This window comes from Acomys russatus, chromosome 4, assembly GCF_903995435.1.
Source record: "Acomys russatus chromosome 4, mAcoRus1.1, whole genome shotgun sequence".
Lineage (NCBI taxonomy): Eukaryota > Metazoa > Chordata > Mammalia > Rodentia > Muridae > Acomys > Acomys russatus.
In genome coordinates this window covers 22,446,372-22,516,702 of record NC_067140.1, presented here as the reverse complement: position 1 = coordinate 22,516,702, position 70,331 = coordinate 22,446,372, and the positions used below count along the sequence as shown (strand labels likewise).

Below are 70,331 nucleotides of genomic sequence, written 5' to 3'. Positions count from 1 at the left end.
GGGTTGTAGAGCGAGTCACTCCCTGAACTGTGCTCCCCCCAAAATAGCCAAGAGTCTCACTGGCTCTTCCTGACACCCAGTGCAACCGACTGTGACATCATCCTCTTTGCAGAGAGTATAGTGAGACCTAGAAGGGTGGGACAGGTGACAGCTGGATGGCACAGGTGACTTAAGCGAGGAAGGGTTAGTTCTGGCCCACAGCTCCAGGGTCCAGTCTGCTATAGTGGGAAGGTGCCGCAGCAGGAGCATGAGGCAGCTGCTCCCATGGCAACCACAGTCAGGAAGCAGAGGGGGATGAACACGGCTGCTCTGCTTACCTTCCCTTTTCTTCATCTGGGAAACCCAGCCCACAAAACGGTGCTGCCCACACTCAGGGCGGGTCTTCCCACCTCAACTAAATGGACTAGAAACTCTGCCCCAGCTGTACTCAGAGCCTGTGTCCTCCCAAGTGGCCATCAGCAACGGCCATCACAGACCATGCAGGAGACAGAGATCCACAGAAAGAAGCTATTATAAGCCTGGGACTCCATCTCTGATGTCTCTAAGCGTTTATTACATTTTGTTTTGTGTGTGATGCATGGGTGGGTACTCAATGCCATGGAACCGTGGAGGTCAGAGGATAACTTGTGGGAGTCAGTTCTCTCTTTCCACCATGTAGGTCCCGGGGACCAAACTCAGGTTGCTAAGCTGTGGGTAAGTGTCCTTATCCACTGAGCAATCTTGCTGGTCCTGGAACTCCACATCTAGTCATGAGCTCATGGTGATTTCTTGGCTGGGACACAAATGTACCTGGTTATAGAGGATGATAACAGAAGATGACCACCAAACCCAGGGAGGGGCTCTCCCCAGTTTTCCTCTGCTGGTGATGAAACTTTCAAAGTTCAAGGACACAAGAACAATACACACACACACACACACACACACACACCACACCACACACACATCAAACACAGACATACCACACACCACACACACACACCATATACATACACATACCACACACCAAACACACACACAGCACACCACATTCATACACCACACACACACACATGCACACCCACACACCACCCCCCACACCATACATACCACACACACACCATACATACCACACCACACACACACACACCAGACACCCACACCCATACACGCCCCCACACACACCATACATACCACACCACACACACACACACACACACACACACACACACACACACACCCCACACACGAGCATATCCCAAAAATTGGAAGCCCTTGTAGTCCATCTTGTGGGATGTGTTTCCCACATCTTGTGAAATGTGTTTCCTCCTCTGGGAGTCTTTTGAAAGAATCCCTGATGCTAGACCATCTCTGAGGAAGAGTCCTGAATGGGAATTCTCTGGAAAGCTGAATGGCATCACTGGCCTGAGCATCCTGGGTCCCAGATCCCATCTTCTCATGACACCACAGCAAGTGGAGACTTACATTGAAGAGGAAACCAAAGCAGGCACGATGGTTTATGCCTGGGATCCCAACAAAGCAGGCACGATGATTTATGCCTGGGATCCCAACATTGGAGAAGCTGAGGCAAGAGAATTGTCATGAGCTTGAGGCCAGCCTGGGCTGTATATAGAACAATCTTGATTCTGTACCTAGACCCTGTCTCAGAGAATGGGGGTGGGGGTGGAGGTTAAGCCTGTGGAGATTTCGAGACCCTCGACATATCCACCAGTATCTGAAACTGAGCTTAAAAATCTTCTTCCTTGACTCAGCAGTCCCACCCCAGTGCTCCCAAGCTCTGCCAGTACGACACCAGAGGAGAGATCAAAGTCAACAGCACTCCTGGGCAAGCACACAATCCCCAGAGGCTTGCTGGGGAGGTTGGTAGACCCTCTTCTATCAGGTGCAGCCTGGCAATCTGCCCAAACAAGCTCTGAGTGGCCCAGGCAGCTGTCCTCTGAGCCCCGTCTATAGGACAGGTCTGGTTGGACAGCCTTGTCTCTCAAAGTGTCAAAGCAGCAGGTAACTGCAGGTGCCACTGCACAGGTGGGAGCTGCCGGGGCAAGCATGCCTCAGAGTCAAGTGCATTAAAAACAGTTCCTGGGTGTGGATGGTCGCACAGTCCTGTGACCCCTGAGAGCTCCTAGACCACTGACACCAGAGGACAGGGATGGGCCAGGCAGAACCAGCCACGAACCCTGGGCCTCTGGCCTCATCCATGTACCTCATAGGCCTCTTCCTCTTGTGGCCTGGAAGGGGCCTTAGAAAGCCACTGTACAGAGGCCTAGCCAGTCCAAGTTTTAACCACAAGAAGTCCCACGAGAGCCCCGATTTCCACACGACCTCGGGAGTTATGGCTTCTTGAACAGAAAGCAAGCGAGGGAACCTGTGGGTAAACCCAGAACATGCAGGAGTCTTCACCACGGTGGGACCAGTGAGGATCCAGCTTTGCAGCCAGAGTCTGGGCATCTGTGCCTCTCGCAAGCCCGGCATTGGCACATCGCTGTGTGTACTTCCCGCCTGGACTCTATCTGGGTGACAGATCATTGTCATCACCCCAGCTGCTGTGAAAGACAGCCCAGAGCGTGAAACCCAACACGAGGCCGCATCAGCTACCTTTCTCATCACTGTGACAAAACTGTGTGACAAAACAAAGAAGCTTCTGGTTTCGGGGGGGTTTAGTTCATGGAGGCTAGACAGCATGGAGGCAGAGGCTTGTGGCTGAGGTGGCTTTTCACCTCAAGGCCAAGTGCAGAAGGGAGGGTCGGTCCAGGGACTCATGGCAGACAGGAAGTGGGGAGGTCCACACCTCTAAGAACCCACTTCGTCTAGCCAGGTCCCACATATGTTTCCAGGACCTCCCAAGGCAATGTCACATCTGAGTGTTTTGAGGGGGATTATGAGATCATGTCCACAAGTGACATCTCAGATGTGAACCACAGTGGTGGTGTGATACAGTAATGAGAATTCCTGGGGCTGGAGAGATGGCTCAGCGGTTAAGAGCACTGACTGCTCTTCCAGAGGTCATGAGTTCAATTCCCAGCAGCCACATGGTGGCTCACAACCATCTATAATGTGATCTGATGTGCATTGTATACATAATAAATAAATAAATCTAAAAAAGAGAGAGAGAGAGAGAGAGAGAGAGAGAGAGAGAGAGAGAGAGAATTCCGAGATGACTCCCAGAGGGACCAAAATCAATGAGCCATCCCAGGAATGCTGTTCCTCCACAGGGACACTTATTGGGAGAGGAGGGGACTCTTGAATTCCTTCAGGATACCCTGGGTGCTACCCCGCCAGGGTTTGGGAGCAACCCCTGCGTATTCCTCAGGGCCTGGTGGGAAACAAAGCTTGAGGACTTTGTTGAAAAGAACTGACAATATCAGCAGGGCAGCCCCCCCCCCCCCCACAGAGTGTCTTCAGAGGACACAAACTCCCCATCACAGGCCTGTCCCTTCGGAACAGAATCTAATCCCAGCAACCACATGGTGGGTCACAACCATCTATAATGTAACCTGATGCCTTCTTCTGGCCTATAAGCAGACAACACTGTATACATAATAAATAAATCTTTAAAAAATAAAATAAAATAAATAAAAGCTCCTGCAGACGTCTTCAGCAGCAGCAGCAACAGCTTGGCCCTCAGCCTTCCCAGGGGTTCCCTGGGTCAAAGTGCAAAACAATTTAAAGGTCATCAGAGTGGCCCACAGCAGTGTGGAAAGCGACAGGCAGAGAGTGGGAGAGAGCTCTGGGAACAGACAAGTTGCCATCAGATGGCTACCGGAGATAAAACCATTATTAGGCAGCAAGTTGCCATGTGCTCATCATGAGCTGCCACAGCACCTCTCTGATTCCAGTGGCCTGGGAAAAGAGTGGCCTGTAGTCAGGCACACCCACTCAGACCACTGGTGAATTGTCCGTGTTCTTCACTGACCCTGCTGTGCTTCAGGGTGAAGCCGGGAACTGGGTGAGCATTGGAGGTTTAGGAGGTCCCAGGACTGAGTGCCTCAGGACAAAGCAAAGTGAGCCTGTCACGGTCACTGGAGAGAGCAGGGGGTGGGGTGGCAGTGTGACAAGGGAACAGGAAGCCAGAGCCTAACTTCTCACCTCAAGCCTGAACTTCCTGAGGTGGCTTATTTGCATAATGCCCAGACAGACAGACTGCTGGTCACCTGCATTCCATATCATGCAAAACTCTAACAGTCACTGTGGCTAGCCAGGGGCCTATATATCTATAGAGGAGGAGCCTGGGGTCAGACAGAACCTTCTCCCTGGATGCAAACAGCTGCTAAATGACAATAGCCACAATGGATCCAGGCTCTGCCTGCCCAGGCCCCTCTGTCCTGACACAGTTCTCTGCCTGCGTGTATATCTGCAGGCCAGAAGAGGGCATAAGATCACATTATAGATGGTTGTGAGCCACCACTTGGTTGCTGGGAATTGAACTCAGGACCTTTGGAAGAGCGGTCAGTGCTCTTAACCTCTGAGTCATCTCTCCAGCCCCTGGATTACTTTTGGAGACAGGCTTTCAAGTGGCCCAAGCTGGATTCGAAGTCAATTCTTAGCTGAGGATAACCTTGAACTCCTAACCCTCCCACCACCAAGGTGCTGGGATTACAGCCATGTGACAGCACACCCTGTTTGTGTGGTGCTGGCCATCAAATCAAGGGCTTGCTATATCCTGGGCAAGCACTCTACCCCCTGAAGTTCCTGCTGTCTGGGAAGCCCTTGAAATTCTTAATTGTCTTGAATTTGAAGCTCTACATTTTCTAGTTTTGGGGTTTTTTTGATTGTTTGTTTGTTTGTTTGTTTTGTTTTGTTTTTCAAGAAAGGGTTTCTCTGCATAGCCCTGGATGTCCTGGACTCACTTTGTAGACCAGACTGGCCTCGAACTCACAGAGGTTCTCCTGCCTCTGCCTCCCGAGTACTGGGATTCCAGGTGTGCGCCACCACCCAGCTGAGGCTCTATATTTTTATTTAACACTAGGACCATAGGTCACACATAACATAATACTGTCCCTTTGCTCCCAGAGAGTGTAAAAGCCCAGAAGTCCACCCTGAGTGAGAGATCCCAGACACACTGTCTTCCATCTAAGCAGGTGTCTGAGCCTTACCACAATTCCCGGCATGTCTGTACTGGGTCAAACAACACCTCCCAAATTCATGATCACCCAGGCCAGAAAAAGACGTTGAATGGAAACAGGACCTTTGTGGTGCAATCAAGGTAACTAAATCCAGTGCTGGTGTTATGAGAGGAAGGTGGAAAGTCTAAGACACAGAGATATGCCAGGGGAGAAACCTGGTGACTACTGAGCCAGAAAAGATGCTGGCCACAATCCACAGATGCCCAGGACACCAGCAAGCACACAACTAGAAAGAGGCCTGGCGCAGACTTCCTCTGCTGCCTAGGAAAGAGCCAGCCCTGTTTACACCTTCATTGTCAATCCTGATTTTTGTTGTTTTAAGCTACATGTTGGTGCTTCATCCGGAATGCCATCTCTACTCCTTTCCCTCATTCCCAGGCCACTGCCTGGCTCCACAGCCAGCTTTCCACACCCAGACAGAGAGACAATGGACAAGAGCAACCAAAGCTGGATGCTGGCTCATCACAGATGAACCCAGAACCCATGAGAGCATCGCTCGGCACCAGTGACTTACCCAGCAGCAGTGAAGGGATGGGGCAGTGAGTGAGGACAGCAGTGAGGTCAGGCTTCATCCAGCCCCCTCCCTGACCCTGGCTCTGAGTCACACAAGAAGGCACCTGCCCAAGAAGGACTTGCAGTGGCCAGTTGATCTACCCACATCACACAAAATGCTAAGGACTGTCCACTGTGCTGGTCTCTAGGCCCCACAGCCATCACTGCCCCACCCCACCCCCCCAGAGGGCATGACACAGCAGTGCCACAGGCTCTAGCTATCTTGTCAGGGTTGTAGACATTCTAAAGAGACATGGTGTCCATCCCTGAACTTTCAGACTTTTGAAACAATACATCCGAAGAAACTGGAGCTGCCCCAGGAATCTCATGGCAGAACAAAGAAAGACTGAAGGCTGTGGCCAGCCAGAAGGGAAACTCATCTCCCAGGAAAAGATTCCACACAGTCTGACAGATTGTCAAAGCACCTCGCAGGAGAGATTAGAGGCAGCCAGTGATGGGTCAGTGATGGGCAGGACATGCCTGGACCTGGGCGGCTAAGCTCTGCAGACCTCTTGTCCTGCATTTAAAACTAAACCTCATGTCAGGACCTTGAAGATGAACTTGATGGGAGCCTTGGGACCTCTTTATTTGTTCCTCTTCCCAATGTAACCATGCTGAATAACTTTTCTCTCTCTGTCTCTTTCTGTGTCTCTGTCTCTCTGCTGTCTCTCTCTATGTCTCTGTCTCTGTCTGTCTTTCTCTCTGCCTTTTGCTGGTTGTTTCTTGTTAACTGGTGTGTTGAGGGTTAGTGGGCTAGCCTGGCTTGTTTAGGCTGCCATGGTCCAGAGTTCAACTATAATAAATCCTAATAAATCCGGTAGTAAATCCAGCCTCTCTCCTGGCTTCAAGCCTGCATCTTCTGTGACCGTATCCAACCCCTCCTGTCTATCCTAAGTTCCCTGCTTAAGGCTGGTTCCCTGTCACCTTTCCTCTTAGAGTCCCAGTGGAAATACACCCCTGCCTTCATGCCCCTCAGTTCACCCCTGCTCATGCGCTGTCAGTCCAGAATGTCAGCAGAAGCCAGGGCTTCCCCACACACACACGTCAACCGCTGCTACCAAAACCAGCTGTGAGGTTTAAAAATAGTCCCCACAGGCTTCCAGAGATACCAGGTCCCTGGCTCAGAGGTGAGAACCCCACAACAAGGTGGGGCCAGCATCGCCCCTGGGAACAGCTGGTGTCATGTGCTCAAAATCCTGGGGGCGAGGGCAAAGGACTCCAGACCTGTCTGGGGCTGAGAGGCAGCTGCTGAAAAATTAGACAGAGCCAGAAGCCCAGGCAGACAAGGAGGTGCAGGCCCGTCCTCTCTTCCCCTCTTTCCTATCTCCTCCCCCTCCCCTCACAACTGTCTCTCTTCTGTCACTTGTCACTAAAAGGCTGCATGAGTACCACTGGGACCTTAGGCTGATGATCCTACCTCTGCGGCCTCAGTTTCCCCCATCTGCCCACTCCTCTCTCCTGTGATCCTGAGGGTCTACAGGCTGTAAAGGGCAAGTGAGTGGGGCCCACTGCACCTGTCCTTTCCTCTGTTGGAGTCTAAGCTAAGGGTTAAGCAGGCCACACCCACCCGTGGCAATGTATTTCTCTCTCTCCACACAGCCACTGGAAAGCTTGTCTGTGAACCGCTGACTTTCCAATAGACTCCCCCAGGTGCCTGGCTTACCAAGGGAATGACAAGCCTTATTCTCACTCCCCTGAGGACCCTCAGAACCCCAGAGGGCTATACTGGGAGACACATCCCCCCACCCGTGTATAACGGGTACAGCTTAACTAGCTATGTTCCTCCATCCTCACGGCCCTTTTGCATCTTGCTTGTGACTTTTCAGAAATCTTTAGAAGGCCTTGTGTAGCCCAGGCTGGCCCTGTTGTTGTGTAGCAGAGGCCTCCATCTCCTGGGGTTAGGATTACAGACGTGTGCCACCAAAGCTAGTCTTTTGTGGCCCCAGTTGTCTGACAGAGTCTCATGCATGCTAGGCAAGCACTCTTCCAACCGAGCCATAGCCTCAGCCACTTCCTTTCTTCTTTAAAAATGAGTGGAACGGAAGGAACTCTGGCCTTCCCTCCTCCAATCCCACCCCTGTACTGCTCTGCCCCCTGCCCCAGTCCCTCTCTCTGCTCCCTCAGCGATGCCCCTGCCCCCAATGGTGCCCTGTGGAGATGGTGGAGACACAGCCAGGCACTATGTTGCAGAGTGTCTCTGTTCAAAGCCTAGCTGACTGAAGAGCCCTGATCTGATATATCACCTGCCCCAAACCCCAACTCACCCCGTGATGAGTGTTTGATGCAAAGTCGCATTGATCCTGACACGTATGTGTTAGCAGGTCACACAGTAGGTGCTTGGCGAATACTCGTTAAGCAACTGAAAGAGCCAGTGGGAATTGTTCCCATTCGACAGATACTAAACTGAGGCTAGCCGCAGAGGATCACAGTTCAACTCTTGGGATCTAGAGGGAACCCAAGTTTGGGTGAATGTCCCCTCCAAGGTTAGAGGCAATGCTCCAACTCACTTCCACAGGGAAATGGCGCCCATGCTCCCATCTCCTTGCTAGCTTCTGCAGTTAGTAGCCTTGCAGGCCAAAGGCTATCATATGCTCTGTGGTCTAAAGTAGCTCACACAGCCCCTCTGAGCTTTGGCTTCCACATCTATAAAACAGAAAACAGACCTGTTTACACTGGGCACAGGTGCCCCCGCTCATCCAGGCCCCCCACTTACCCACCCCCGATTCCTAGCTCCCAGTGGCAGCTCTGGCTCCAAGCCTTCACTTAGATTTATCTTGTCTGACTCATAAATGAAAGGACAAGATTATTTGAAAGCCTGGGAGTCCGTTCGGAGGCCCTGGGGGTCTTGGGAATCACATCACTTCTCTCCACTCTACAGAAGAATGCTGGAGAGGTGGCAGACACGCCAGCCAGGCACTTCTGCAGGTCACAGGGCCAGCACCAACACCCACAGACCCCCAAGTCCACTCACATATCTTTCTCCTATTTAAAAACCCAAGTGAACCCCTGCATCAGAGTGTCCCCTCCCAGGAAGCCCAGAGGGCGGGTCCCAGCCTGAGCAAGGACATGGCAGAAGCCACACCCCAGAGTCTGTCCCACCAGTAGGAACGAGTCCTACTGTCCGTCCTCCCGCTTCTCAGTGCTTGTGGTCCACAAGCACTAGGGCCCTGTGACCCAGCCACAGCCTGCCCTGTTGCCGTGCTCCCACCACCACACAGACACTTCTACCTCCCACTGTCAGCCTTCCCTAACCCTGCAGGGTGACCACGAGGAGGCTTCCAGGGCACCCACCTCAGTGCTGGGAAGGGAGTTTCTGTCTTTTTTTATTTTGTTTGGTTTTTCGAGACAAGGTTTCTTTGTGTAGCCTTGGCTGTCCTAGACTAACTTTGTAGACCAGGCTGGCCTCAAACTCACAGGGATCTGCCTGTCTCTCTGCCTCCTGAATGCTGGGATTAAAGGTGTGCACCACCACCGGCCAGCTGAGTTTCTGTCAATCACAGAGATGTTTAGAAAAAAAGGCAGGATCTCCTCTAGTGGAAGGAGCTCACTGAGGAGCCAGTAAGGAAAGTGTGTAATAGGTGAGGTATAGCAGGCCTGGCATGGTCTTCTAAAAAGACATGACAAGCCCCTCCTCTGGGCTACAAGACTAGTGAGACAATGCACCCCCAAGAAGTTGGAATTGTCCCCAGAATCCATGCTGAGGAGGTAAAGGGTGACAGTCTGGTACAGCCAGAAAAGGAGCTTGTCTCCGAGGAAGAGAGTCCACAGTCTGTCTTGTCAGACCACCTTGCAGGAGAAACTGGAGCTGGTCAACAATGGGTGAGTGACAGGAAGGTCACCCCATGACCAGACTGCTTAGCTACCCACCCTCTGCCCAGTGTTTAAACCTAAACCCCATGCCAGGGAACTGAAGACAGATTTGAGGGTCACTGGACCTCTTTGCTTGCTTTTCTCAATGTGGCCACTGAATAAATCTCCTTTCTCTGTGTTTTGTTATTATCTGTCTCTTTAATAGTTCTGTTCAGGGCAGGTGACTGAGCCTGGTGACTTGGGCCCAGGTTCTGCCCTAACAAGTCCACAATGGCACCACAACCCCATCCCTCCTGGTCTCCAGAACCCAGCTCTGCCCAAGCCGATGCATCAGGCCATGCCTATATTCTCAGTCCCAGACACCCCACCCACAATACAGCCTCAGCTGGAATCAGAGGCCTTCAAAAGCCGCTGGCCTTCCCACACTTGGGTAGAGTGGCCAGGGACATTCTTGACCGAGGCTGGGTGGCCCGGCTGCTTCTGAGCTAGGTAGGTGCAGGGTCATTTCACAGACACTTGCAGACCCCACTTGCCATGTCAGAGGCCAGTGGAGTCTATGTGACCGGCAAGCAGGCTGATCATTCTGAAGTCCAAGACCAGGACTAGAGAGTCTGAAGAGCTCAGCCAGGTGATCCCCAAACCGCCCCCCCCACACACACACATAGTTTCTTTCTCTCTCTTTCACACACACACACACGCATAAAGAGACACACGCAGTTTTTCACAAAGGTTCACACACATGTGCACAGAGACACACAGAGACTCACACAGGTTCACAATACAGAAACACACACACTAATGAACATGCACACAGGTTCATGCATACAGAAACACATACATATACACACGTGCACATAGGTTCACACATACACACACGTGCACACACACAGGCTCACACAGGAAATAAGATAGCGGGACCATCTCCACCCACACACTTCCTGTTCTAGGAGTTTCAGGGAGATGTGACACATATCTCCAGCACCCTGTGACCATGAGAAAGTTGGCAGCCAGTGAAGAGGTGGGGAGAGCAGTCTGGAACAGGAGAGTCCCTGCACTCCCAGCTCCCAGAAAAAGGGGATCTCTCCCTCTGCCAGCTCCTTAGTTTTAGATCTACCCATTGTAAGGAAGGTAAAAACCGAGGCTCCAGGAAGCAGAGATGCTTGCAGAAACTGAGATAGGCACTGGGGAATCCCATGCCCAAAGCAACTCTTTTTTTTTTTTTTAAGTTGTTCGACACAGGGTTTCTCTGTGTAGACTTGGCTGTCCTGGACTTTGTAGATTAGGCTGGCCTTGAACTCACTGAGATCCAGATGCCTGCCTCTGCCTCCCCATCCTGAGTGCTGGGGATTGCACCCTCCCCCTCCCCAGCCCAAAAGAACTCTTGATACACACCTAGCCCAATGGGCCCACCTGGCCTCACCTAGGTCCTGTGGGTGGGTCTTCCTCCACTGGCCCCAACTGCAGGGTCTCCTCCCTCCAAGCTGGCTGATGGAAGCTTCTTGTTCTCCAGCCATGTCACACTCTCTCCCCACTGCAGGTGGGACCAGAGACCTCAGGTGGCCTGTGAGCCCCAGCCACCCATCCAAGTCCTTTGGCAAACCTTACCCATAGTCCCTACAGACAAAACACCAGAAAGGGGATGTCGAATGGGAGTGTTGACTCCTACTCCAGGATGTGTGGGAGCAGGGGCCCCTCTGTTCTGGGGGTGGGGGTGGGGAGTAAATGCCTCAGCCATTTTCAAGGTCCCTGCTGTAGCCCCGACCCCAGGGCCTTTGAACCTCCCTTCTCTCGGGGCTCTAGTGGAACATTCCAAAACTTCCAACTGGAAGTTCTTTCACAGAGCAATACAGAACAGCACTGCACAGAGGGGGTGGGGTGGGTGGGTGGCTCTTGGACCCAGCAGTGAGCACATCCCTGCTGGGTGAGTGCTGGAGGCAGGGTGAACAGCTGCAGGGCCTGGCCAAGCCCCGCTGCTAGGGCCTTATTTGGTAAGAGCCTGCACTGGCCTGGTACGCTGGGACTCCAGAAGGCCCTGGACCTGCCCCAGTGCTTCTAGATGGGCACCCACCCCCACCCAGGGCTGGCAGATTAAGAGGTGGGAGCTCCAGGCTCAGTGGGTGCCTGGAGACTCCATCCCAGACCTGAAGAGGGATTCCCGGGCCTTTGCCTATATAAGGCTGAGGAGAGGCACGGGCGCCTTGCAGACCCACAGCCCCGGAGGTATTGTCTTAAGTGGGTGCTTGGCACTGGGTACTGAGGCCTTGGATTCTTGTAAGGACCTGGCAGGGAAATTGTTTGACAGTTTTGACAGTGTGCTGGAGTCTCCTCTCCTGAGGAACAGCCTCAGCAAGTGTAGCACCAGGCAGAGGGCATGGACACAGCTTTGGCTACTTGGACATTGCTGTGAAGGAAAGGCAGTGTGTGTGTGTGTGTGTGTGTGTGTGTGTGTCTGTCTGTCTGTCTGTCTGTCTGTCTGTCTGTCTTCATGGAATGCAGGAGAACAGCTGTGGGGCTGTGGCTGAGCTCCTGAACCCAGGCCCAAGGACAAGCTGGTTACACTAGTGGACTTATCCTTGTCTCAGAAAGATCTAGAGCTCTGGTCCCTGCCCTCCCCCACAGAGCCCTGATAAAGGGGCACTGGGAAATAAGAGACAAGGGTTTGGTTTTGGGAACTGAACCCTGGGCCTTGCACATGGTAGCCAAGGCTTCTGCCCTTGTTTTATTTACCTTCTGATCCATTATGCAGAGTGTCCTGGCCTAGGGTTGGCCCCATCCTAACTCTGGAACAGCCACAGCGAACCAGCCAGAATAGATACTGCACCAAGAACTATGGCAGCTTCTTGGAATAACTGTGCATCTTGGTGAGAAGGGTCTGCTACTATTTGCAGACAGAACAAAGCCCAGAGAGGCTGACACAGATGCCCTGGGTCACACAGATTGACCTGGGCCTTCAGCTTTAGACGCTGCCCAGCAGGGAGCATCACAGGCATAATAGTCCCCCCAAGGGCTCCATCCACCATGGGTCCCCAGAACAGACCTCTCTGGGTGCAATCCCTGCCACCCCCAGCCTCCTGCTGGACACTGTGCTGTGTCACAGCAGCAGCGCAGAACAAAACTGACAAGCGCAGACTGGGGTTGTATTCTGAACAGCATCATGTTGGGAGGGGAGAAAAGCCAGGGTAAGTGCTCTCTGCGAGGTAGCCTCTGGCCTCCAGCCACCCTGGTGGTTTCTGAGAGGGAATCTGTAAACATCTGTAGGATCACAACTGCACCCATCCTACCTCACGTGTGCTATGGCAGCTTTGGCAGTGGAATCTGGCCCACAGGTCACAGGACTGCCATGGTGGAGAGGTTAAAATTGTCACCCCCAAGACTCTCCCACCTGCAGATCTGCCTAGGGTCAAAACACAGTGAGTGGGTGAGCCCCACCTACCAATGTCAGAACCACCAAAGTGGAGGGGGTCTGTGGAGGAGGGTGTTTGCAGGGCATGTTGAGAGGACAATGGTCTTGGTTGCCTCTCCCTGGTACTTCTCAGGGGCCCTCCCCTCCACATGTCCCTCCAGCCTGGGCACTGACAAGGGGAAACCCTAGGTTGGAGCATCACCCAGCTGTCTGTTCCCAGGGTGAGGATGCTGACTTGGTTCCATGGTGAGCTCAGAAAGCTGCCTGGGTCGGTGACGGGGCCCAGCCCCTCTGAACCACGAACCACAAAGGCATGTCTCCAGGGACAGCGCCATCCACATTCCAGAGCCGCAGGCCAGGGCATGCCTGTAGAGGCTTGCTTGCCAAGCAGAGGAAAGAAACAGTCCCCTTTGTTTGCAGGTATCTCCTGGTGGCAGCACCCTCCTGGAGACTGTGTGGCCCTAAGTACAGGACTCTGCCTGGTTCGAACACTGGCTCCACTATGTCATCTGGTCATCAGCAGAATAGGACTTTCAGAAAGGACACAAACCACAGAGTGGCTAAAAGGACTTTAACTCAGAGCTGAAGATGTGGTGCACAGCTTGCTGGAAGCCCTGGGTTCAATCCTCAGTACCACAGAGGCCTCTCTAATCCCCGCACTGCGGAAGCGGAGGTGGGGACATCAGAAGTTCAAGGTCATCTTCAGTTACTTATAAAGTTCAAGGCCAGCCTGGGCTACAGGAGACCCTGTCTCAAAAACTAAAAAGATGATAGTAAGTAGATAATTACAGACCACTTGTAATGGACAGTGCAGCACTTTAAACAGTGTGAGTGCCATAGAGGCACGTGTGAGGGCTGAGTGTGAGTGAGTGTGAGGGCCACAGAGGCACGTGTGAGGGCTGAGTGTGAGGACCACAGAGGCACATGTGAGGGCTGAGTGTGAGGGCCACAGAGGCATGTGTGAGGGCTGAGTGTGAAGGCCACAGAAGCAAGTGTGAGGGCTGAGTGTGAGTGCCACAGAGGGTTGAGTTTTCTTCTCCTAATTTGCTTGTCTTGTCCTGTGTGTGTGTGCACATGTGTTTACACACATGCATTTGTGGGTGTGGGTACACATGTGCACGACACAGAGAGTGCTGTTGGGCATCTCCCACTATGTGTTCCCATTTATTTTTCAGATAGGGTCTCTCTGAACCTGGAGCTAGACTGTCTGGCCACTGAGCCCCAGGAATCCATGTGATACCACATCTAGCTTTTCACATGGGCCCTGGGGGCTCGAACTCAGTTCCTCGTGCTTGTGTAGCAAGCGCTTTACCAACTGAGCCATCTTCTCACCCCTGCTCCTCCTATTTTTATATAGTACCATTCAGAACTGAAGCCACCAAGGCTGAGACAAAGAAAGTGTGTCCTGCTGTTGGATCAGCAGATCCAGAGGCCCCAAGAGTATCAACTGCTTTTCCTGAGTCCAGGGGCTGCCACCTCACCCACCACCTGGAAGTCCCCAGGCTGGAGATCAGAGCACCCATTCAACCAGCTTATTCCAGGGACAACAGCCTTTTCCGTGGTCACGTGTATACCAGATGCTCACCACAAATGCCCCTACCCCCTACCCCAGTCTATCTCATGCTGGAGCCAAACGCCACCATTGCCGTGGCTTCCTGCCACCTCATGGGTGTGAATTAAAGATGGCTCAAGGTCCTGTAAGACACGCATGCACCTTGTGGGGTACCCATGCTGGTGGGATCACTGTCTCGGTCAGGCGTGGAGCTCACCACTTGTGTGGGTTCGCACCATTTACATCTATCCTGTGTACTTGGGTCCCACACACCCATGCACACACTCACCCACACCCCCACATCCCCTGAAACCAGCCTTCTCCACCCCAGCTTTTCCACTGTTGGGACTGCCCTGGCCACTGCAGAGGGTTTGTGTCCCTGGCCTCCAGCAGTTGAAGGCCTGTGCTTGTGACAGCATCTCCAGACTTTACTGGCATGGGGTGGGGGTGGGGGACTGACTCTCTGGGAGAAGCCCCAGGTAGACCCCTCCAGTCTCTGATCCTCCCTCTCACACCTCCCCCCTGCTGTCACCCTTACCTAACCCTGCAGAGTGACCATGCATGGCTGGTCTGCCACCCAGACCAGAGAGGCTCTTTCTCCATATTCGGGGTCACTCCTGCCCTGGTGACCCACAGAGGCTTCTCCAGGCTGTATCCACCTGTCTCTAGCTTGTTGCCCAGTTACCAGGCAGTTCCCCCAACACACAGGCACCTGTCCCCCTCTGCCTCGAGCTCCTCCCACACTCATGGCTCCCAGAGGCACTGTGCCTAGATGTCTCTGCCCGACCCTCCCAACCTCAGTCCATCTCCTTGTCTTTATTAAGCATTTATTTATTTAATTATTAGGCAGGTCAAGCCATGGTATGAATATGAGAGTGAGAGGACAACTCATGGGAATCAGTTCACTCCTTCGACCATGTGGGTCCTGGGATCAAAGCCAGGAAGTTAGGCTTGACAGCAAGTGCCTTTACCGGCACAGCCATTTTTGCCCCATGCCCTTAAAGAAAAAGATCCAAGCTTTCCTATAGGGCAGACCAGTCTGGCCTCAAACTTGCTATGTCACTAAAGATGACTTTTGAGCTTCTGATCCTACTGCTCCCACCTCCCTAATGCTGTGATTACAGCTAAGCACCATGCCTGGTAGATGCATCACAGGGAATCGAACCCAGGCCTCAAGCATGCCAGGCAATCACTCTACCTACTGAGCCACATGCCCAGCCCCAGGCTTTAAAAAAAAAAAAAAATTACTATTTGTGGTTTTAATTTGCACTTCCCCCACAACAGTGTTCAGGCCCCACAAGGACAGGAGCCCGATATCCGTTACTCTTCTATCCTGGGTCCAGCAGACCCTCAGGAAACCTGGGGCACTGGAGCACTCCCTCCATTAGGCGTGGCCATGGCCCTTCACGGGGCTGTGGAGATGGAGGAGTGCCCGCTCAGTGCTTGGTGCAGCCTGTGGCACAGCTTGCAGGTGCCCCTCCCTGGCCTAGGCGTGAGAGGAAGCAGGTGGAAACTTCCTTCAGCTCCGGAAGCAGCCGCAGGCCCAGCCACACCCGGACTCTGAGCCCGAGGAGGCTCTAAATATAGCCACAGGTTGTGCAAGGAAGTGGTGCCTTTGATTACCCCAGGGTGGTTCAGCTCTCACTCTCAGCCCCAGGAAAGAAAATGGGGAAATGAATTCCTCCAGTTGGGGGTCATCTCACAAAGAGGGAGGAGACTCACGCAGGGCAGGGGTCTCTGGGTGCTACTAGGGACAGCTGGGACCAGGTTCTGAAACAAACGGCTGGGTTCCCTGAGCAAACCCTGAGCCCTCCGCTCTGGACCAGCTTTGAGTGTCAGATCAGGTGCTGTCTACTGTGGCTCTCAGGTGGCCTCTGGGGCAGGATAAAGACTTGGGTGTGGGAAGGGACAGGAGCTCCTCACTCTGGCGTCAGATTGAATCCTTTTTTTATTTTTATTTTTATTTTATTTTATTTTGAGACAGGGTTTATCTGTGTAGCCTTGGCTGTCCTGGACTTATTTTGTAGACCAGGCTGGCCTTGAACTCAGAAATCCACCTGCCTCTGCCTCCCGAGTGCTGGGATTACAGGCATGTGACACCACACCCCGGTGAGGTTAGAATCCTCTTGAGGACAGAATCCCAGCAGTTACCAGGCATGATGGGTGATTAATCCATCTTAATCCCAGCATCAGAGGCAGGTGGATCTCTGAGTTTGAGGCTAGCCTGGTCTGCAGAGTTCCAGGACAGCCACGGCTACACAGAGAAATCCTGTCTCAAAGACCTCCACGCTGCTGACTATCATAAAATCTTATTTTTCCATCATTTTGCTTCCTCACCCAGAGACAGCCTTGGCACTCTGGGGCCCAGTACATTTTCTTGTACCATGGAGGGGTCTAGTTTAGTGGCTTCACTGTGCCTTGCCTACAGAAGCAAGATCCCTTTTATATTCATTTATTTTTGACGACACTATTGCTGTTGAGTCAAGCAGTCCAGGTTTGGTATGGAACTCCCTCTATAGACCAGGCTAGCCTCTGCTTCCCAAGTGTGTCACCACAACTGTCCTTTTTTTTTTTTTTTTTTCATTGTGTGTATATGTCTATGGGTGGGTGTGTATGTGCATGTGTGTGCAGGTGCCCTAGGAGTCCAGAAGAGGGCATCAGATCCTGTAGAGATAGAGTGACAGGTGGTTGATTGAGAGTTGCCCAATGTGAGTGCTAGGAGCTGAGCCTGGGTTGAGCATAGCTGAACTCCTATATGAGGAGTAAACACACAGCCTTCTGGAGCTCTCTCAGGCAGACTATAAACTGTTCAGGATACACATCCTCCCCTTTCTCAGAAGTCCCTGTGACCAGGCTTTCACTTCAGCAGCGGCAAGCCCATCAGTGGGCTCCCAGACACCACCTTGATCTCACTTAAGTCCTTCAAACACCCTTTGAGAGGGAGCTTTAAGGGCCCCCACATCCTATACGTGGCTACTGTAAAGACGCTTCATCAGGGGCTGGAGAGATGCTCAGTGGTTAAGAGCGCTGGCTGCTCTTCTAGAGGGCCTGGGTTCTGTCCCCAGCACCTACGCAGTGGCTCACAAGCGTTTCTAACTCCAGTTCCAGAAGATTCAACATCTTTTCTGCCCTGCGTGGGCACTATACACTCACTCAGGCTCACACATATAGACATATAAAGAAAAATGAATACACCTAAAATATTAAACATATCTCATTGCATCTGTCTCTCAAGAAGCACACACCCACGTTTTGGACATGTATTCTGCTTTCCCTAAGTGCCCCTTGGCTCCTCCTCCTCTCCTCCTCCTCCTCCTCCACTTCCTCCTCCTTCTCTCTTTTTATTGTTTTTTTGTTCAACACAGGGTTTCTCTGCGCAGCCCTAGCTGTCCTGGATTTCACTAGTGGCAAGGTGCCCCCAAAAGTCTGTGTAGCCATTTATTCAGTTGTTTATAGTAGAAACAAGGAGCCCTGACTGCATGAAGGGTGCATGCCAGAATCCCCACCACACTGGATGGGATCGCACCCTCTGTGCCTCACATGGACATGAAGCATGCAGCTGTGTCCCACAGAGCCAGCCAATACACTGGCCTCAAGAAGACTGTCTACAACAGAAAATCGCAAACCCTACCCATGGAGTCACCTGGTGCATGTCACACTCCCTCTCTGACTTGACTCTTCGGCCTCTTCTCAAAGTGGAAAGAGGCTGCCTTGAGAGGCAGAAAGGAAGAAAGAAAAGATGTGGACTCCAGCCCAGCCACACAGAGTCCTGGGCTGGCACCGAGTTCCTTTGCCTGGAAAGAAGTGTACTCTCCCAGCTGGTAGAAGGGCCGCTGGGTCAGGAAGACCCCAGGCAGGCTGGGGACCAGGCATCCTTCCTGAGGGACTTGTGGGGGTTGGAGAAGTGGTATGTTCAGTGGCTGGTTCCTGGCCTGTGTCCTCAGGTCACCTGGGGCGGTACCAAGCAGGCTGGCCTATGCCCAAGAGCTTGTCCCAGTCCGGCCTGTGACGCAGATGGTGGGCAGTGGCCTCTTGTGGAGGAGAAGGTCCACTAGCTAGGTCTTTGGTGCTTTTAATCTGAGTAAAGGTGGAGAAGGAAGGGGTGAGCAGGGACCCCAAACTTAGGCAATACATTTCCAACAGCTGGAAGGAAGCCATGGACACTTTGGGAAGTTCTGGCTGTCAAGGGCAGAGTCCTTTGGAAACCGCCATCTCTCTGGGCTTTCTCCCTGAGTCTCTGGGAAACCAGAGCCACGTTGTGTCACCCACATCAGTTCTAGCCGGGCCCCACTGAGTCTCCAGTCTTCTCTCTCCCTCTCCCCTGCCCCCCACCCCCCTCAGCTTCTCATTGCTAAGCCTCTGCCTGGAATGCTGTTCCTTTTAGAAGCCAGACTTTGCTCACCATGTTGTGCTTGAGGCTACTTAGGTCAAGCCTGGCCCCGGGGGTTTGTGTATGTGACTCAGGGTTCTTTTGACCAAAAGAGTCTAAATGCCAGGCTCCAGTAGAGCTGGGCAGGAACACCATCCCTGACACCATGGCAACCCATCCCCCTCAGTGGGCACTTGCTGAGCAGTTAGCTAGTGAGTAGGATGCGAGGTGGGAGTGTGGGTGTGGCCAGAGGCAAGGAGGAAGTAAAAAATGGGAGGGAGGGGGGAGTCTGGTCAACAGAAGGCGGGAGGCAGGGAAACACATGTTACAGATGAGAAGAGTGGGCGCAAAGATCCTGAGGCAGAGGCAAGGCTGCTGGTGGGGGAGGACTCAGCACCTCACCATGGCATCTATGAGACTAAAATTAAGTTGTGGTTCCAGGAGTAACACACTCTGCCTCCCCCACTAGGACAATTCATTTTCCACTCAGTTGCAGGCAGATTTGCACATAATGGATCATCAATGCACAACAGCCTGAGACTGGCAACGCCTGGGACTGACAGACAGCCCGAAACCCCGGAGGCATTCCCATACACAGTGGCTACAGCCTGGGGGCCCTCAGGGTACAGGAAAGGAGCTCCATGGAGGGAGTAGTGAGTTGGGTATGGGAGGGTCAGGAAGGGTTGGTCACAAAGTAGGTTGGAGCCCTTTGGGCACCTGCAGGCCAGACCTTGCTGTGAGCACAGGTGTCCTGGGCTAGGAGCCCCAGGCACAAGAGAGCGAGTGAGGGGAAGGGTACCCCAAGAGCCCCTCCAGGGATGTTTGCAGCCTGTAAAATAACAGCACAAGGTTGGCAAGGGTATTGTTCAATTTGAATGAGGAGAAATGGAGCCAGAATGGCTTAGTCCCCACATCTCACACTTCCATGTTCCCTGCTCCTGTGTGCCCATACTCTCTGTGGCAGACACCACACAGTAAGTGCTGCCGAAATCCATGACAGGAGGATGGACTGCACAGACCTGTCCAGTGGCCCTATCCACGGTACAAACTTTGCCTTCATTCAAGGATGGTGACAGAGCCCACAGGGCCTAGAAGTCCCATTTCAGACCATGAAGGAGGAGCTGATGTGGTCTGCACTGAGCAAATGGGTCAAGAGGCCTCAAATGGTCAGGGGCTGACACCTCCCCCAGAAATCGGCTGACTTTGATCTGCACCATAGAAAATGCTCTGTGCTCCAGTTTGATATCTGTTGCTGTGATAAAACATCAACCAAAAGCAACTTGGGGAGAATAAGGTTCATTCATTCTTTTTTTGTTTTTGTTTTTCGAGACGAGATTTTTCTGTGTAGCCTTGGCTATCTTGGACTCGCTTTGTAGACCAGGCTGGCCTTGAACTCACAGCGATCTGCCTGCCTCTGCCTCCCAAGTGCTGGGAAAAGGTGTGCTCCATCACCGGCCTGGCTGTTTTTGTCTTTTTGAGATAGAATTTCTCTGTGTAGCCCTGGCTGTCCTAGAACTCACTTTGTAGACCAGGTTGGCCTTGAACTTAGAGATCCACCTGCCTCTGCCTCCCAAGTGCTGAGATTAAAGGCATGGACAAAAATTAAAGTATTCGGGCCTACAGAGATAGCTTAGAGGTCAAAAGTACTTACTGCTCCTGCAGAGGACCCAGGATCAGTTCCCAGCATTCACATGGTAGCTTACAACCAATTATAACCCCAGCTCCAGGGGATGTGATGCCCTCTTTTGGCCTCCGAAGGAATTACACTCACACAATGCACACACATATCAAAACACTTATATACATAAAATATAATAAATCTGAGAAAAAAAAGAATAAAGAGACATGTGTGCCCTCCTTTCAGCCATCAGACTACAATCCCTTGGGAAGTGAGAGTTGTGGTTCCTGGCACGTGACAGCGAGGGGCATTCTCCAGCCTGAGCAGAGAAGAAAGTTGATGGTTGGAAGCTTGTGGGCCTCCGGTCGCTTTTTCTGGAAGACCTAGGAAGCAGGAAGAGGAAGGTGGCTGCCTCGAGACAGAAGCTTGCTGTGCCCACAGCGGACCAGGCCTGGTCCACAAGATAGAGGGTGGGACCCAGCCTGGAGCCCTACGGAAGGGCTCCTTGATTTGTCCCTGTGGGACCCCAGGCTGCAGCCTGTTGGAGTTCCTCCTCACTGACCTGTGTCAACGGATGAAGAGTTGCTTTAAGCCAAGGTGGTGATTTGTAGTAGAAGGCCCATGCATGGCATGGAGAGAGCTCAGAGGTTAAGCTCTGCGCTCTGTGGTGAGGACTGGTTCAGACCTCAGCGCTCAGGTTGTGGGGACTCAGAACTACCTAAAACTCCAGCTCCAGGAGATCTGATGCCACTGTGGATGGCTGCACACGTCACATACACTCACTCACACAGATAAAAAGAAAAGTTAAAAGAAGAAAGAAAGTCAACACATCGGTCAGGCCTGGTGGCTTAGGCCTGGAGGCCTAGTTGTGTGGTAGGCAGGAGGACTGCTAGTTCAAAGCTGTTCTGTGAAGGGCATGATGGCTCATGCTTTTAATGCCAGCACTTGGGAGGCAGAGGCAGATGGATGCCTGGTCTACAAAGCAAGTTCCAGGACAGCCAGGGCTCTGTTACACAGAGAAACCCTGTCTCAAAAACAAACAAAACAAAAAAGACATCCTGGACTACACAGCAAAACCTGTGTCAAAAAGAAAAAGCCAGGCCAAGGCACTGACTGTCACAGAGCGCTTACCCACCTGGCGGAGGAAGCCCTGGGCACCATCTACAGTGCTAAAGAGGAAAAGGAAGTGGGGGGGGGGGGTGCAGGCCATGTGGCTAGGGTGCTTATCTAGCAGGCTCGAAGCCCTCATTTAGATGCCCCAGCACCATATAAACCCAGGACAGTGCCCCACACCTATAATCCAAGCCCTAGGGAGGTGGAGACAGAGCAGAAGTTCAAGGTCATCAGACATCCTCTGCTACTATCTGAGGCCAGACTGGGTTACATAGACTCTATCTCTAGCCAATAACAAAAATATTAAAAAGGAAGACAAAGAACAAAAGGGGGGGGGGGACAGGCATGCTGATTTACGTCTGGAATCTTAGTGCCTGGGAGGTGAGGCAAGTTCACCAGAGGCCAGCCTGGGCTACATAGTGAGTTCCAGAATAGCCTGGGCTACAAAGTGAGCCCTTGTCTAAAACAAAAGGGGCGGGGGGGGGGGGGAGAAGAAGAGGAGGAAGAGGAGGAGCAGGAGGAGGAAGAGATGACAGGCAGAGTTTAGTGGGAAAAGTCGATGGCCATCACAGCTTCAGCCTCAGGAACAGCTAGATGCAACCATTTCAGTTTTTCTCTGCTTCCCCCATGGTCTCCTCCCGAGCTGGCTTTCTTGCTCAGTGTCCCTGTGGTCATGATGCCCTAGGCAGTAAGCTTCCAGGAAGGAGCGGCTATGTAAAGAATAGCAGGCCTCCATCCCCCTTCGCCCTCCCTATCTGTGTCTCCAGGGCTCTTCTGGGCTAGGAGCCTGTGTCCCAGGCTTCCTTGAGGCTGCTTGCCTCTGGCATTCTGTTCAGCCTGGCCTCAGTCACACACAGTGACAGGGAGACCTGCTGGTGACAGAGGTGGGCTAAGATGCCCCTGGGAGAGCATTGGTGGTACACACCTTTAATCCCAGCACTCAGGAGACAGAGTTTGAGGGTAGCCTGATCTACAGAGCAAGCTCCAGAACAACACAGCCAGGGCTACAAAGAGAAACCCTGTCTCGAAAAACAAAACAAAAGAAAACAAAAAGCCGGGAGTGGTGGCGCATGCCTTTAATCCCAGCACTCAAGAGGTAGAGGCAGGCGGATCACTGTGAGTTCAAGGCCAGCCTGGTCTACAAAGTGAGTCCAGGACAGTCAAGGCTATACAGAAAAACCCTGTGGTGCTTATCTAGCAGGCTCGAAGCCCTCATTTAGATGCCCCAGCACCATATAAACCCAGTACAGTGTCTCAAAAAACCAAAAAACCAAACCAAAACAAAACAAAACAAAAATACCAACCAAACAAAAAACAATACAAAAAAAAAAGCCCAAACCAAAACAACAACAACAATAAAAACCAAAACAAACAAAATAAAACAAAACAAAGAAAACCCACAAAAACAAAAAAGATTCTGATGGGAAAGATGCTCTGTTTTGCCTTCTGGAGATTTAGGGAGTGCTTAGGCTGATCCTGGTCTCCTTTGCCCCAGAACCCCAAAGGATGGCTCAGATGCTCCAATGGCCCCAGCTATGCCAACCATGGTCCAACCTCCTGCCCAGGGCTGCATTCTGAGTGGAAGACACTACCCAGGGAGGCTGCTGGCTCCCTCTGAGCTCTGCAGGGACAAAGTAAATAAACCTGATAAACTGGTATTTATGCCACAGCCTGGGGCGGCCACATATCACTGGGCAAATATGGTCAAAACTCAAGTCCACAGACAGCCAGGCTGTCCCACAGGGGCCTCACTCCACCTCCCAGGGGCCACCTCTGACCTCTCTCAGGACCCTCCTAAAGAGATCTGACTTGTACTATGGCTCTGTAGGCCACAGCTAAGCTGCATCTCCTTCCCCAGGCTGACCCCACAGGCAGCTCTTGTGATGCACCAGCCTTCAGGGGTAAATTTGGGAAGAGACGCTGCTGCTTCAAGGGACTTCCATGGCTGTAGAATTGTTTAAGTTAAATTCTGTTTGTTAGCCAGGCATGATGGCACATGCCTTTAATACCACCACTTGGAGGCAAGTGGATCACTGTGAGTTCAAGGCGATCCTGGTCTACAAATGTTCACAGAGAAACCCTGTCTCAAAAAACCAATAAATAAATAAATAAATAAAAATTCTGTTTGTTTGTGGCAAGTTCTTACTTAGCACAGGCTAGCCCTGAACTCAAAATGTAGCCATGGATGACCTTCAGCTTCGGATGCTCCTTTTTCCTGGATGCTAGGATTGCAGAAGCATAGCACTATACATGGCTGGGAATTGAACCCGGTTATGCATGCTATGCCAGTGCTTTATTCACCGAGCCACGCTCTCAGCTCTTTAGGACTCATGGATGGAGAAAGTGAAGCTGGCACCGAAGGCTGGCACTCATGGTGGGCCAGAAACACCCTCCGTCCCTGAACGCAAGGTTCAGGATGGGGAGAAAGAGAGAGCAACTGATGGGGCTTATGACCAAACCCAGGGGTCAAACCCAAAAGCTTGTTCAGCAGTGGAGACACAGAGTGAGGGAGGTGGCAGAAACCACTGGAGAAGGGCACTGAGGGCAGAGCAAAGTGGGCGTGCAAAGGCCCTGTGGTTGAAAGGCTCTGGCAGGGTCCGCATTCTTCCTGACCACTCTCTCCACAGGCATTAGTGAGCTCCAAATGTGTGTCAGACATGGCATTGGGTACTGGAATGACAAAACCCTGTTCCTCTGTATTGGGGTCACAGAATCCAATGAATCTGCTCCCCGCAGTGTGCCCTCAGACTCCTGGGCCTCCCAGTGCAGTGAAGAAGTGCTAGACCAGCCCTTTCCTAGCTCCTCCTCAAACCCATCACTCTCTAAGAAGCTGGTGACTACCCATGCTAACCGGGATCCCTCTGCAGGTAGTCTTTGTGGCTTCAAACACATGTGCATAGGAAACAATGAGGTGTACACACACACACACACACACACACACACACACACACACACACACACACACACACACACACACACACACACACCACCTCCCAGCATAGTGCTTCCAGACAGGGAGGCTGTGCTGGTTTCCCAGACAAAGCTGGGTGTGGGTGTGGCATGCCACCTGCCTGTCATGCCCAGGCCCTAAATCCCCACACCAGATTTCCCATTGTTTTGTTGTTCCTGGCCCTCAACCAATCCTCTTCTTTTGTGTGTATTGGTTTTTGCCTGCATGTATGTCTGTGTGAGGATGCCAGATCTTCTGGAACTGGAGTCACAGACAGTTGTCAGCTCCCATTTGGTGCTGGGAATTGAACCTGGGTCCTCTGGAAGAGCAGCCAGTGCTCTTAACTGCTGAGTCATCTCTCAGGGCCCAGTTCTCCCTCAGATAACCTCCATTTGTCCTTCTCAGGAGCCACAGTGGACACATGCCTGTTCCTTCAATATGTCAGACCCATCCCCATCACGAGACCTTGGCATGTGAGGGGGCAGCTCCTTCTGCTGTATGTTCTTAGCCTGCACGTCTCTGTGGCTCTTCTTCATGGAGGCTTCCGTGGCTAAGATCCAGAGGTGAGCAGCAGGCTTGTCTCCCCCTCTCTCTGGTACTCACCTCCTCTGCTCAGGAAAGCACAGTGCTCTTCCAGGTAGAAACAATATGTTTGTCGGGGGCCTGGAGCACACTGTTTTCTCAGAGGTCACATCCGCTGCTCTTTGCTCCCGAGGGCTAATGTGAAGGCCCCTCCACAGGACACATTGATGCTGTCAGCTGGGCAGCAGGAGACGGGGCATAACAGCCTTCTCTAAATAGTTATGCCAACCGGACTGCAGGAGGGGCTCAGCTAAGTCGGCGTAGGAGGGTGTTCTTGTAAATTCTGCTAGAGAGGCAGAGTCCTGAAGATCATGCTAGAAGCTCAAGGGAGGGAAGAATTAACTAAACACAAAATCAATGTCTAGAAGTGAGCCCTTCAGGCTGGGCAGCAAGAGGGATGCATGTGCACGTGTGTGTGCTGCAGATGGAGTCCAGGGCTTTGCCCATGCCCACTCTAACACTGAGGACCATGCCCAGCCCTCCAGGGTGAGGTTCTAAGATACTTTATGACTTCTGTGTGCTGTTTCCTCATTCTAGAAGCCTCTTTTCTGCCCCTCAGCTATGTTTCAGTTGCTATATAAGGAACCTGTCCCCCAACTTTGTGGCTTAGTGTTGCAAGCCCCTTTGACTCAACACAGGGCCTGCTCCAAGAGCAAATCCTGCATCCTGTGTGGTGGGCAGCCGAAGCAGGAGGATCTCAAGTTCCAGGCCATGGCCTGGGATACAAAATCCAACAAAGAAAACAGCCAAAGCCTTTCCTCTGTGCTCACCCAGATGTGTGCACACCACAACATCACTTCTCCATCGAATGTTTATCTGCATTGCAATTGGCATGCATTCATTTATTTATTTATTTACTTATGTTTCCTTGACAGGGTCTTATTCTCGTATTTTTTGTTTTGGACTTGCTTTGTAGATCAGGCTGGTCTCGAACTCACAGGGATCCGCCTGACTCTGCCTCCCCAAATGCTGGGATTAAAGGCGTGTGCCACCAAAGCCCAGCTCAGGGTCTCATTCTGAAACAGAGGCTGGCTCCAAACTCAAGACAATCCTCCTGCCTCCGGCTCTTGAATACGGAGATTCAATACCCAGATTCTAGCAGGACTATTTATATCTATAATTTAGAGCAATATCTCTATTCTTAAAATTCCTCTAAAAAGACTCCGTTGCCAGGTAGGGGCCAGCAGGTGGCATCCAGGGCTTTTTGGAGCTGTGGGCATGCAGGAGCTGGGGTGGGGTGGGGTGGTAGGGGCTTTGCTCTCAGCCCTGGTGAGCACCCAGGGATAGAATAACAGGCTGATAAGCAAAGCTGGGCTCTTATCAGTAACCCCAGGAGGTCCTGAGAGAGCAAGTGCCGCCCCTCCCCCACTGCCTGAGGTGACACCCAGAGCAGGGAGCTCTGGGCAGCTGTATCTAGACACCCCAACCTGTTGCCTGGGGTCTTGGCTCAGTGTTTACATGTCTGAGGAAAAACACCAGTGTGACTCAGCAGGAAGCGAGGCCATGAGTGGGGGCAACACCCAGCTGGATGTGTGGGTGAGGTGGGAGAGATGGGGCGTGGCCTGAACCTGGTCCTGAGGTCTTAAGTGACTAGATTTAAGGTGCTTGGGTTAAATCAGGCAGCCACTGGCAGCCACTCTCCAGCACTCTGGCAGCATCTGGACACAACTGGATATCCTTTGCCATGGCTGCCTATGTGGCACAGGGATGGTGAACCTCCCATGGGGTGCCAGGGTCTCAGGGAGATGTCGGACGGGGAGCCCATGAATTCTCAGACTCCCAGGACAGCCTGAGTTCTGGAGCCATGAGGTTGAAGCTAGCAGTGTGGCTGTGGATGGCTGGAAATGTGGGTCCTTTCTCTGGGGAGCAGAGGCCTGAACTCAAAGGGTTTCACAGGAATTGGGTGTAATTCTCACCTCTGCTTGCTGCTCAGTCTTTCTTGGGGCTCTGTGATTGAGCTGAGTCTGTACCTCACCTCAGATGCTACTGGGCAGGCTACATAATCCACCCCCTTTCACTTTAGTGATGATCCAGGGAGGTGGGTCTTGGTCATCAGTCAGTTTATCGGTGATATAACTATGGCTGAGTCAGTCATCTAAGGACCAGGATGGTTGCTGGAATTCCAGCCATCATATCCAAGTTCTAGCGTGGTAGAGCCAGACATGACCTGAACACTGGCCCTTCCCACTGCATCTTGACTGCAGCAGGTTCTGTCTGCATACCCGATAAACTGATGTCTAAGAGAGGACTGGTTACGATGTTCCACGTGGCACTAGTGAAAACAGACATCTGAGGTCCAACTTCAGAACTGCTGGGCCTAGGAGCCTCCCAGAGATCACCAAGACCCTGTTTGGCTCCCAGCTGTCCCTGCCTGCCCATCAGCACACTCCCTCCCCCACAGAAACGCAAGGTTATCTATTCCTAGCCGGCTTCCTCCAGGAGTTCCAGAAGGCCTCTGTGTCTCTCATGACCCCACATCCTTTCCTAGCCAATCGCTGGGATAGGACACTGGGTGGCAGGAGAGGGCCTTCCTGACCCAAGCCAACCCCTGGGCCCAAGAAGGCTGAAGCTGGTGCTAGGAAGTGTAGAATCAGCAGAGCCTGTGCGGAGAGGAAACTGAGGCCCTGAAAGGAGCTAGGAACATGTACATCCAAGGGCACAGGGGACGAGCGGGCTCTTGACTGCACTCAAGTGCAGGACACCAAGGAGGAAGGCTTAAGCAAGGGAAGAGCCTGCATATTACCTCCCCTAGCCAGTTTTCAGGCTGCGGGAGGCCACCCCATAAGTCCTCTTTGCTTAAGAAACTGGCTAGAGGCAGTCAGTGCTTGAATGCCTTGGCCATATTGAGGCTCGAAGGCTGAACAGAGCAAATAGGACCCCCCCCCCAGCGACTCGCACATCTCGAGGCCTGACAGCCTCATAGTGGTGGGTGCCCAGCGATGGGAATTTCACTAGGTCCCCAGGGAAGGGGAGAGAGGGAGACTATGCAGCTCACCGAGTAGCAACTGGATCCTAACTAGGCTCGGGACAAGTATTGTGAAAGACACTCAAACTTTCCACGTAGGGTAACGGTGGGGCTCTGCCTGACTTTCTGTCCTGCTGCCCACCTACACTTAGCTACAAGAAAAAGCTCCAGCAGGGAGTGGTAGCTGACTACCTCTGCACAGAGCCGGTCCAGTCCAGGGCCCTGGGTCCTCCCCTCCTCTAGCCATCTAGACCCCGCCCCCACCTCCTAGCCAGATCTGGCTCCTCCCCAAGTGGTTCCAGTTCAAAGCTGTATGTGTACCCCAGGCCCAGAGGACATGGTTCTTATCTACCACACAGCACAGGTGACACACAAGCCCAGCTCATGTTACCCAGTGTGCTTGGGTCGGGAGTGTGCATGAAACACACATGCACGCGTGTCACCTTGCAGATACCTGTGCAAGTATGCATATGAGCTGAATCAGGTAGGTGTGATTACAGAAGTGTATCCAGTGTGTGGTTTTTGTATGAACTACCCGTGTGAATGTCCACAGGTAGTGTGCAAATGCACGTGTCTATCTGAACTTGCTATGAGGGCACATATAACACAACGTGCAATCTGTAAGCGTGCCCTTGCATTGACGGGGGAGGGCAGGGCCCCAAGGGCTGGGTAGATTGCTGCCTCCTCTGGGTCACACTGTGCACTGGGTCTGTGCTGGCAGCTGGGAACACTGAGAACAGAAATCCTGTCCTTGGGAGGTGAAGCAGGGAGAACTCCCGTCCTAGGATAGTATGGCCTCTCCTACACTAGACCTTTCACCATGTAGCACCAGGGACAATGGTGACTCTGCGGCTTGCCATCTCCATCTGGGGACAACCCATGGCAAACTGTCCTGTGACAAGAACTGCCCTTACTGATGGCAGTGTGACTGTGATGCCGGCAGGCACCCAGCCTGCTCTTCCTGGCTCAAAACCATGCCTTTGAACTCTCCTACAATCTTAAGACCTAGGAGGGCATTTTCCAGACCAAGGGGCCTTCCTTAGGGCCTGTTCTTGTGGCTGCCACCAGCTGATAGAGACAGGAAGTACGCTGGCTTTGAGTGGCCTTCCTGATAACCCTGGCAGTGCCCGCCACCCCTCCCTGGCCCCACACTCTTATCATCGGCAACAAATGTCAGCTGTGGGTTGAGAGCCCCACACTGACCTCCTGACCCCTCAGTGTTTGCAAACTGACACTTGAGGCCTAGAATAAAAGCAAACCCAATACTGACCGTCCAGCTGGGCTTGGGCCAAGATGTGGGAAGACACATCTCAAAGTCCAATCAAGTGGAAACCAGAAACGGTCCCCCAAAACCCAAGGGACAGTGCAAGAAAATAGTCCCAGGTCCACTTCTAAAGGCCTGAACATCATGTCGACAGTGGACCCTGTGCAGTACTGGCAGCAGCAGATACCTACCTTGTGGTGGCTAAAGCCCTCCGGTTCAGACTGCTGGATGGGCTGTAGTGGGGCAGGCCCTGCTGTCACTCAAGCTAGTGACCAGCAGAGGCAAGCAAGGTAAGGGTTTGATGGACAGCTGTCAGAAACCCTGGACACAGGACCACCATGGCCATTGAGAGAAAATCTTCAGATCAACTTTTTCTTTACAGAAAACAAGTTTTATTTTTATAATCAGAACATTCTAATAAAAATATTATTATAACATTACTCCCTCTGTCCTCCAGGCCCTGACTAACAGGCATGCTGCGGAGTGCCTACACACTGGCTCCCTGAGGTAGGTGTGGAGGGACCCACTGCCCAGCCTGCGGGCAGCTTGCGCTGCCAGATGCCCACTTCACCCCTCCCAGATGTGGGCTAGAACTTTTCTTCCTGTGCATCTAGGTCATGCTCCCAGACTGGCACACAGGTGACAATGGGAGGTGGGTGGGCACAGAGCCTGCCTTGAGGGCCAGGGCCAGGAAGAAGGCCTCAATGGCACAGCAACAGACACCTGAGAATCTGCCCTTACGGGCACCTCTGCAGGTGACATGGACAGTGTCAGACAGACAGGAGCCCAGGGCCCTGCAGGGCTCCTGTCTGGTGATGGCCACCCTGTAGGGGAGGAAGAGCTCCATGGAGGCTGTCAGTGACACTGTCACAGAGAAATACTGTCATTGTCTCCACAGGGAACTATCGACCAAAGCCAGTCTCTAAGTAAAAAATGGGTTTGGGATTCTTGGTGATGGTGGTCTTGCCTCCAGAGCAGAACATTCCCAACAGGACATGGCACAGTGCTTTGACTGAAGGGCAGCTGGGCGGGGTTCCGGGAGCCCGGATCCACCCACAGGCTAGTTCCCAAAGAAGAGGAAGGACATCCCAGACTAAGGCACCTGGCATGGAGTGGCTGCAGAGGTCCCAATGAGTGTACCCTTCCTTCTCAAGCCCAGCAGGGCTGCAGAAGAAGCTTGCTGGTGCCTTCAGGGCAGGTGGGCTCAGGGGCCTGAGGAGACCCAAGTGCTGGTGGCTCCCGAGGCTGGCAGGTGGTGGCTGTGACCCTGGGCAGGACACGCCTCACTGCATCCTGTCGGGCTGTAGCTGAGGTGTCTGGTACTGCACAAAGGTGGTGCCTGCAGGTGCAGCGGCAGACAAGGCTGGGGGCATGGCTGTGGGGTAGCCATAGCCCACGAAGCTGGTGGCTGTGGCAGGCGAGGCAGCGTACGGGTACTGGTCGTAGGTGGCTGGAGGATACTGGGCGTAGGCTGGGCTGGCTGGTGTATACTCAAGGTAGGGCGAAGACAGTGACGGGACAGGGGTGGCAGGGATCACCACGCTGGGCTGCACAATGGCTGGTGGGTAGATGTAGTGGGGAGTCAGCCTGTGGGCCAAGCAGAGTGTCAGTGGGCTATAGGCAGAGTGGGGGAGGCCAGAGGATCAGAAAGCAAAGAGCAGACCAGTGTCCTCTAGCCTGTACACCCATCCACAACACAGATGCAGCAACTCCTCTAGTGTACTCTAACCCCAGGGCCCTTGCATGGGCAGTACCATCTCTCCAGAGGCCACTTAATGCTTGTTCTCCTCCTCAGGCTAGACCCCCTACTCTCCACACATCTCCCACAGGACCTGCTGTACGATGTATAAACACATGGCCTTGGTTTAAGGTGGGAATCTCAAGACGATGAGAACAGGGTAGCTGGCAGAGCGCAAGACCCATGAAAAAACTTGGGGAATGGTGCAGCTCATATGCCAGGTACCTACAGTTCCAGTGACATCCTGCTCCTTAGCCACCCATAGCCTTCCTGACAGCAGGAACGCAGGTACACCCACTGCAGGCACAATGGGTGATAGGCAGACAGGATGGAGGGCACAGGCCTGCTGGTGCACCTGTGCTCTGCTGGGCAAAAAGAGGCTCCAGAGGCCTTTGCTGCTCCTCTGCCAACACGTCCATTTTAAAGTCAAGTATGCTGAGCGTCCACTGCTAAGTGACTACATAGGTCCTACAGCTTGTTGTTGGAGGGCACCTGTAAGCTCCTACCCCACCCCTAGTCACTGTGGAAATGCTCTCAGTGCCACTTGCTGTCCTAGTCTATGGCCTACCCCAGGAAGCACAGCACTACTGCAGGAGGAAACTGAGGCTAGGTAGCAGGGAAATGAAGCAGAGGTTGCTGGATCCGTTTGAACAGGCAGCCTCCTGCTGGGCAGGCCTGGGTGAAGGGCTGAGCCTCTCTGGGCCTCAGGTCTGTCTACAGCAGCATCCCTGCCTGTGTGTCACAAGACGGCACTAAGAGCAGCAGAGTGGCTGTGGCCAGAGCAGATGCCACCAAGAGTGTCAGCACACAGCTCTCTTGGGGTGTGTCCAAGGGCCTCTGGACCACTTGGAGCCTCAGCTTAATATCTTTAAGACAGGCCTAGAGCCTAGCTAAGCTCAAGAGAAGATTTGCTCTAAGGAAAAACTTAACTGCTCCTTAGAGCTATCGCTCTGCTCACCCAGCCCACTCTCCTACAGCAGCATATGCACATCTCCATGGCCAGATGGCTCTCAAAGAGACGTGCCTAGGTAAGTCATAAATAATCAGGTCACCCAGGGACCAGTGCAGTGACATCCAACACCTTCTAGGGTGAAGGTGCCCCCACCCCCAGGCCAGGCCATCGCCCATCGTAAAACTTTTGAAAAAGAAAACCATGATGGATAAGGTAAGTACAGACTCTGGCTGAGCACACCTAATGTGTACAGGTCCAATGAGGTCTTCCCAAGGCCACCCCAGGGAGGTGGTGTACAGAGAATGTCCCCCAGAGATGGAGGGAAGAGGCAGCACTGGCAAGGAGGTCCCAAATCTTCACAAGGCCGGCTTAGGCGCCCATGTGCATGACTAAACAAGAGTTGTAGTCACCAGTGACAGAGTAGCATCTTAGCACCCACCAGTCACAAATAGAGAAGTGACACGTGGCCTTAGTGTGTGCTGGAGCACTGGCTGGCCATGGACAGTGGGTGGCAGAGAGGCAAGCAGTGACTATCACACAAATGCACCGGAGTAGTGAGTGTGTACAGAAAAGGCCAGAGACAGATGCCAGGTATCTTGCTGGGTTAGTCTCCACATTACTTGAGCCCCAGAGCCCATAGAGTCCATAATAGCTCTGGGGACCTGGTCTCTTGCATGCTGGGATTACAGGTGAGCTGCCGCAACTACCCAACACATCCTAGGTTCTGGGGGTGTGAACTGTGGTCCTCACACTTGTGCAGCAAGTACTTTACATATTGAGTCATCTCCCTAGTCCCATAGCAGCATCTGACAGCACATTTACCAAAGGGATACAGGGAAGGCTGGGGTAGAGATAGGAGAACCACTGGGGTACACACAAGGAGGCATGCCTCACACAGGTGTGACCCCACACTGTCTGGAAAACTGCACCCACTGCCCTCTCCATTTTCAAAGTGCAGCGGAAGCTAACCAGATATTGCCAAGACACCATGCACTAACAGTGACCAGCATCCTATATGGCACACAGGCAAATGAATGCAGTTATAAGGCCCAACAGCCTATGGCGGGAGCCCCAGGTAGGTGTCCACCCTCCTCTGCTGGCTGCCCTACCTCCTTGATTGAAATGGCATGGATGTGAATTCAAATACTACCTCTAGGCTGTATGATACAGTCTCAGATTCCTGGCAGCACACAGCCATGAGCAGAACACAGGGCTGGGCTCTGCAGGATGAGGTAGAAGACAGAAACTAGAGCTCAGGGGAGACTGCTAGGAAAGTGGGGCCTGAGGGTACATCAGGGAAGAAGCCCAGGCAGGAGGAAGCACAACAGGCTGGGGAAGGGGTGGGGGTGGGGAGCGTAGCTCCTCGCCCCATCGCCACTCAATTGGCCCACCAGATCCCTAAGCCCTTGCTGAGACAAAACTTGTCCAACAGCAGACCCACTGTCTTGGCCTGGGTCCAGGGCCAGCCCCTGCCCCATCCCACAGGCCTGCCTTCCTGAATCCAGGGCTCTGGTAGAGGGAGCTGCTGACGCCTGCTCCCTGCCATCCAGACTACAGGAGGGCCTAACTGGGACTAAGGCCTTCCCAGAGAAGCAAAGCCTATTTTGGCGCCCATACCTGGGTGTGTGTGAGTGGGGAACCCCCCTCCCCCAAGACTCAAGCACTCAAGTTTGAGGCTTTACAGTGCTGCATTCTAAACTTCCTTAAACATGGGTGGGAACAAGGGAGGGGACACCCTTATCCAATACCTCAGGGATGGTGTCTGCATTGAGGCTCCTTGAAAGGCCAACTCACAGCCCATACAAGGACACATGCCTATAGCAGGGGCTGTTTTCCTGCTCTGTCCACCTGGAGGACCTGTCCAGCCCTATATGCCCTGGATGCTAGAGGTCACCCCTATCTCTTCCTGTTCACCTGGACTTTCTTTGAAGTCTTAGCCAGATACCACTGTGCTGTGTGACATGGCACCTGTCTGAGACACAGGGCAGGCAAAGAGGCTCAGAGGCTTGAATGGCCAGCCATGTCACCTACCTATACCATGCTCTACTGGAACCATGGTTCTAAACCATTACTTGTGTACATTTTTCTGCAGGATGCTATTAGTACCTCAGGAATAGACACCAGGAACACAGCTAATATCTAAACACGCAGGGCAGTTCCTGGAAGACAGAATCACCCACAGTGAAGAACCAAGCCCACTGAAGTGGTACACTACTACTTGAAGGGCAGCACAAAGACTCCACATTGCTGCCACCACAGGCTAATGGTGGCAGCAGCTGGGACAGAGGAGTCTACAACCAGAGAACACTCTTGCAGTCACATTCTGTACTTAGAAACCCACCTGGGCTCTAGCCCTGTGCCCTGACCAAGGGCTGCCCGGTCCCAGGCTGCACACTGCTGCATGCCCAGCCCTACCTGCTTGAAACCTAGAAGATCCCTGTGTGTTGAGCCTTCCTAGGTGCTGCTGGTTCAGACTCAGAGGTAAGAATGCAAGCCACTGCTCAACCATCACACCCAGCCCAGCAAGGACACAAGCCTCCCAACCCACCTCAGCCACGCAGGGCCCTGTAGGACTCAGCGCTTTGTCTCAGTGCTTCAATGTCGCTGTTACTCTCTCTCCTTCTGACCTGTCCAGGCCAGCTGGACTCCACTTGCCCTGCCCACTGAGTTCCTCACATACCACTTCAAAGTGTTTCCTTAAAGACTTCAAGACCATGCCATCCACGGACCAGAATCCTTCATCACCTTCCCACTGGGCCTAGCAGCAAATCCAAACTGCTCCTGTGCCATCCTACACAACAGCCCATACCTACCCCTCCACTTGGATCTCCCAGATACTGCTGTCCCTACACTACAGTCACCCAACCAAAGGTGTTGGCACCTTTCTCCCCCTAGCGCCATCCTGAGGGCCCCTCCTGCCCCTGCTTTTCCTTCCCACCTTTTACTTGTGTGCACCTGCATGACTCTCAAGGGCAGAGCTTTCTTGTTTCAGGGTCCCCAAGGGCCCAGAACAGCCATTGGTGGACACCTGAGCACCCCAGGCAAGCCGGAGGCCCAGCCATGAGACAGCAGAGAGAGCAGCAGCCTCAGCCACCAGCAGAGTGCGATGAGACAGGAGGTACAATTCTGTTTGTCAAGCTCACAGGCAGCCTGACTGTCATCATCAGTCCACCCAACAGCTGCCTGGTTCTTATCACAGCCCTTGGGTGTCACGCCCACGGGCTGCTGCATCTCCTCCACCCCTGTGGGAACACCATGCTCTTGGCAGCATCAGGGCCTGGGGAGAGGCCAAGTAGACAAAGACCTTTCACACCCAGGTCTTGGGGTCTAGAAGCTAAAGGCTGGGTGACTACACTCTCCAGATTACGAGTACTCTGCCACCAGCTTTCTCAGGCTCAGTCCCACCCAGGGCTCGGCTGAGCAGAGGCCATCGTCTCTTCACTCCCAAGATTACATTTCCTCACTCATCTTTTGGCCTTTCTCAAGCCAGAATGGTTCAGGACAATTAATCCCACCACTGAGTAGCAGCAGAAGAGTTCCCAGGCCAGAGACCACCAAAGGAGTCTAAATCCTAGAGCTCTGGCGACCCTCCTCGTGCCAGGGATGCTGGGGCAACGATGACTTCTCGCCTTCCCACTGGTTATTTGGTTCCGGGTAGCCACTGCAGGCTGAAGGGGTGTGCCCGAGTGGGCTGCTATGGGTGCTGGTCAGGGCTGGCAGCTGAGCCTTAAGGGTGGAGCCATGAGAAGCTGCCTGACTCACTAGGAGTAGAAGAGCTGGCCTCTCCTTACACCAAGTCTGGAGTCAGGGTAACAAACAGCCAGGAGCGCCTGGCTGACTCAGCCTAGAAGAGCTTCAGGGTCCAGATCCCATTGCTTGTTGGAGCTTTTCCTGGTCTCAGTTTCCCAACTAGTAAACTAAGATGTCACAGGCACATCCCCTGGGCTCCTTGCTGCCCCCGGAAGAGGGGTAGGAAGTCTGCCGTGACATGAGACATCTATGTCCCTACCTCGAGCACAGCTACCACAGCTACTACTAAATGGAGCTGAAGGAAGGCAGTGTCAGTGAAGGCCCTGCCCCTGTGTAGCCAAACTCTCAGAAAAATCACTGACAGCAGCCTCAGAGAGCCCATTTCCCGAAAATGAAGCCACCACTGAAAATAAAAATGAAAAAGGCAAATGAGCCCATTTCACTTTTTTCTTTCTCCCTAGGGCCTTACGCCACAGTGCTAGAGGCAACCTGGCAGCTTACCAACAGCCCCAGCTTTAGGGTGGGGTGGTGGCTCGTGTGTGGCAGCCTGGCTGGCCTCTTGGGAATCCTTTGGGGTTCACAGACAGCCAGGTGAGTGTTGGCGCAGGTAAATGCAGACACGGAGAAGACACACTATTGTGGGAGTGAGCTGGGAACAGTAGGTCCACCTGAACCTGTCCAAATTCCAACTACTAGCTACTTTCAAAGTTGTACACTATGATGGCCTTTGACTCCAAGGCCAAGTCCTTCTACTGTCCACTCTGGCACATTAGCCTTTCTCTCTGAGCTAGGGCTCCAGGTGATTCCCTGTCTCAGACTGGATGTCTCATGCTGTCCCAAAGGAAGGCCTTCTGGCTCAACCCAGTGCTAGAGAAATGCCCTCAAAACAAATCTAAATCCCAGCCCTTGGGAAGCAGGGAGATTGCTATGTGGCCCAGGGATAGACAGCTTGTCTAGACCAGCTCCAGAGAAAGTAAGAGACGCAGAGACAGGAGTGTAAGGTCTGCTGCACTATATACAACCTGATGGGCCGGGCGTGGTGGCGCATGCCTTTAATCCCAGACCCCAGGAGGCAGAGGCAGGTGGATTGCTGTTGAGTTTGAGGCCAACCTGGTCTACAAAGTGAGTCCAGGATAGCCAAGACTACACAGAGAAACCCTGTTTCAAAAAACTCCCCAAAAAACAAACAAACAAAAAAACCCTGATGGTGCATGCCTTTGATCCCAGTACTAAAGAGGCTAAAGGAGGCTCATGACAGGTTCGAGACCAACCTGGGCTGTATAGCACGGCCTTGTCTCAAGAGAAAAAAAAGAAAAAGAAAAAGAATAGTGGGGTGGTCTCTGTCACTGGGGATCTACAGACTGGGCTCTGGTTCCCTCTACAGCTCTTGCATCATCCTGCGAGGATCTGTTTTATCTCCTGGCAAGAGGCACTGTGGTCACACCAGCAGAGCTGGAGGGCCCTGGCCTGACACTCAGTATCACTCTGTAGATTCCCTGCCTGTTCCCAACTGACACTGAACCTAAAGGAGGGCTGGGCAAGGGAGCAAGGCCACTGTCCCAAGGGATGTTGAAACTCCTGCACCAGTGGGCCACCTGGTGGACCTCCATGCCACAGACATAGTCTGAGCTTCAGAAGAGGTGCCCCAGGCGCCTGGCAATAACTGAACTCTTGAGAGGAACCTAAGAGCACTTGAGGCTAGCTTCTGTCGCAGCAGACAGGGACAAACAACAGGTGCACCAGCATAGGCTGCATGCCTTCTGGGAGGGTCAGACAAGACAGCCCACGCCTGCCTCCAGATAGGCTGCCAAACAGGAAGTGATGATAGGGAAGCAAGCAGAGGCACCCCCAAGACACCCCACAGGTGGTGGGTGAGCATGCTTGCACCTGCTGTTCTGGGCCTGGCTTCATGCTTGTACTTCTAACTCCTTCCTCACTGCGGCCCCCCTCGACAGGCCTGAGCCAGAACCTCTCACTGTGCTCAGTGAAAGTAGAGCAAAGCCCTCTGAAGTGCAGGAACAATGTCCCTTCCCCCACTGCCCCTCACTAGGTGCACTGTCTGTGCAGGAAACGTTTGACACAGTGTGAGACCCTATGGCACCAGTGTGTGGCTCAACTAGCCAGTCAGAACTGAATACACAGCACTGCTCACCCCCCGGGGGATCACCTCAGCAACACTCCTGTAGGGAGCCCTTGACACACTGGGCCCTAGGTTGGCCCAGTCTTTCATTCAGAGCATCTGAGTCAACAGTCTAACATGCACATTCTCACCACCCTGTACCCCACTTTGGGGGAAACAGACTCCTCCCTATCACCTCTCCTTGGTCCTGATGAATAGGCCTGGTGACATGGTGTCAAGACTGAACGTACTGGTCCATCCCAGAGAACAGAGTCTCTAAAATGATGACTGTGGGAAAGCTCAAGCCAGCGAGGGGATCTCTGGATGTAACAGATTCATCCGAGAACTGTCACATGAGCAGGGAGATGCTAGGAAGGGAGGGATGGGCCTGAGTGGCCCTAGGGAGAGGGCTGGCCACTCACTGTTGCTACAGGGCCTGTTGAAGGGCCACCCAGCACAAACCCCACAGCTTCCCATGGCCTTGGGATCAACACGTTCCATGACCACAACCCATCAGTCCTTACCATGACCATGGCTGCTGAACAGCGGCACAACCTGACACTTAGCACCCTGGCCTGACCTTAGGGTCTGGCTCCATCTTAGGGAGAAAGTGTGAGCAGGCATCTTACCACAGCAAGGTTCCCCTAAGAACAGGGAAAACAGCCTCCTGGAGCAACAGGCCCTTCAGATATAGCTAAGGAGAGGCTCCAAGAGCTGCTGGGCCAGAGACAAACCTCAGCTCCGCGCAAGCCTTCAGCTCAATGTGCACAGACACCCTTGACCCTAGGAGGCCCTGACAAGCCAGATCAACACAACTGTTCAGCCGTCCTTTCCCACCTGCATTACTTCCTGTGCCCCAGGGCTAGCAGAGACCGCCTTGCTAGAAGGCCCTGGGTCACTTATCCCTACCAAGGATTACTACACAGGCCTGGGAGCTAGCAATAGCGACTGCAATAGTGGAGAAGGCTTCACCAAATACGAAGCCTTGGCCCCACATACAGTTCCATGATGGACAAACACAGGCTGTGCAGCCAGCAAGGCCTATTCAACAAGCAGGCACGGAGCAAGCAGAGGAGGACCCAGGCAAACGGCAAAGCATGGTCCATCAGAGTTCTTATAAGCTGAGGGGTATTCTACGCAGATACGGGAGGACCCAAGTGGTTTGGCCTACAGGTGGTCTGTATAGTCTTCAGAGTATCAAGGGCCTAGGGGGGAAAAGTACAGCCAGGAGCCTGCAGGCTTAGAGCTGCCAGGGTTCTAGCTCCCGCCAGGCCCTCAGCCAGGGCAGCCCAAGGCCGACTGACAAAACCAACCGCTGAGTCAGGCCCAGCTAGGCAGGGACAGATTGTTTGCAAAAACAAAGGGGGCTTGCTGACAGGCCAATTCCACCTCCCAGCTGGGTGCTAACAGCAACAGACCCAAGCAGCAAGGCCTGGCCACACCACCACCACCCGGGCTCTTTGAGAGTCTGGCAAAGGCAAGAGGTGGGGTGTTCCTCAGAGGAACCCAAGGACTGTTGGCAATATGGATTGGCCAATCCCCTGTGCCCATCTGTCCATTTGGGTCTACACTCCTTGGAACCAACAAACACTACGAGGCCATTTTGTAGTCACAGTGCTGGATGACCAGCCCACGAACCAAGTTACAAATCACTGTGGCCTCATGCCAGATGAGCCCGAGAACCAGGACTCCTAGAACTTGCCCATCCCCAAAGACGGCCAGTGTGACGTGAGTTCAAATCTCACCCCCTGGGTAATACCAGCCATCTGAGGACAGTAAGGGAGCCTTTTTTTGGCGACTAGAGCATGCTGTCCTTCAAGAGTCGTGTCCTCATTTTCAAGATGAGAAAAGGCAACTAAAGGGGGATAGTCAGAGTAACAGGCTGGATGTGGACCTAGATCTGAGGACCACCAAAGCCAAGCACTAGTGATTCAGAGGCAGTGACTATATGTCAAACCCAGAGGGGAGACCCTGTGCCATGTAAGCCATAGACAGAGCCTGTGTGAGCACATCTCAGTTCAGACCAGCCTCAAACCCAGGCCTAGGAGGGCACAGCGAAGCTACTGGAGAGAACCCTCCGCACACAGCCAGCAGGAGACAGGTTAACATGAAGATACCAAGGCTGGGATATTTCCAACCTCCTTCCAGACAGCCTAGAACACATAGGGAACAGATCACGGGCCAAAAAAGTGATGTGGCACCATCTGCCATGGTAGCACCCCAAGTACTCCCCCAGGAGACTAGCGACACCACGACAGGAAACACAGGCTGTTAGACCCCTGCTCAGCTCACACCAACTCTCAAGAATGGGTGAGGAGAATGCCAGTGCTGCCCTGAAGGACAGGCACACTATGAGGACGCAAGCAGCACCTTCAACTCATCTGACCCGCTGTGCTGGCCAAGCTTCAGCACACACCTACTCTACCCGACCCACCCACCTCAGACACAAAACTCAGCAGCCAGGATTTAGCAGAAGGTCTATGTCAGTCGTCCCCACCTAGCGGCTCATTCACTGACAGTCTGCATTGGATAAACAGATAGGTCCAACTTGTGTGTCCCTTACGTGTGTAAGTCCCTCCCTAGGCAGCTATCAGGCCTATCACTTCAGTATAGAAGAAGTTGGGACACGGAGGAAGTGACCCACAAAAACCCAACCAGTGAGAGCCACTTACTACGCCATTCACAAAAGCAAACCTCAGCTGGTACAGACCCACAGTAGCTCCCTTTACAGCAATTGTCTACATCCGGGGGCTCCCCAGGTAGGTCCAGCCTTGGTATACACTTCTGAAGAGCTGCCTGCACTAGGTGTGCACTTACTTATCTCCCAAACAAGCTGTCCACACATTCACTGCACAGGTTGAGTCGGGGAAAGCTATGCAGCAGGTTTGAAGGCCTGTGCTCCCCTCTGGGCTACAGAAATGCAGTTGGTCTTACCTTTCCCTCCACACCCCCAAAACTCAATCCAATTTCTGAAAACAGCCACTTCCCCAGCCTTTCAGATGAGAGAGCCTGAAAAGCCCACAGCTGTCCCACCTCAAGGCCCTCCCACCCGCACCAGCTATATCCACTCACTCACCCATAGGTGCGCTGGATCAAGGTGGGGTGTAGCTGTGGCACACCAACCGCAAAGCCTAAAACAAGAGGACAGTTAGGGACAGCATGCTGCCTGGGTGAAGTCCCAGGGTCACATACACCTGCCACACTGACCTGGTCACAAAGGATCATTAGCGTCCTCTCCCACCCCAGCCACCGTCTCTGTCCTCACCAGTGAGTTCTCAAAACTCAAAGCACAGAAATCCGCAGGTAGTAGCGGCTTCTCTGGGCGTCCCCTAGTCTACAGCCTTGTCGTAGTCGGTAACTGACTCCTTCCCTCTCCAAGAGTAGAACAGACATCTGAGATGTGGTAACCCTGGGATGATACATTGCTGAGGAAGAGGATCAAGCTCCCAGGCTAGGGGTGGTTGCCCTAAGCTGGCTCTGCAGGCACATGATTGCTGGCTGCCACTCCGGGACAAAGGGGGAGCGGGGGCAGCGTTTTCCATCAGACCGATACCAAGGCTGAATATAGAAACAAGAAAGGCTGGGAAGAAAACTCAAACTCTTACCAGTCTGCAGACTCCTAGGCTTGGCACCCAGGTAGGCCAGGTTCACATTGGCCTTGCGGCCATCGATAATAGGATTAGGGTCTTTACAAGCCCTATCAGCTGCTGCCCGATCTGCCATGGTCACCTGCAGGAACACAGAGGGTCAGGGGCTTCGGTGGCTGGCTGAGGGAAGCAGGGCAGAGAAGGGAAGAGGGTTCTACCCTGGCATCAGGCCATCCCTGGGTCTTTCCTCTGGGGTGGGGTATCTAGTGTTCAGGACCCTTGGGGCACTGTCTTCGCTCCCTCCCAGGATTGCAGCTCCTTCCCCAAAATTCAAGTGCTGAGAAATCGAGCCTTCAAGGACAGCGACAAGGCCCTGGGAGGTGGAGTAAAGTGAACCCCTAGGGGAGGCCCCCCAGGCTGTCCTTGGCCAGCATAAAGTACCGTTAACTTTCTCAGAGGAGAAGTTTGGGGACACAAGAGTGGAAGGAAGTGGGGAACCGTCTTCAAGTCGCTGGTGCTAAAGCTTACGCTTATTTTGGGGCAGCTGGAAAGTGTGGGGGAAGGGCCGACGGCCCCGGGAAGCCCCGGAGTCCCGGCTGCGCGCGGCGGGTCTGGGAGGCGGTGGGGGAGGGGCGGCGGCAGGTGCGCGCGCCGCGGGCACTCACGAAGCCGTAGCCGCGGGACTTGCCGGTCTGGCGGTCGGTGATGACCACGGCCTCTTCGATGTCTCCGAAGCCCTCGAAGTACTTTCGGAGCGATGCGTCGGTGGTGTGGTAGGGCAGGCCGCCCACGAAGATCTTGGTGAACGTGGTGTCCTTCTGCGAGCCGTGCATGGCGCTGGGAGCGGCGGGTGGCCGCGGGAACACACTTGAGGCACACGAGGGCTGCAGCAGCATCGGGGCCGCCGCTACCGAGCCGGTCGGCGCATGCGGGGGTGTCACAGGCCGAATCTGAGTCCCCCACGCCGTCCCACGCCGCTCCTCACTCTGCCGCGACGCGCCTACTCTGCGCCCCGCGGGCTGCCGGCCGCCTTTGTAGCCGGCCACGCCCCGCGGTCACGCCCCCGTTTCAGACACTCCCTCCCCCAAAGCAGGGGCTGTCGGGAAACGTAGTTCTAAACACGCCTCTTGTGCCAGGACGCCGGGCCAGCAAGTGGGTTTAGCTCCTACGTGTTCGCCTGCCCGTATCAGCTGGTCTCGCTGGGCGCAGGGTCCGGTAGATTACCTGTGCTGCTTGATCAGTGGTTTACGCCTGAGCGACTTGTTAAAAGGTCCGAAGCTGTGGTTCAGCTGGTCATTCGTCAAACCTTATTTGATCTCAGCAGCTTCACATAAATCTGGCTGGTGACACACACGCCTGTAAACCCCCACTCAGAAAGGGAAGGAAAAAGGATCAGAAGTTCAAGGGTACCCATGGCTGTGTAGTAAACTTGAGGTCAGCTGAGCTAAATGAGACCCTGTCTCACAAAAAAGTAAAGGCAAAGTGGATTTGCCTTCTTTTTTTAATAGAAACGATTCTAATCATAAGTGCCTGGGGTGTCAGGCACTCTATGCTGGAACTTCAGTAAAAGCATGTCCCGAGACCCTAGGGTTTCTGTGGGAAACGAGGACTAATAGATAGTGAATATACCTTTTACAGTCTTGAAGGACGCTAAGAGCCATGAGACCTTGGGGGAGGCCATAGGCGGCTGGGCTCCCTTGTCACTGGCATGGGAACTCCTGTGGGGCTATCCTTAGCAGGAAAACAAGTAGAAAGCATAGTATGCCATGTGGAGAAAGAGGGCCACGACTGGGACAGGGTGACAGTCTGCAGAACTCTTCTGGCCCACTGCAAATGTAAAACGTGGGGCCCCTTGTGGAAGAGACATGTCTTTTAAACAGCGTGGTGTTGCACACCTGTGATCCTAATACTGAGGAGGTGGATTAGAGAGGGTTATAGGTTCGTCCCCTGCTGTACAAGGTCAGGAGCCAGCCTCTGTGACATGAAACCACGTCTACAACAGAAAATAGGAATATCAGCACAAAAGTAGGTACGATGCCTTAGCTGCTGGGCCAGGAAGCAAGCACCCTGATCCAGTATTCCCCAAGTCTCCCAAGTTTCTGGCTATCCCACTGGGACCTGAGGGCCTGCGGGTTTTAGTGGGGTTAAAACTGGCCCCGCCCACTGGTCAAGAGGGACTGTGAGGCAGGCAGCCTCCGTGTAGGCCCAGCTCCATTCAGTCTGCTTTGCTAATAAAGCTTGATTCTGCCTAGGCTGCTTCACACAGCTGCACAGTCTGAAAGCCTGCTGGGGATATCCCTGCACAGCCTCGGTTTCTCATCTTTGCCCTCTAGGCTTCACCTTTCCTTTGCTGTAGGGTTTATTTTCCCCCAGACACTACCCAAACCAGGCCTGCTCTTGGTCTAAGGGTCTCCAGCTGCTGAGTGAGCTCCTTGACAACTGGGCTCTAGCATCAAGCTTGGCAAGAGAGGCCCCTCCTGGAAATGTCAGTTGAGCGAATCCATGTGGAATGTAAAGAGGAGGAGGCCTCCGGACCAAAGACCCCTTTTAGAAGCGCCCTCTGAAAACTGGTAGTGTGTTCTTGACTTATTCTTAGAGGGCTAAGACTGCCTAGCCCTGAAGTCTTGGGCCACCTGAGTGCCTTCCTGGGTGCCATCCTGCTGCTGGTGGCCAGGACTGTTGGCTTCAGGACTCCTCGCCTACAAGTCCCAGCGCCGCCCTGCCACGGCCCCGCCCCGCCCCTCTGCTTCCCAAGGGCCCCGCCCCGAGAAGCTCGCTTGGCGGACGCTGCCGGCACGTGCTGCCGCCTGGGCGGGAGGAGGGGGAGGGGAATCGCAGAACTTGCTAGAGCGCAGCGCGGGCCGTTGACTCCAAACTATAGCTGTCGGAGGATGCTCCCTGCTCGTAGCTTCCCCTGGCTCTCTGGGTTTCTGAATCACCCACTTTTGCACCTGTTCAGGGTCTCCACCTCCCACGTGTCACCATCCCCTGCGTGTCCTGAACACACATGCTCTAACGGCCGCCGCGACTCTGGGGCCAGGGATGCCATGAATGGGAAGCAGACATCCGTCAAGCTTCCATGCCCGAAGGGTGCAGCTGCCAGAAGTGTATGAGTCTGCATAGAAAGCATTTCCACCAGGCACAGTTATCCAGGTGGGCACTTAGTAGGGGACAAAGAGGGCAGGAAAGAATAAGCACAGGCCCCACGGGGGAGGGGGGACGGGGAGTGAGGGGGGAGTAGGGAATGGTGGATGCAAAGTGGCAGAAGTGACAGCTGCAGCTACTGTCAACTAATGAATCCTCCCCTTCCTGCCACTTATACAGTCTCATTATGCAGCCCAGGCCAACTTTCTGTCCTGCCACAGCCTCCCATGTGCTGTGATTACAAGCACTGCGCCTCCATGTTTGGCTCAGGGGTATGTGCTGGCAATTGCTTCACACATCACTACCGATGAAGTTCATTTGGCCTTTGTAGTGCTTGCTAAGGTCCTCACTGGGGATTCCCCTACATTAGGTGACTTAACCCATGAGCCTGGTTTGTAGGTGGAGGGGCTGAGGCTTGCTCACCGAGGCTCCTGAGGCAGTCCTACTCCGGGACCCCATCTCACCCTCTAGGCCCCATTCAGAAGCTGTCCTGGTCCTGTGATGGGACAGTGGAATCCCAGAGAGGTAGGCACATGTCCCAGGACAATGCAGCCAGATTGGGCAGAGTCAGCATTAGAACTCGAGTTGGGGTGGGGGGCTTGAAACCTCATCTTCCAGGCTGGAGTGGGGGGCGGGCAACATAGCTCAGCTAGTCTATCTGTTGATTACAGTTTGTATAAACCTGTGTCTGTGATGGGTCAACAGCACCTGGCAAGGAAGAGTATCCTTTCAGGCTCAGAACTGATCCAGCTTCAGGCTTGGGCTGCCCCATTACCCAGCTGGCAAGGCCAGCTGTCAGAACCCTTGATGGTGTAGGCATAGACTGACTGCCCAGCTGGCCCTAAGAAGGGCAAGGGGTGGAGCCGGGGCCGGCGAGTCCCTGGAGCACTTAGCCACCAGGGGATAATTATAACTCAAATGGTCAGCTGCTCCGGAGGAGGCAGAGCCCTTGGCACAAGCCTGAAACCACCATCAGATCTTACCTCCCCTGTGATGCTGTCATTTGCGGTCCCCTGTGCTGTGAGGGTCCCCTGTTTCAGTGGGGGGAAATCCTGCCCCAGGAGCCAGCAAAGGCTAGATAGATCTAACTGGGTACCAAGTGACCAGAGACTACACCACAAGGAAGTGGGAGGCAGCATCTTGGACAAGCAGGTTTTCTGAAGACCTTTCTGGATTAAAGAGTCAGCAAGGTGATTCAGGAAGTCAAAGGTACTTGAGCTGAAAGCCTGGAGACCCAAGTGTAATGCCCAGAACACAGGTAAAAGTGGAAGGAGAGAATGGACTCCACAAAGTTGCCCTCTGACCTGCACACCACACACACGCACGCATGCACGCCAACTCGTGTCCCCTCCTGGAGCCAGTGGTCATCTGCAGACACTGGAGGACCTTTCTCAGAGTCATGGCCTAAAGATTTAAACAAAATGCCTTGGTTTGCAAAGGAAACAATCATATTAAGAATATAGCTGTGAAAGCTGGGATGTGGTTCAGTAGGTAGAGCACATGTCTAAGCGTGCACAAATATATATATATTCTTTTCGTGTTTTAAGACAAGGTCTCTCTATGTAGCCTTGGCTGTTTTGGAACTCTCTCTGTAGACCAGGCTGGCTTCGAACTCACAGAGACGTGCCTGCCTCTGCCTCCCAAGTGCTGGGATTAAAGGCGTGAGCCACCACATGTGTATGTATGTATAAAATAATTTAAGGTTCTCTTCAGTCACGTAGCAAGTTCAAGATTAGTCTGAACTACATAGGACCCTGTCTCAAAACATTAAATTCAGTTGTTATATTAATATTAATCTCACATTATATTTCATATTCATCTAATATTCCTATTTCACATTAATATGAGTATTAATTTCATTATGTGTGTGATGTAGTCATGTATGTGCTCTCGTAGTGGTCCATTATAATGGGGCTGGTGGTTGCCTGGTGCTGCAGTGTGGAGGCACTGTGGGGCAAGCAGCAGGTCCAGCTTTTGGGGACGGCTGCCCAGTGGCATTCAGCCTCTTGCTTCTCGTGGCCTCCAAGGCACAGGTGCATGGGAGAGTGCTGGATCTGTCACAGGCACATGATCCCAGGTCACTTGAGCTCTGGCTAGGGAAGACAAGGCCCTTCTCTCATCGGGCCCCTACATCTGAGCACAAGCAGCTCCTGCATACATCTCCCATGGCTGCTGTTAGCAACTGGCACGCACGCAGGGGCTTAAAGGATTTCCGCTTTATCCTCTCACCATCATGGAGGCTGAGCCTCTGTGAGAAGGGCTGGGGCACCTCCACAGAGCCCTTGCTCCTTGACCAAGAGTGCCACCCCCATGCTTCTCACAGGCTCCAGACCAACATTCTCTTCTGGTTTCATGGCATCTCATAGGCTCTGTTGCTTTCTGATCCGCTTCGCTCCGACTTACGAGCCCTGGACCCTAGTGGGCTTCTGGGTTTACCCAGGTTCCTCTTGGTTGGCCATATCCAGGCCCCTTTAGTGGTGGATAGTGTGTGTGTGTGTGTGTGTAGGAGAGAGTGCCGTTCTCTCATCAGCACTTTTGGGTCACCCGTTGGATCTTCAGTGTGCTGAAACTTAATGGAATCAAAAGGCTAGTTGTTTGAGGGTATAGCTGGCTAAGTGTGGTCCCTAAATGTGATGACTAGCTTTGTCAGTTTGACACAATCTAGACTCACCTGGAAAGGGAGTGTCAGCGAGGGACTAAGTCTAGTTTGTGGGGACTATCCTGAATGTTAGATGGTGTGAGGAGACCTGCCTACTGGGGGCGGGCGGCACCATTCCCTAAGTAGGGGCTTTTGATCTCTGTGAGAGAAGCACACTGAGCACAGACATACATACATCCATTGGTTTCTCAGATTGTGGACATGGCGTGATATGACTAACTCCTTCAGGCTGCTGCTGCTGCTGACTTCCTCAGTCCCTGCTATGACGACAGTAACTTGGAACTGTGAGCTAAAATAACCTTTTTTTCTCCTGAAGTTGCTTTTGCCAGAGTAGTTCATCACAGCAACAGGAAACGAAACCAAGACACTTGGCCTTTCAGTCCCATGAGTGGAATCATGTCCCTCTTGCCAGAGTCATGGGGGTCCAGCAGCAGCCACCCTGCTTGTCTCTGCCCACCCCTCTCTAGAGCTCCTGGCTCTCCAGGGGCCACATTACCACTACCAAGCCACCATGGGAAGGTTCTCCATCAAGGAGCAGGATCCATCACCCTCCATGTCCAACACCTCTATAGGCCACTGCCCAAATTGGGTGAGAAACCCAGGGCTCACGTGCCGGGTTAGCACTGTACAACTCAGCCCATCCCCAGCCTTCCCTGACATGCACTTTGAGACAGAGTCTCACCTGAATTGCCTGCTGGACTCTTAAGAGCACCCCAGGCCCTTAGGATCAGTCACCCAGGATCCACTGTCTCCCATTTCTGTGGGATAAATGAAAGCTGTGGAAGACCCTAATGCTGGGAAAGGCGACCTCTCTCTCGGGACATCCCAGCAGTACCTTCCTCAACAACAAGGCAGGGGCTTTTCAGGGGCTGACCAAAATGCTGACATAAGCTTGGAACCCAGCACCGATACCAGAGGGAATGACTACTTCCTGAGAGTTGGGGAAGGTGAAGGGACAGGCCATCTTCAAAATATTTTATTATAAAACAACACAGGACCCATCAACAGTTCCCACCCAACACTGTCAAATACCGCAGGACAACACAATGCCCTCACAAGTCTCACTTCAGTTAGAACCTCAGTTCCCTTAATCACAGGAAAACTGCAGCAGGGAGTGGAATGGAGAGAAGGCAAGTGGCCAGGATGCTGGGCTGACCGCTGAGCAAGAACATCAGTCCCTCCAGGAAGGGAGACCCATATCCAGGGCTGTGGGCCACCCAGAGCTGGAGCCCAAGGCTGGGCAGAGATGAGGTGGAGTGGAGATGAAATTCCAACAGCCCCCAGCTTCAGGCCACTACTTCTTATTCCTGGGCTTTAACTCTTCAGCTGCATTACGCAGGAAAATGTAATTTTTCTTTTGGGGATTATAAAACTCGTGTCCCTAAAGGAAGAAAAATAAAAAACAAAACCAATGACCTTAGTGTTAATGGCAATAGCAACACACACCAAGCCCTGTTCTGAGAGCCTGAAGCACCTCAGGGAAGGCAGAGGACGGAGGGAACTTAACAGTCATGTGTTATACATGGCCTTTACCATCAGAGAGGAGAGCCAGGGGCCTGGCTGCCAGTGGTGTTCTGCTGGGGTGGTCTTTCCTACTGTCTTCTGGGCACTAGCCCTTTTACTCTGTGACCTCACTGCAAGGCAGCTGCTTGGGGTCTCAGGCTTCGCCTTAGCCCTGGCCAGAGGTTCCCAGAAGAGCTCTCCCATGCTTTACAGGAAGGCACAGTTCCCAGGAGAGCGCAAGTCTAGGTGCGTCAGTGGGTGGAGGCTGAGAGGAGCTCTGTATCAAAAGGACACAGCCAGCCTGCAGATGTTGTGAAGGCTGCACCAGCCCTCTGAACAGACCCCAGTGTGAAGAGGAAATGCAGCACCACAGCCACACAGGTGAGGTGAGCCTTAGGAAAGTGTGGGCCAGGCGGCTCATCACAGGCGATGGAGAGAGGTGACACAGCTGCAGCATATTCTTGCTATCTTTATTCTTACCCCAGCAGGCACATTAATTAAGCTCTAGTGTTTTAGTGGTAACTTATCATCACAACATGGGAAGTGTAGCTTTTCTGAATGTTCAGGCTGTGTGCTCTATATGCAACTATGGCTGCACATTGGAGCCACAACCGCTAGCTCAGAGCAGAGGATCCCTGAGCCTGTTTTTAACATGTTTACACAACCCTGGCTGTGATCCCACACACTTCCACAAATTACAATTTCTTTTTTCTTTTCTTTTTTTTTAATTTTTGGTTTTTTGAGACAGGGTCTCATTATGTAGACCAGGGCGGTCTCAAACTCAACAGAGTTCACCTGCGTCTGCTTTCCCAGTGCTAGGATTAAAGGTATGCTAAGCTGTGACTTTAATCTCTCAGTAGTACTCAGAGAATAAGCTTTCTCAGTGTGCTGCTGTTAAGTGCTCTCTGGCTCCCGTTAGGATGCAGGCCTTTTCTTATTTAACAACATTCCTTTTCTTTGGTGGTACTGGGGACTGAGCCAAGGGCCATGCCACAATGCTGAACAAGTACTAGCTGTACACACAGCTCAGGCTTTGTGACTGTCCTGCCCCAGTCAGCCTCCTGAGTGCTGTGACGGTAGTGTTAGCCATCACTACAGTGTGATGCGGGTTGGTTTGTTTGGTTTTTTAATTTAAAGCTCGGTTTACATGCGTGTCCATGCATATCTGAGTGTATGTATGTGTACGACATGTCTGGGGTGGTGAGAAGAGGGAATCAGATCCCCTGGAACTGGAGCTACAGTTATTAGCTGCCATGAGGGTGCTACCCTGGCTAAGGCTGGGAACACATTGAAATGAGCTGAGGAGCCAGGAGGCAGCAGCTGTGCACGAGGACTGGTACCTCAGGAATACAACATCTGAAGAACTCCGAGGACACCCTAGCTGGCAGAAACAGCCTCCCAAGGATGCTTACAGCAGCCCTAGGAAGTAGAACTAAAGCTGCAATGAAACAGAAAGGAGGCTTGCAGACCAGACAGGGACAGGGTGGAGACTGAGTGAATCTCAGGACTCCAGCTACAGAAGCATGAGTGTGCACATCGGAAGGTGAGGCCTTGAAGGTGCTGAGCAGGCTCTCCAAGGCTGGCATGTAGGCATTCTCAGGCAATGGCAGGGAGAAAACAGTGTAGAAAAATGGAGTAGGAACTTAAGTGGAGTAGGAGGAAAGCAGCAGCAGTTGAGACAGATGGGGAGTCAATGAGGAGCAAGGCTGGGTGGGACAATCCAGTGTACAGCAAAGGGAAGAGGAATGAAAACCACAAGAAATGACTTAGAGGCCTCTCCTTAAAGAGACTCCACAAGGAGGTCTGAGTTATGGCCCCAAATCCACACTCCACTGCCTGTAATGCCTCAAGATTTGGCTAGAACCCCAGTAGCGCCTCTTCCTGCCCAAATCAACTGATGCCACTGGGGCAACACCTTAGCGGCCCAGCCCAGTCTACTCCTTCTTCTCCCAGCATGCTTGTTTTGTGTTCAAGAACAGAGAGGAGCTCATGATGGCTCTTTCTGACATAGCATCCCCTTGTGCAAGGCTGACTCAAGATGACACTAAACCCCACACCGAGTCAGCTAGTCCCTCACAGGGAGGTGTCCTGAGAGGGAGGAGTAGAGCTGGTTGGGAGTCCTCACCTTAGACCAGTCATAGCTGGATGCGTAGGCGAAGATGTTCCCGTTGTGGTTGAAGCAGCAGGCCGCTATGGGCTGGTCTAACTGCTCCGAGGTCTTTAGTTTTGTCCTGGCATCTTTGTCCCAGAAGCTGAACCTACCATCAGACCCCACAGTGGCAAGGGTACCATGCACAGGATGGAAAGCAATTCCATTTACCTGCAAAGGGGGGATACACAGTAAGAAACAGAAGCAGCTTTCTGCCAGTGGAGCTCTGCTAAAGTCAACAAACCAAATGCATGGGAACTTTTCACTCCCTAGCCATGATGTTTGAAGCAACTGGCAGCTCAGAACTAAACCTGCTCCAGGAGCTCCCCAAACAGGAAGTCATGTTTGCACCACCAGCCACACAAGCAGCAACCTTAGGGAAAAGTGTGGCATTTCTTTTAGTAGACTAGTTTCTTGACCATCACTATGAGACAAGTTGCAAGCTCACATCCAAGCACATCAAGAACAGTCAACAGGTTTGTAAAGAACCTTGAAGTCTGCAAACACCAACACAAACGCAGGCTCCCCATGACCCCTGGGCCCGGTGCACTTGGAATGCCAACTCCAAGTCTGGTTCTGGGGAGGGTTTCTTGTCAAGATGGAGTGCTGTTGCAACGTACCGCATAGATGTCTTGAGGAGCTGAAGTGTTGGTGCCGTTGGATCTGTGGCATTTGAAGGTGAAGTTATCTTTGGCCCTGAAAAGCAAAGAATGTCTGAGCTTCCTTTCAAAACCAGTTGGAAAGAGCATCCCAGGTGGTGGGTGTCACTTACGGATTTGGAGGGTTGATGTAGTGAATGGCAACTCTCCCCTCAATACTCCCCAGAGCAAAACCAGTCGGCTTGTTCTGTTTGTCTTTAAAAATAGCCACACATCGATGCTACAGTTCAAATAAAAGGGGAGGAATGATTATCAGCATGAAGTAAAGACTAGTTAGTACGAACATAAATGTTACCTTATTTTTAGGCTTTAGAAGAACTTCAACCATGACTCAAATACGAAAGCATTTTTGTCTCCCCAGCAAATGCTACTCTCTAACCTTCCACAGCTTCAGGACCCCAGAGGCCATCTGTTACAAATGCAGCAGCCCCTGTTCAACACAGCCCTCCCAGCCCAAGGCCCCAGGGCTGTTCTTAGAGCAAGGCCTCACTTTGATCAGCAGGCACCTAGTGTCTGTTCTGTTTCCCTGGCCAGGAAACAGCGTTAACAGCCAGCCTTCTTACAGGGAGCCCTGGACAAGCTACACATAGCAAAGCCAATATTTTGGCTATCACATAAAAGGGGATCTGGCTAGGATCTGTCCTGGCTCACTGCGGTTAGTATACAAGCCCCCAAGTTCATGCATGGTGCAATGACAAGCTTACTTCATTTTAGGGGTAACAGTCACTCACTTGGCTATCATGAGCCTACTACGTATTAAAATGAGTATTTCTTTCACCACACTTTAGCCAACACTTGCTATCTTTCTTATTTTAACTATTTGTATTTCCTGTGTGTGCACACACACGAGAATAGTATGGTGTATGTGTGCAGGCATGTGAGCAAGTGCACAGGAACCAGAGGAAGGTGTCAATTGCTCCTGTCACGTCCTGTGTATTTTAAGGCAGTCACCCAGGGATACGCAAGCTCCCGCAGCACAAGCGTACACTGGACCAGGCCCATCTTGTCACCTGAGTGCTGGGATCTGAATTCAGGCCTTTGTTATTGTGCAGCAAAGTGCTCTCCACCACAGCACCATTCCTTAAAGCCCTATGTTCTGACTTTCTGACAACAGTGGTCCCTACGTGGCAAGTGCTGCCTATGGACTCTCCTGAAATAACTAAAACACCGACTGCCCTCACACTTGTTGGTCAGGTCATTATTACCTTTGGAGAAATTTTTAATTGGCTCATTAGTTTTGTTACAAGTTCTTTATACCCTTTAAAAGGTAACAGGTTAGCACTTCACTAGTCTCTGTTCCCTGTGTACTTCCCACTGCTGGTGCTCCTTCCTGTGAACCCTGTCCTCCTCTGTTCTGACAGGAACTGATCCCATTTGCTAGGATGTAGCTGGAAGGAGACCTAGATCAAGGAAACAGAAGCCAGGTAGGCCTGAGCTGGAGGACAGACCATGTCCACCCAGATGGGCTGGGTACACTCAGCAGCACTAAGCCACAGGGCAAGTCTGGCTCAACCACGATGGTGACCATGTATGTGAAACTGTTTGCTTTCTTAAACTCTCCTCCACTGAACATAGCAACAAGCTTTTCAGAACAGGTGCTGCACACCTGCCCCCAGCACACTGTATGCTCTCAATGTCTGGTACCCACCTGGTGTTTCAGTGGAGACTCTATCCTCCTGAATTCAGAGGGCTGATTCTCTAATTGATAGACAATCAGGCCTCTCTCTGCTGTGGCCACCACGGCCATCGGGTATATCTAGGGAACAGAAGATACACATTTGATGTAAAGATAGGGCTTTTACACCAAAGTGTTCAGTCAACACTATAGTCAGAAAATTCTAATGTTTAAAAGTTTAGCAATTCAGTAGTGGTGGTCGTGGCTCACACCATTAATCCCAGTACCTGGGAGGCAGAGGCAGGCGGATCTCTGCAATGGAAGTTTTGGTTTCTTTAAAAACTCAGTTATTTATGTAAATAGGTTTTCGTTTTAATCCCAAGTGTGGGCTATGGGGTTGCCTTAGTTTGTCCACAGCTATTAACTAAGTGCTTTGTGCAGCTCAGAGAGTGGTGCAGCTGCAGATAATTTAATTCTGAAGACTCTGAGAGGGTATAAATTCCAGAGCACTGAGAGAAAAGGAGTCTGAGGAGGAAGAAGGCAGCTGCTGGTTCATCCTGCTGCTGCACTTGCTGTTTGCTGCTTAGCTGAACTGCTGGATATACTGACTACAAAGATGGGACTTGCCCCAAGGAGCTAAGTCTAAAGGGGTCTACATTTCCTGTCCCTTCTATCCTTCTTTCTCTCCTACCTAGTGTTGCAGGGTTGGAAGGGAGGTAGAGGCACAAGAAACCCACTAAGGTAGATAAAAAGTCTGAAACCAGCTTGGTCTCTGCAGAGCAAGATCCAGGACAGCCAGGCTCCACAGAAAACCCTGTCTAGAAAAACAAAAAATAATTCAGTGGTATCAATGTGTTTGTGAAAACCTAGAGAAACCACACCTGTAAGCAGAACACTCACATCTATTTAAGATGTTTTACTCTGGGTGGGTGGTTTGTTTTTGATTTTTGCAACACAGCCTAGGCTGGTTGGTCTCTTGCCCTGATCCTCTTATTGGTGCATTCTGAGAACGATATAGGATTCCAGGCCTTTGTTACTATGTCCTTTAGAGTTTTAAACTATAAACTTTGGATACTTAAAAAGCACAATGAGTCACCAATGAGAGTGCATGGTCATCTCCACACCTTCATATGATAGTAGCCCATAGTACTTGAGTGCGATTTTGTCCTGTCTTTGAGTACCAGGTACTTCTTCTTTATTTCCTTTGTTGAGGCAGGGTCTTACTGTGAGCTCTGCTAGCTTGGAACTCACACTGTACACCAGGCTGACCTAGAACGCAGACTGTCCTGCCTCTGATCTGGGATTACAGGCACCGGCAACTATGCTCTCTCAGTATATTTCTATAAACACAGGTTGTGAGCGTCAGCCCCCACCATGCACTTTCCCAAGGATGAATCTCCTTATGGGGCAGTTACTACAAAGCCGTAAGAGCTAAGTAAAGGCACGGAGAAAGCACTTCAGTATCCCTTCTACTCAAGTAGTCCCAGAGATCAGAGCCACACACCAGATCTCGTCTGTCTGCATTCCTCTACCATCACACATGCTGTCTCCCCACAAAGGACAGGTGGCACATGCTCAAACAAGTGACCAAAAGTCCAGGGTTTTCATCTCCAGCCCCAAAGAAAGCAAAAGAGAAAATGCCCCAAACACAGCATTTCTAGGGCAAATGCAGCCCCAAAGTCACACAGGGGCTGAGTGTCTTCAAGTTGAAGGGTTTAGATCACCTACAAGTTGCAGGATGCCATGAAGCTGCCCTTACTCAGCTTTTGAAAAGGAAGTGAGACTCCTTACCACATCTGCACAGTAACAGCGCTCAGGGAGTTGCAAGACCATCATAGGATTTGACGACCGGGTATCCCAAAACTGAAAGCAAAAAGGAGCAGCAGTAAGAGACTGCTGAGAGCTGAGAGCTGAGGTCTGTAGGGGCCGATACCGTCTTGAAGCGTGCACAAGCCCTCAACTACACCACGTACCTTCAGAGTCTTATCCCAGCTCCCAGTCATCACGCAGCTGTAGTTTGGGGCTTTGATCCAATGTATGGTCTTAACAGGAGCATCATGCTTTCAATAAGACAAAAACCAGGAAGACACTTGAATAACTAGGGCAGTAACTAGTTCTAGAAATTCAAAGGAACTAACTTAATCAAATGCTGTTATACTCAATAACAACAAAAACACCAACGGGCACTTTTAGTGCTTTCCCTTGACCCCCAGGGCTTGCACTGAAGCCATGCTCCTTTCTAAGCTTACCCTTTACTTACAGGGAACCACTGGAAATAGCTGACAGGAACTGATACTAGTGCTGCTGACTTGTTCGCTAGGATGTGTCAGTCAGAAGGCTGAGGAGAGGCTTTCAGTATTGGTACTCCTGTGGAGACCAGGTCAGGAGCATTCCCCATCCTTCTACTACAGTGGCTTCTGGCAGTACCTTCACTACTACTCTTAGCGGTCCTCAAGCTGACAACTAGCCTGCTGCTCCTCAGGTGAGGTGCTGGGCCGAATGAAAATGGCTCCCATAAGCTTGCAGGAGTGGCAGAATTGGGAGGTGTGGCCTTGTTGGAGGTGGTGAGTTAGCAGGGATGGGCTTTGAGGTTTCAAATGCTCAAGCCAGGCCCTCTTCCTGCTGCCTGCAGCCCCAGGTGGAGACTCTCAGCTCCCTCTCCAGCACCATGCCTGCCTGTGTGCCGCCATGCTTCCTGCAATGATGATAATGGACTGGCCCTTTAAACCCTAAGCCAGCCCTAGGTAAATGTTTTCCTTTATAAGAGTTGCCGCGCTCACGGTGTCTCTCCACAGCAACAGAACATGGACTAAGACAGGTGATAGGACACACGGGTGTCCTAATCCTGAAGACACTGCCTGGCACATGGCAGTGACTCAACCAACAATTGCTGAGTGACAAGTGAACACATGTAATTGACAGAGACAAGTCACATACAGGTACCAGAATGCCAAATACGCCACGGACAACTTACTCATCTTTTACAGAAGTTACCACCACTACTCTTGTCACTATGTACATGGGAGACTTGTGGCAAAGTGCTCTGCAAAATACTAGCACAAAAGAGGGTGCTTACAAAACAGGCTATGTGGTCATGGTGACACATGCCTTTGAGAGGCAGAAGCAGGCGGATCTCTGAGTGTGAGGCCAGCTTGGTCTACAAAGAGAGTTCCAGGGCAGCCAAGGCTACACAGAGAAACTCTGTCCTGAAAAACCAAAACAAACCATGCACATACTTAAAGAGTTTTTCAGTCCATTAAACCAAACTGTTCAGTGCTGTCTCATCAGCCCACCCGCAGGCTGCTTACCTGTGCTATCTGAATAGCCTGGTTGCTGTTCAGGTCCCACATCTTGGCTGTCTTATCACACGATGCTGTGAACACTTTGCTCCCATCCTAAAATAAAACAGAGACAGTCTGCTGGCTGAGCAAAAATAAGTCTCCACAACACCCAAAGACGGCTCAAGCGTCTGCTCTGCACTGTGTTTTCCTAAGAGCCCAGCAAACTTCAAACTAGTCTCATAAACATTACACACGTACAGCTGGCTACTCAGAGCTCACACAGAAACAGGATCTCATGAGGCCGTGCTAGTGCACGCTTTTTATCCTAGCACTTGGGAGGCAGATATCTGAAGTTCAAGGTCAGCCTGGTCTACAGATGGAGTTTCAGTACAGCTAAGGCTACAAAGAAAAACCTTGTGTTGAAAAGCAAAACAAACTGCCCCCACGGTGGGACATGGTGGTGCACGCCTTTAATCCCAGCACTCAGGAGGCAGAGGCAGGTGTATTTTCGTGGTTCAAGGCCAGCCTAGTCTCCAGAGTAAGTCCAGGACAGCAAGGGCTCCATAGAGAAACCCTGTTTCCAAAAACCAAACCCCCACAAAAACCAAACAAACAAAACCTCCCTGAACCAAGCAAAGGAACAAACAAACGAACAAAAGACAAACAGGACTGTGAAAGCTACAGAATAAAAACCACATGTCAACTGATGAAATGCTCAGTGGGTAAAGGTCACTGCCTGCCTGTCTGATCTCACGACCCACATGGTAGGAAAGAGAGCAGAGGACGATGCCAACACCACTACACAAAATAACACACCACACCCACAAATACATTACAGAAACAAACAAAAGATAAAAGTAATTTATGCCTAAGCACATACAGAGCTGACAGGGGACTCCCTGCACTGCCCAGAACCTTCTAGAAGGACTTCTTTCACCTGGATCCTTGCCTGTCACATCTCAGGCAAGGCATCCTCAGGTATCCAACCTATAGGTACTTAGCTCTGCCTCCACAGCTCACATTCATTATAAGTCCCAGGTCTGAAAGGTTCCACACCCTTTGAAAACAATACACAGACATAAACGCAGGCAAAACAGTGATAACCATACAAACAAACAAACAAACAAAAAACCAAAACTAACCAAAATACCTAAGAACCCATGGAGGTCACTTTACATTCAAACTATAACACACACTATTAATTAAAAAAAAAAAAAAAAAAAAAAAAAAAGACAAGCTAGGTGGTGAAGGTGGCAGACAGGTGACTCTCTGAATTCAAGGTCATCCTAGCCTACAAAGAGAAAACAAACAAACAAACAAGCCTTAGAAGGCCAGGATAGGCACCCCTGTCCTGTTAAGAGTTCTGATCTAGCATGCACAGGCCCAGAAAAGGAAAAGGCCCTCCCCTCCCCTGAGCCCTGAGAGAAAAAGGAAAGGAACTTTGGAAGTACAGAATCCCCTCTGCAGACATTCAAGCTTCAGGGTTAATAACCTAAATCCAAAATCCCAGGCTCAACGGGTGTGGTGGCACATGCCTTTAATCCCAGCACTTGGGAAGCAGAGGCAGGTGGATGCTGTGAGTTCGAGGCCAGCCTGGTCTTCAAAGCGAGTACAGGACAACCAAGGCTACACAGAGACCTTGTCTTGGAAACAAACAAACAAACAAACAAACAAAAACCAAAAAACAAAACCCCAGGCTCCAAACTTTGTGTGCTACCACAACTCAACTGCTTTGGAAACCAAGACACTTCTGGCCCTAGGCATTTTGTTACAGAAGATTCTATCTCTGCTGAGATCTTGGGAGCTCAGAAAGCCGAGGGTTACAGAATTCTGTGAGTTCTATACCAGCCAGGGCTGCACTGTGAGGCCCGTGGTGGTCTGAGTGAGAATGGCCCCCATGGCTGTTACACTTGAGCTTTCAAGACGAGCCATTCCCAGTGTCTCCCTCTGCCTCCGACTTGCAGATCAAGATTTGAGCTCTCAACTGTTCCTATAACCCTGCCTCTGCTCTGTGATCATGGACCCAAACCCTCTGAAACCATAAAGTCAACAAACACTGTTTTAAAAATAAGTAGCCTTGGTCGTGGTGTTTTGTCATTGCAATAGAAATAGGAAAATAACTTATAGGCCCTGTCTCAAAAAATAAACCAAAGGAAACAAGACATACATCACTCCAACAAACGTCAAGCACTGGCCCAGTGTGCATCTGCTGGGCTTTTGGAATGGTCTGCCCACTGTCTTGCACTTCCCAGCAGCGAACCTGTAAAAACAAGAGAGATGAATGAAAACGGGGTGTGGGTGTGGGGTGTGAGATATGTTCTTGCTCTCTGATGTGCACACATCTAGTACAGTTTATGTACATTCTTGCATCAATCCCATTATATAACTTCAAAAGCAAAACTAGTAAGATATACAAGCAGCTGCTTTTCTACTGCGGAGCCACAGAAAGACAAGAACAGTACTGCTTGCACCTGACACTACAAGTAAGCTGCTCATTCATTAACCACTCAGGCCTGAAGAGGAAATTGGCTTCATGCATCATTTACCTGTTAAAGTTACGCATTTTTCAGATTTTGTAACCATCACAAGAAAATATACCCACCTAATTCCACCAGGGAACTAGTTAAGTTCTGTGTGCATTCAGACTTTCTTTGATGCACACACATCTTAAAAACAAACAAACAAACAAACAAACCAGGAAAACTGTCTGGAACACATGGCCAGCCTCTATGCCTTTCATCTCTGCTGTGGCAGCTTTCCTCAAGTGCACTCTCACTCTGACCATCTTTGAATGTACTTCTAACTTGCTTTATTTTTTGAGACAGGGTCTCACATAGCCCAGGCTGGCTTTGAACTCACTATGAAGCTGAGGATGACCTTGAACTTGTGATCCTCCTGCTTCACCTTCCAGGGGCTGGGATAACAGGTGTGTACCACCAAACCTGGTTTTCATCTAACACTGAAGCAGCAAATTAGTGAAAAAACGAGCTTGTTCAATTTTCACATCCTTCCTCCCCACCACTCCCTAGGGTAGCCTCACTGTTGCAGGACAGTTTAGCATCTTTGTCTAAACACTTCAGGAGCCAGGCCTGTCTGTGTAGCTGAGTCTGGTCCCATACAGCAATGTCAGGCAGTAGTAGCTAAGTATGGCCCTTAAGCTTGGGCTTTCTGTGGAATTGGGAATGGAACCCAGAACCTCACATCCCATGTGAATGCTCTGCCTCGAGAGATGTAGCCCTGGGCTTGTGGGCACCAAGGTTAGCTGTGAAGATCTGTGTCCCGGTTTCACACCCATCCACATGAAGCCATTGTCCTGAAACATGGACATGAGCACAGTCTAACTCTGGGGATGTCAAGGGCAGTATCAGGTGTCTCTCCCAGGCTATAGATGGAAAGTCAACAGGACACAGGGATAAATGGAAAGACTTCTGAAGAGCTGTTGTCACTGTTCCGGCTGGTCTCCCTCATGCTATGACTCATCAAAGTTGCTTTTTTTTGCTAACTTGATAGGGGGGAGAAAAAGAGTCCATTTTTTCTGATCATGAATGTAGCAGCTCAGTCTAGAGCTGCCGGGCTGAGTGGAGCCCCCTGACGTTCATGCCCACTTCCCACACTTCCCTCCGTGTACTCACTAGCTTGATGAGGAAAGTGGCTAATTAACAGTCTGTGAAGAGTCTGACCTGTTATTTAAGATCTAAGAAGTTCAACATTCACCTGAAGAACGTTTTCTGGGTGCCTCTAACAAAGGTTCTTAACAAGCAGTATAAACAGCTCAGCTGAGTCAGGAGCAGGGAACCTCTGGGCAGCACCTGGCTGTGCTGCTGCCACTTGGAAGGGCGCAGTGTCTACACTGTGTCTCAGGAAGGGCCATGCATAAGCCTTAGCCTCATTCACTCACAGACAGAATGGAGCTGAAGGGCAAGCTAGCCTTACCCACATGGCTGTTGCCTGAGAGAGACTTACATCATTAGCCCATGATCCTGCAATAAGGAAGTTTCCTGGTAAGGTTGGTGGGCTGAACGAGAGACAACCGATGCTATCATCAGGAGAAGATGTTACTTCGATATCCTGGGGAGGGAAGGTCAGGGTTAAAACACAGAAATCACCACCATGATGAGGAGCTTGTCTCCTCACCTTGAAAGCTAACTGGACCTGACCTTTCCCTGCTTTGACCAAACACAGGAATAATAAACAGGTCAGTGAAAACACTAACGTCAGCATGAGGTGGCCCCCATCTGCTCCAAGTGTTTGGCCAAGTTGCCCACCCCTGCCCAGTCCTCACTCTGCTGTGCAAACAGATGACAGTGCACATTCTCCAGGACTGTTCCCAGATCCACACTAAGTTTTGCAGATGTGGCCATCAAGATGGTTCAGGGTTGGGTCAATGTCTGCTGCAGCTCTCAGGAGGCTTGGGCAGTTGTGGCGTGCTACCAGTGAGGGCAGGACACTAGTTCTGCAGAGGGTGAGTTTTATGCTCCAGTTTCTCAGCTTCACCCCAGGAGACTCCTAAGCCAGCCAGAGCCCCTACGCCACTTCTCTTCTCCCCACTCTCTGCCTCTCCAGCTGTCAGCAGTGTAGGACGCCTGGCCTGAGTCTTTTTGCTTGTCGTGTGAGGGTCTGGGTAATACCTTCATTGGGTTGTGATTATCCGTGGTTGTGCTACCAAACATGCTGGTCCCACCAGTTCCAAAACCAGAGGTTGATCCGAACAGACTCATGTTGGCTGTAAAACACCAAGTGGGAGATGTTAAGGACAGGCCCCTCTTAGGTAGTTCAAAGTACATCACACAGGGACTAGCAGTGCAGTGCTAAGCCAGGCCTGGCTCTTCAGCAGAGATTTAAGTATGCAGCAAACAGAATACCTTACAAAAGGAGCCTTTCCGTCTAGCATAGTATAATCCCAACACCAAGCAGAGGCAGGTCCATCTCTGGATGTGAGGCCAGCCTAGTTCACACAATGAGTTCCAGGCCAAACAGGGCTATACTGGGCCCCCCACTCACCCCCCCTCTTTTAGCCTCTGGAAGCTATGAAGGGAGACTCTCCCACACTCCATATCCAGTTTCCTCTACTCTATTGGAAGGATGTCCTTGCTGGCACTAAGCACCAACACTGACATGTTACAGTACCTCAGTCAGCAGTTAGAAAAGAGCTACCACTCTCCAGAGACAGAACGGTACACTAGGCACTCAGCAGTAGGCAGGAGGGACTCCTGTGCCCAAAAAACAGCCAGTCCTGGCAGGAGTCCCACAATTTCTTCTGAAGGCTTTAAGAAAGGTGATCCACGCTGGGCACTGTGGCTCACAACTTTATCCCCAGCCCTTGGAAGGCAGAGTCAGGTGGAGCTCTCAGAGTCTGAGGCCAGCCTGGTCCACAGAGTGAGTTTCAGGACAGCCAGGGCTACATAGAGAAACCCTGCCTCTAAAATACAAACAAACTAACAACAACAACAACAAAAAAAGGATGAAAGAAAGAAAAAGTGCTTTTGCCTGCTGAGCACTAAAAGGTCCAGGGTGACAGTGTAGAGCAGGAGCCATGAAGGATCATCACCACCGGGCTTTCCTAGCGGGCCCGCTTGACATCTCTCACCACGCTTCCCTCACTTTCCTGTGGTGCAGAGAGAACAGTGCACTCTCTTCAGGACTCCTGAGATCCAGACCAACTCATACAGATGTGGTCAACAAGATGACTCAGGCAGTAACAACACTTCGTGTACAAGCCTGGAAAACTGAGTTTGATCCCCAGAATCAACATAAAAGCAGGCGAGAACTGACATCTCACAGCTGTACTCTGACCACACGCGACCGTAACACGCACACCCATACACATGACAACAACAAAATGCAGGTAGTTTAGGGTGGGTCAGGTGAGACGGCTCATGTAATCTCGGCGTTTGGGAGGTAGTGTCGGGAGGATCGGATCATCCCTGACTGTACAAAAGTCTGAGAAGAGCCTAGACTACAAGAAAACTTGTTAAAAAACAAAACAAAAATCAAAACCAAAAAACCTGCACCGTTTCCGAGGAAGCCATACTTGAAACTAGTAAGCAAGTCAGCCACCTCTCCACAGGGAGGCCAACACCTGAATGATCCACTTGCTGATGGGGGTCGCCTCTTCAAAACAACACAGAAAGGGGAAATTGCAAGGAATATGGGGACGTCTCTGAGTTCCGATGGCTTCAAATAGACACGATGAGTCAGAGGCAGGAGCATATCCACATCTCGACTAGTGAGACAACTCAAGTGTTGATGACTAGAGCCTGCCTGACTTGCAGGTTTCCTGCTTGCACTTGCCAGCAAAGGAGGGACTGGTCTTCTGCACAGCTGTGTGTCTTCCAACCGTGAATTACTCTTGACTTTCCCACCCTGAAACCGGAAACACTGATACCTTCTTCCTGGAGTTATGAAAATAATGACCCTCAGGCACAGTGCTAGACATCCTAAGCTCCACTACCGTATAATTTAATGTTTGTTTTATGTTGACGTCATTTGTGTGGGTATGTGCAGGTGAGTGCAGCGTCCACGCGGACCAGAAGAGGGGGTCAGATCTCCTGCAGCTGGAGTGAACAGGCGGCTGTCCGGGCCGCCCGACCTCTGTCTGGAACAACCGCGGAGCCATCTCTCCAGCCCAAATATTTCTGAGGGGTGTTCTATTGGGCTTTTTGAAACAGGGACTCATGCAGCTCAGGCTGGCTGGGAACCCACTCTGTTAGCTCAGGCTGGTCTTGAACTCCTGACCCTCCACCTCCCAAGTGTGCGCCCACACCCGCCGGGTCCGCCGCGCCCTCCGGTCTGCACACGCCACGGGCACACCCGCCACCCGCCGCGTCTCCCTCCCTCACCTTCTCCCCACCTCCGTGGCCTGGGCGGCGCGCACACGAGGAAAGGGCCGGCCGAGGGGAGGGCACACGGATCGGCTCAGTTTCCCCACGCGGGCCCAGGCTTCTTGAGGGAGCGCGGCCGCCTGTGGGTGGCGCATGCGGCGGGGCCCGAAGCCACGAACCTGCTCCGGCGCGGGGCGGAGAGGGCGCGGCCAGTAGACCCCAGAGGTTCGAGTTGCTTCAAGCCGGTAGACACTGCCCCGTTACCACAGAAGCACCGCGCACGCGCCACAAGCCACTTCCGGGACTGCCCGGAAACCGTCAAGGGATGACGTTTTCCGGTCGCAAGGCGGGCGCACATGCGCAAAAGACCTACTGAGGTCAAGAGGAAGTCCTTCTGCCAGCAGTTTGCGGGTTGGTGGAAAAGTAGCCTAGGCAGTTGCCAGGCAACTAGTTGAGAAACGGAATTGTTCTCACTTGTATATTATATTTATTGTTTAAACGTCTACAGATGTGATCGCGGGGCTAAAAAGATGGCTCAACGGTAAAGAGCAGCGGCCTCTTGGAGAGGGCCCAGGTACGATTCCCAGCACCTACAGAACAGCTCACAGCTCCAAAAAAAACCAACTCCAGTTCAAAGAGAACTGGCTTTGTCTTCTGGTCTCTGTGGGCACTACACGCACTTGGTGCACAGACATGTATGCAGGCAAAATACCCATATGCATAAAAATAAAAGTGAGTTCACCAACTTATGTCCAACACTGTCCTCTAAGAGGCTGCCTGCCTGCTTGCCAGGGGCATCACAAGACGTGATGCATACTCCCAGGGCTGTTTAAGGTGTATTTCTGTGCATGGATGTTTTGCCTGCATCTATGTGTATGCACCACATGCGTACAGAGGCCGGAAGACGGTATAGAATCCCCTGAAACTGAAGTTACAGACGGTTGAGCCACCAAGCCGGTATTGCGAACCAAACCAAGGGCCCCTTTAAGAGTAACAAGTACTCTTAACTACTGAGCCACGTGTACTGGTCTGTATTAAGCTGGCCTGAGACACCAGCAAAAGACTTGCTTTTATGTCACGTTCCATATAGAACGTCAAAGGTGTCATTCAAACTGACAACATATAACTGGACTCCAGAATGAGGGTTCCAATAAACCAATGGGGGAAGGTAGTTTTTGAAAAATATTTAATTTTAATTTATGTGTGTTGGTGTTAGGGTGTCAGATCTTGGAGTTACAGACAGTTGTGAGCTGCCATGTGGTTGCTGGGAATTAAACCTTGGTCCTTTGGAAGAGCAGGTGGTGCTCTAAACCACTGAGCCATCTCTCCAGCCTGGAGAAGGTAGTTTTAGAGGCAGAAAAAGATAGAAGACAATAATGTGATTGGTTGCTACAAAATTACTTTTCTTTCCTTCTTTCTTTCTTGTTTTGTTTTGTTTTGTTTTTCGAGACAAGGTTTCTCTGTGTAGCCTTGGCTGTCCTAGACTTGCTTTGTAGTCCAGGCTGACCTCAATCCACCTGCCTCTGCCTCCCGAGTGCTGGGATTAAAGGCGTGTGCCACCACACCTGGCTAAAATTACTTTTCTTGTTGGGCAACCATGGCATGCCTTCAATCCCCACACTCAGGAGTAGAGGCAGAGGCAGGCAGATCTCTGTGAGTTCCAGGCCAGTCAGAACTACACAACAAGGCTCTGTCTCTAAAACAAACTTTTTTTTTTTTTTTTTTTTTTTAAATTTAAGGCAAGAACAGGATCACAGAACAAAAGAATAAAAACTAACATTGAGTTACCTGGTTTCAGGGACTTCCATGTAATAGTTGAAACTGGCCTATTGGAGACTTGGTGATTATCTGCTCTTTTCCCCTGAAAAATCCAATAGCAAGTTTCAGTTTGGTTACATGGAATTTGTAGTCTTCTTTGTTCCCATTGGAGTCCTGTGTGAGAGTTGAGTCCAAAGTATTGGGTTTCTCTAGTTTGTATTTTAAAGAGGACTGTTACTATGACTTTCCCAGGACCACTGCAGACACAGTATGTGTAAGGCAGGGGTGATCCAGAGTCCTTTGTCTCCCCAACCTTTGTGATCTCTGTCTAAAGAATTTATTAACTGGGGCTGGAGAGATGACTCAGGGCTTAGAATACCTACTGCTCTTCCAGAGGACCCAGATTCAAGTCCCAGTTCATGCCTGTCTATAATTCCAATTCCAGGTCTTCTGACACCTCACACACTTCATGTAGACAAAACACCAATGAATATAAAATAAAACAAATTATATATAAAAAAGAATCCATTAACTAGCAAACACAGTATACTTTCAATGAGGGCAGCTGACAGTGGCCAAAGAGGCCTTACACCAACTTCTACAACCCTCAAACAACAGCACACCTTCCTTTAGGGACATGGTCCTTGCAGTGCTGTACGATAGTACAAAGTAAAGTCATCTGAGAGGAGGGAACCTCAGTTAAGGAAATGCCTCCTGGCCAGGCATGGTGGTGTACGCCTTTAATCCCAGCACTCGGGAGGCAGAGGCAGGCGGATCGCTGTGAGTTCGAGGCCAACCTGGTCTACAAAGCGAGACTAGGATAGCCAAGGCTACACAGAGAAACCCTGTCTCAAAAAAAATAAAAAAGAAATAAAAAACAAAACAAATAAATAAATAAAAAAAGAAAGGAAAGAAAGAAAGAAAGAAAGAGAAAGAAAGAAAGAAAGAAAGAAAGAAAGAAAGAAAGAAAGAAAGAAAATGCCTCCTTAGCCAGCCACGGTGCTACATTCCTTTAATCCCACCAAGCACTCGGGAGGAAGAGGCAGGCAGATCATTGTGAGTTTGAGGGCAGCTTGGTCTACAAAGTGAGTTCAGGACAGCCAAGACTACACAGAGAAACCTTGTCTCAAAAAACAAACCATACATAAATAAATTAATTAATTAAAATAATTTTTTTTTTAAAAAGAAAAGAAAATGTCTCCTTAAGATTGGTCTTTAAGGGCTGGAGAGATGGCTCAGAGGTTAAGAGCACCATCTGTTCTTTTGAAGGTCTGGAGTTCAATTCCCAGCAATCACATGAGATCTGGTGCCCTCTTGTGGTGGGCAGGCACACGTTTGGGCAGAATACTGTATAAATAATAAATAAATCTTAAAAAAAAAAAAAAAAAAAAAAAAAAAAAAGAATGGTCTGTAAGTAAGCCTCTAAAGCATTTTCTTAATTAGTGATTTGTGGGGGAGGGCTCTGCCCATTGTAGGTGGGGCCATCCCTGGGCTGGTGGTCCTGGGTTCTGTAAGAAAGCAGGCTGAGCAAGCCTTGAGGAGCAAGCCAGTAAGCAGCCGGCCTCCATGGCCTCTGCATCAGCTCCTGCCTCCAGGCTCCTGCCCTGACTTCCTTTGATGATGAACTGTGATGTGGGTGGAAGTGTAAGCCAAATAAACCCTCTCCTCTCCAATTCGCTTTGGTCCTGGTGTTTCATCACAGCAACTGTAATGCTGTAACATGTAACTCTAACTGGGGCTTTTTAGTATAGGCAGCCAGCTCCAAATAGTTATTAGCAACCTCTCAGGGATCACATCGGGTAGAGAAGTCATCTTTTTTCCCCAACCTTAATGTATCTTAACATTCGACCCCCTCCAGCCCTTTGTTTCAAAGGCTGCTATTTAAGAGAGAGAAACATGTTTTTGTTTTGATCCAAAGTGTGGGATGGGAAACAGACTTGTGAGAGAGCAGGTGATGTGTATCCACTTAGAAGTCGAACCACTTTGTGTGTGTCTGTGTGGGGGGTTGGTTGTTGCCAGCTGAAAAACATCCTAGTACACACTCTGAGAGGAGGTATACAAATGAGCCCCAAACAGGAGGCTGGCCTTTTCGGGGGTGTTGGTATTGTTTGGCTGTTCATCACTCCACTTGGAGAATCTCCTAGAGAGAACCACTCCAAGGAAAGTTTCAAGGCTGAGGCTCTGGGTTCCAGTTGCTCCAGGTTCCAGCAACAACTTTGGTGGAATTGCTGGTCGGCTGAAATCCTGCTGACTACACCAGGAGAATCGTTCCTAGGAACTGACACCCAGAAGGTTTCGTTCTTGTTTTCCTTAATCTCCTTTCCCTCTTGTTTAGGGTAGTCTGGTTGTAAGGGCGGTACATTCTTCTAATAAGTTCATAATAGCATATACTTGTTGAGGAAATTGAGCCTATACTCTACGGCTCCTGGGTCTGGCCCCACTGTTCCTGAAGCCTGCTAGTCACCGAGAAGCTCCTTAGCCCTGTGAGGCCGCTGCAGGTGTCCTGGGTCCTCTTGCTCCCCGACCTTCTCAGAGAGCTTTAGATTTATGCAGGTTTTTTGTTTTGGTTTGGTTTGGTTTTTTAGATTTATTTACTTATTATTTATACGGTATTCTGGCCAGAAGAGGGAACCAGATCTCATTATAGATGGTTATGAGCCACCATGTGGTTGCTGGGAACTGACCTTAGGACCTTTGAAAAAATAGCCAGTGCTCTTAACCTCAGAGCCATCTCTCCAGAGCCGTATTCATGCGGTTTTGTACAATGTAGATCCAACAGGTCTAGGGAAGGCTTGCGAACCCACATTTCTTTTTTAAAATATTATTATGTATACAGTGTTCTGCCTGCATGTACACCTGCACACCAGAAGAGGACATTAGATCACATTATAGATGGCTGTGAGCACCATGTGACTGCTGGGAATTGAACTCAGGAACCTCTGGAAGAGCAGGCAGTGCCACCTCCCCAGCCCCAAGAACCCACATTTCTACCACCTTCTCATCTAAGGTGCTTGGACTCACGACCCCACAGAGGATTCCAACCAGGCTGTTAGAATCTCTGAGAACGTCAAAACAAAACAAAACAAAACAAAAAACCCACAAAACCCCTTCATGCCTGGACTGCCTCATAAAGACTGACTTAGTAGGTCTTGGGTGGAACTCAGGGAATTATTCTCTTAAATGTCCCCAGATAACTCTGAGATGCTGTCCAAGGGAGTGTAAGGAACGGTGCTGTTGCATGTCCCATCATTACAGTGACACAGCAGCTCACATTCTGTGACTGTTTCTAAGCCGTACCGGGCAGCCACATACTTTGTGTGGATAACCTCACTTCATCCTCACAGTGGTCCCTCAGGGTCTTGTTATTGTTATTGCCCTCCTCGCCCTGGCTGTGAGATGGAAACCAGATTATAACTTCTTCCCCATCACAGAGGTGGTGACTGAAGGTAACCTCAAAGCCTGGATGACACTAGAGGGACTATTGACTCTTTCCCATGCCTAAACACCAAAGAGAGATCAGTCATCCATATATTCGGTATGGGCAAAAGCTCACAAAATCAAAGTACTGAAGTTTGGCTGTGACTATCACCACACTGGTGAAGTAGAGAAAACAACCCAGGACACAGTGCAGCTTAGTCTCCTCTATTAAGGCCCTGATGTGCTTATAATTTTTGTTTCAGCTCATTTTTCAACTTATATTTAATTTTGACATTTTTATTGGGACTTTTCATAAACTGGCTTAAGGCTTGCGAGCAGTTTGGTGGCCAGGTGTGGACTCTTGGGAGTGGGGGCACCCGGAGGAGATTAGCTCATGAGGTCTCAGAAGTACTCACTGGAGATCCTCTTGGCTTCCCATGTCTTCTTTTTATGAGTCTCATACTTTGCCCATCTAGTCGTTTTCAAAGAAATAATTTTAAGGAAATACCCATTCAAAAGAGTGGACAGAAAAAAAAAAAAAAAAAAAAAAAGTGGACAGATTTAAGTGCCCAGCAAGCTTTTGCCAGCAGAGGGCAGCCTTTGCTTGTCTTAAGGAGCTGAAGTTGCTGGGTGTCTATCTAGGGGCAGTTGGCTTGGTTGGTGACAGTAGTCCGTTTTGCTCTACACTGCCTTCTGTAGACACCCCAGCGTCAGGTGGAACACTTTGCAGAGCATCTGTTCTCTCTAGCAGTATCCAACAGATACCTGTCTCGCACTAATAGTCAACCAGGAGGCCTGAAAAAAGACATGAGGGACATCCAAGAAGATTTGCCCTATTTTTGTCCAGTGTGCAGCTTGTCCCCTATTCCCCCTGAAATCATTAACATCACCAATAAGGACAGTTCAATTTCCCAGAAAATGGATATTGCATGGAGCTTTTTAAAATGAGGGTCATTTTGAGCCCTTAAGGAAAAACAAAGAGTCTCTGAACGTTTTTTGTGGTCCTCACTCGTCCTCACATTAACTATAAACAGATTCCAGTTGTGTGTTCTTCCACATGGGTCTAGGGTACCTTGAGGGCATGTCTGTTGCCAGCTGCCATTTGAAAGAGATGTTGTGCAGTAATCCTTTCTGAAAACAAGTCTTGTGAGTTAGAGTTCTAGATGGTTCCCAAAACCTTAGCACCAGTTTCTCATCTGCATCCAATAAAGGTGGGCAGCAAAGCCAACTTTAGTGCGGCTGATCTTCCATTTTCATTTCCCAAATAATGGGAAAATTATTTTAAGAAAATTTCCAGTCATAAAGTTTAGATAATTTAATTAGATGAACTGAACAAATCTGTAAGCCATTTTAAAGTTTATTTCTAAATTTTCATGACTGTTGTGGACTTGGGTTCCCTCCCATTTTTGACAATGTAGCCTCGCCCAGATGTTCTTTGGGTTAAATATATTTCCAACTTGATATTTTCCTTTGTAGCTTGTCAAAATTCAGGGACATTATTGCATGGTGGTAATGTGTCTAGATTAAAAAATTAATTTATAAAGAGTTCAAATTTTGTATGTCTCACAAGGAAGTCAAATCAATAGCATATTAAAATGTTCTCAAAACAATATTTTCAGTGTCCTGTGTGTTCAGGAGCCATCCTAATGCCATAGGTATGATAACAGGGGCCTTGAGTTAGCACATAGCTTAGACTTTCCCCTGGCAGTGTGCATGTAGGCCACTAGGGAAGGACATTCTATGTCCCCTGTGCAATAGTCTCTGGACCTCCAGGGTGAAGTCCAGCTCCAGTGCTTGTTGGTTTGTGGATATGGAGCACCTCCATTCCCCCATCTGCAAAGTGGGTGTGAGTAAGGTACTTAACTTACAGGATGCAATGAG

The 70,331-nt window shown here is 51.3% G+C and overlaps 2 protein-coding genes across 5 annotated transcripts; both read right to left on the bottom strand.

The window, feature by feature from the left end:
• Positions 1-29,690: 29,690 nt before the first annotated feature.
• On the bottom strand, positions 29,691-42,437 carry Rbm38 (RNA binding motif protein 38). Its single transcript, XM_051143895.1, has 4 exons — positions 42,110-42,437; positions 41,463-41,586; positions 40,934-40,988; positions 29,691-30,885 (listed from the first exon to the last, which is right to left on the bottom strand). The coding sequence occupies exons 1-4, from the start codon at positions 42,338-42,340 to the stop codon at positions 30,582-30,584; spliced, it is 714 nt and encodes a 237-aa protein (XP_050999852.1). The 5' UTR covers positions 42,341-42,437; the 3' UTR covers positions 29,691-30,581.
• Positions 42,438-48,181: 5,744 nt separating this feature from the next.
• Rae1 (ribonucleic acid export 1) lies at positions 48,182-63,585 on the bottom strand. Of its 4 annotated transcripts, none has more exons than XM_051143893.1 (12): positions 63,455-63,585; positions 61,083-61,177; positions 60,418-60,522; positions 58,622-58,714; positions 56,482-56,568; positions 55,147-55,233; positions 54,965-55,036; positions 53,207-53,314; positions 51,672-51,778; positions 51,520-51,595; positions 50,876-51,070; positions 48,182-48,628 (listed from the first exon to the last, which is right to left on the bottom strand). In XM_051143893.1, the coding sequence occupies exons 2-12, from the start codon at positions 61,170-61,172 to the stop codon at positions 48,542-48,544; spliced, it is 1,107 nt and encodes a 368-aa protein (XP_050999850.1). In that variant the 5' UTR covers positions 61,173-61,177; positions 63,455-63,585; the 3' UTR covers positions 48,182-48,541. The 4 variants fall into 4 exon arrangements, with proteins under 4 accessions (XP_050999850.1, XP_050999848.1, XP_050999851.1 ...); XM_051143891.1 differs by lacking the exon at positions 63,455-63,585 and adding an exon at positions 63,294-63,448; XM_051143894.1 differs by lacking the exon at positions 63,455-63,585 and adding an exon at positions 63,305-63,445.
• Between the last annotated feature and the right edge of the window lie 6,746 nt (positions 63,586-70,331).

Coding starts and splice junctions, on each gene's coding strand:
- Rbm38 (XM_051143895.1), bottom strand. CDS start 42,340: ATGCTGCTGCAGCCCTCGTGTGCCTCAAGTGTGTTCCCGCGGCCACCC. Junction 40,989..41,462: donor GCCTAGGAGTCTGCAGACTG/GTAAGAGTTTGA, acceptor CTCTTGTTTTAG/GCTTTGCGGTTGGTGTGCCA. Junction 30,886..40,933: donor TTGATCCAGCGCACCTATGG/GTGAGTGAGTGG, acceptor CTTGGCCCACAG/GCTGACTCCCCACTACATCT.
- Rae1 (XM_051143893.1), bottom strand. CDS start 61,172: ATGAGTCTGTTCGGATCAACCTCTGGTTTTGGAACTGGTGGGACCAGC. Junction 55,234..56,481: donor AGGCTATTCAGATAGCACAG/GTAAGCAGCCTG, acceptor TCTTATTGAAAG/CATGATGCTCCTGTTAAGAC. Junction 48,629..50,875: donor CCAGCTATGACTGGTCTAAG/GTGAGGACTCCC, acceptor TTCTTCCTTTAG/GGACACGAGTTTTATAATCC.